We start from the raw sequence: 72,089 nt of genomic DNA, 5'->3' as shown, positions 1-72,089 counted from the left end.
ATTTTCTGTTATTAATTATATTGTTTTCTCAGATCCTGTGTTTATTTTATTCTCACATATACCCCCATTCCAAATGAACACTTAGATTCCTTCTCAGATTTCTTTCTTTTGGCAAATATCTGGAGGTCTCAGGTTTCAGAAATACAGTACCTCTCAGGAAGTGATGCAAATGTTTGGTTTTCACTAGTCAGTCTTGATCAACAGAAAATAGCGAAACAATTTTCCATCACAAAATATCACATGTGTGGTGACTGACCAGCTCTAAATCCTTCTTTCAGCCTGATCCAAAGTCAGGATAACTCTGGGTATCTCAGTAGGTACCCTAGTCTTATATTGCGCAGAATCACATATTTATCAAATTGCAGAAGGTAGACAGATTTGGGAAATTCAAGAATGTCCCAAAGTTTTTCTATAATTAAAAACTAACAGATGAGTTCAGTAAACGTAGCTTAGACAGAAGTTTATGAGGTACATATCTATATATGTGATATTCCAACCAATGTAGGGCAACAGACCAGACCAATTCTATTTTCTATTTTCAATATTCCATTCAAATTTCTATTTTCATAGAAATAAGTTGGCAAACATGTTTTCCTACATGCCTTGACCAGCCCAGGAGTTGCCCTTTCTGTCTTCCTGACTCCAGCAGAGAGCATTTCTGCTGGACTGTGCAATCAAACTGTGCAAACTTGCCATGCCAAGGGACCTCAGCCTGAAGGGGCACCCAAACAGCTATTTCAGTTCCAGTCTGAAGGCTGTCACACTGCTTTGAGCATCCCAAGGGAAAGAAAGAATTCTCTGCTCAGAAGATTGGCAAATGGGAAATGGACACGATAAGGAAAAATATTTGTCCAAATAAAGATGTCATTAAAATTTAATGTATCCTGCTTGGGGTCAGGTGAGAAATCCTGTTTTGTATGGAAGTTGGCAGTAGTGGTGTTCTCCTTCATTGGCAACAAACACGCTGAGAAGAGGGTGTTAAGTGAGAAACCCCAGCAGATGCTGGCTCTGCTTTCTCGGATTCTGCATCAGGATTTAGCACATTTGTGCTGGAGTCTTGTTTTCTGAATCTGTGAGGAGGAGGCTCTCCCATACCCCCACTTTGAGCCTTGCTTCCACAGTTTGCTGTTTGGTATAATTGGTCAAATCCTTAGGGGTTCCTGAGAAATGTGCTTATTCAGTCAGCTGGAAGTCTTTCGCAAAGCTCACTAATCCCTGCATGTTATATAAATCCTACACCTGTCATAGGCAGTGTGACAGGCAAGGCTTTCTCAGCCCAGCCTCTCATAGTTCATGTAGGAAGTGATGCCTCAGAGTCCCAAACTGCTTCGAGCAACATTTGGAATGCATGAGTGTTAGATATCCCAAATATCCTAGGGAAGATTTATGCTGGAATGTGCAGAATGCTGTATATTAGCTGCTATTAAACCTTCTTGGCACAGGAATGTTTTGCCCTGCTTGTTTATTTGCATGGAGTCAGTGAAAAGTGTCTTCAAGTACTGATCTTTACAATATCACTAGATTTCAGAGTTAACAATCCAGAAAGGAAGATAAATTGTTTCCTCATGTTCACACAGTTGTGACGTTTTCTGCAGTTTCAGGTAACAGGTTTTCTCTGATGCCTGTTACAGAGGATTTTTTCAACAATCTAATGAAATTGAGCCATTTTTATTATTGCTTTACATGAAAGCTTAAATTTAAGGGTACAACAAAATAATTCCATTCATGGTAAGCAAAGCTGGAGCATAAGAAAGAGTAATGTGGTTACACAGCTTTTCCACAGGCTACACAGAGCCTTTTGCATAGGCTACATGGAACTCAGAGTGGAAAAGATTTGTTTTGTAGTTTGGTAGTGGTGATGCTTGTGTGAGGTATAAGACAAGTAGGGTGAAGCTCTTCTTCTCATACATGTGCAAAGTGGATCACTCGCCACATCAGAGACAATGTGACTGTACAGAATGGGAGCTTGCACAGCCTTGATGCAGAATTAGGCCTCTCTCCAGGCAGGTGAGAACATGGAACCAGGACTACAATCAGTATGTCCAGCACCATATCCAAAAGGGCAATGAAACATGCTGGTGCAAGTAAAACTGAAGTAACAAACACCACCCAAATTTAGTTTGAATTTTGTTCTCTGCTGGTGGAAAGCTTAGGGAGTGGATGGGTCTAGTGTACCTTATCAGTTACTCCCTTTGTGTTAGCCACAGATGTACGCTAACACCGTCAGAGGAGAGTGTTTGCAGTGTAAAAGAAATTTTATTGGTTCTTCAGAATCTTGGACTTATGTTATACTTTTTAAGCACAAAATTGTATCTTGGATTAGATGACAATTATACAATTATAGGTGATGTAGGCAAGTACAGGCTAATTAATTCTCTCTCTCAGGGAATCTTGGCTCTCTGGAAGGAAGCCGTGCCTGGGGCTCAACCTGTGGCTGTTTGATTCTTTCCTCAGTACTGAGTTTATCCATTGCTTGCTTTCTGTTTTCTACTTCATGATAATTGCTTTAATTTACTTCTTGAAAATACCGCGTTATCTCAGTGTAAGTCTGAATGCAAACACAAAGAAAGGATTTTACAGTGACTGATGTTTGATAGTCTTTAAATGGATTTTTAAGTGTGCATTTCAGTTCTCTAATGCAAAAGATGAGTAGTCAGCTATTTAGCTGCAATTTCATTTCACCTAGGAAGAGCTGGAAACTTACTTTGCTTGGCAGTAAAGTACCACAAAACATTAATCACTGACAAAAAAATAATTTTTCTGTAATTATTTTGCCTTTTGGGACAATCCATCTCTAAAGTGTGAGCTGTGAGACCTGTTCCCTCAAAGAAGAGTCATAATTTGGAAAGGAAATGTGGCTCAGGTGGAGAGCTCAGGCACACCCTCTTCATGAGCATACCACAGACTCACTGAAGAATGAACATTCAAAAAAGTTACTAATATGTTGCTGCAAAACAGTGCCAAACCATTGCAGCGAAGTACTTGTTGGCATTGGTAATTTGTCAGCTAAGTAGTTCTTCCTTCTGAAGTTTTCCTGTATTTTCTGCTTTATCATTTGGGTAGATGGCAAGAGGTTTATTTTACAAGACCTTTCTCCTTGTTAACGCACTTCTCTACAACATCTCGTCTTGTTGTTATCTGTACACTCAGATGATGTTTTGTGAGACAAAGCATTCTCATTTTGCCACTGTAGTAACTAGATTGAGTCACCTCCCCAACAATACAGAAGCTTCTTAGTCACTTGTGTAGCATGTTGGTAGCCCTTCCACAATAAAAAGTACCTTGAAGATACTATTCAGAGAAAAGTACCACCATGAAGAGTCCTGTTAGCTTAACAAACCTTGAAATATCTTTGAGAAATAGAAATGCACATGTTTTTGTTGATCCATCAGTCCATCAGCTCTTGCTGGGTTGCCATATGTCTGCCTTCTGCCTGGTGGAAGAAGCCTTTGCTTCCATGATCCCAGAAAATCAGATTAAGAAACAACAGAAAGATCAGATTGAAATTCTCTCGTAAAATCTGAAGCTGGAAAGAGTGTTGACTCCTTTAGCAGAGCAGTAGGAGATGCTGGGGCAGTTTTGATGACTCACATCCTATAAAGACTATGGTCTTCAAGTTTCTGGATGGAAATAATTGTGGGTTTTGATCAAGCTGTTCGGGATTATTCCTTCCCGAGTCATCCTTGAATGCAACCATGGTATGGTTGTGAGTGACTTTTCTGCATAGCTATCCTTCTAAAGTTTGCAGAGATTTTGTTTTAATGCCTTACATAAGGTGTGATAATTTTGTATTTCTCATTAGTCTTTAATGATATTTCTTTTATTTTTTTTTAACTTTCAGATCTCTGAGAAATATGGGCTACCAGTTGAAAAGATTGCAAAGCTTTATAAGAAGAGCAAAAAGGGGTAAGTTAGTTAACTAACTAAAGGTCTATTTCAGGATCCTTTAGGAGTACTCAGAGATCCCAGTTATGCTTGGAGCCTCATGATACTGGGCAGTATAAACACTTTAAGTAGATGTGCCCATGCGCTTGAAATCTTCATGTCCGTGGAGACAGTAAGGGATTGCAGAGGAGAAAACATGGATCTCCAGTCTATGTCGGACCAGTATTCATAAACTTACTGTGAAGAAAGAGTTTGTGTTTGGAAAAGATACCTGGATAAAGTCTGTTTTGTACACAATATGCTTAATAACATCATGGAGGACCAGTGTGGGAGATGCTGTCTTTGCTGTGAGTGCAGTGTGGAGTTTCCCTGCAGTATTACGAAGAAATCGACTACTGTCCGAATCTGAAAGACAGGCAGACAGTGTTTGCTGCAGGGATTTCAGCTGAGTAAATTTAGACATGAATATTACAGCTGGGCTTTTAAAATAGCTAGGCCACTGCTCCTTGCCATAAATCTAAATGTCTCCATTTTAACTTTTTTTTTCAGTTCTATTTAACCACAATATTGTACTGATATAATTTTAAACCAATCATTTATTTTCATTACAGAGCTGTAACTCTAGCTTAGGGCATTGTTGTACCTGGGAATTTCCTTAGCTTTTGAGAAGACAGGTGAAATTTCTCATGGTTTGTTTCTTTCTAATACCATTTCCAGGTTATTGTTAGAAGAAACACTTTAGGTAAAGAGTGAGGAAAACACTCATATACACTTCTAATAGTTGTTGTCGATATTCTCACATCCAAACTGAGTTCTCGGTCTATGAGCTGTGTGCAAACCACAAATTACACTACTTCCCTGTGTTAGCAGCTCACACACACAGAGATGCAGCAGCTCATGTGGCATATCTGAGGAGCAGCATGGAGTAGCGCTCCCTGGGGGAGCCAACACCAGGCATGGGAAGCACCAGCTAGCTTGGTCTGCCAGAGATCTGAACTGCAGCTCATCTTGTAGGCAACTTAAATGTGTTAGCATCTCAGCACTGGCACTTTTACCTCAGCTACTTTAGCAAGGAGCAGCCTCTAATCCAAAGACTGTAAGGGACTATGGGGCAGATCTTGATGATGATTCCCACTAGTGACCCTGTACTGGCATGTGCTGGAGTCTGTTTATGTGTTGTAGAGAAGTGAGCATATGTGGCAGAGTGCATGACTTTCCCTTCCAGTGTCCCAGTTCATAAAAACATTGATTTTTACCTTTGTCACCAGTATCCTGGTAAACATGGATGACAACATTATTGAGCACTACTCCAACGAGGACACGTTCATCCTGCACATGGAGAGCATGGTTGAAGGCTTCAAGATCACACTGACAGAGATCTAGCCTCAGGCAGAGCCTTTTTGTAAGGAACCACAGCATTTCATCCTTCTTGGAAAGCAGAAGATTTCCCAGGAACTCGACAGATGTTGATCAGAGAAACTGTTACAAAACTGCTTTTAAAATACTGTCCATTCTGCACATGTGCACCCACTGCATATAGACTTGGGTTTGTCAAGCACAAGGCCACCTACATTAACCTGGTCCCTTATTTATTGTTCCCCACTCTCTAGTGTACAAGCAGTTACCAGCCCCCAGATTTGTAACCAGATGACCCACTGCAAATGTGAAACACGACATTTTAATCCATACTTTAGTGTGGATAAGCTCGTTCTAAAACATGTTAAAGAATCATGCTGGTCTAGTTCCAGAAATCTGGTATAAATTACTTTAACCAGTAGTTGTCTCCGTCAGTGCTACAAAGCTGTTGCAGTGCTAAAGATGGGGAAAGTGGCTGACAGTTCACTTGCTCAGACTGATCTGTGTCTCTATATAGTGTATAGTCTTGCCAAATACCTCTGGTAGTTCTCAGCACGTAGCAATGAGGACTTGTAAGTAAGGCATTCAGCTACAAATGTCACTTGTAATTAAATGGTAAAGAAACCATTTTAACCTTGTATATAATGTTTATAATATGCAATAATATATTTTAACTACTGTATGTGGGCATGTTTACTGCCACTATGTTTTTGTATGTATTGGGTTTAGGGTTTAACAGAATCTTTCCTAGAGGATTAAATTGCTGCAATCTGTTAAGGGTGTGTACTGAGAAACTGATAATTTAATCTGCACTCATATGCTCTATCCTTGCTCACACAGTTATATATTGATATATTAGAGCAAACCATGCTACAGCATCTTGAATTCTGTGGCACAAGGGAGCCCACCTTAGGTGCCCGAGTCCCCACTGTAGATACCTGAGTCTCCCATCCAGCTGTCACCAAATCCAAGAGGCATCACATGTCTGCTGCCTGCTGTGCCTAGAGGTACAGAAGGAAGGCTCCCAAAGCGGCCTTTTCTCAAGCCTGTGGTGGGAAAGGTGCTTTCTGCAGCAGCCTGCTCATTAAAGCATTCCTCTAGACTGTAAGAAACAGGACTTCAAACTCTTCCTCTTAAGGGTACTTGCTCTTGTATCTGTTTAATGATTCTGTTTTGATTCCTAAGACAGTTGGGTGAGGTATAAACCTGGGCTTGATGTAAATACTTTTATCAAAACTGGAATAATTTTGCCCGTGCAGACCGAGTATCCCACAACTGAGGTGTGGAGATAGGTCTCTCTCACAAGGGCTGGATCCAAACCCAAGTTGAACTACATGGTTATCCCATCAAATTCCGCCCTGTCTCATGAATTCTGTGAAGAAATAAAGTTGTGCAGGCTAGGATCACAAGGAAAGGGTTCAAGACCTGAATGTCCCTAGTGCATCCAAACACAGTACCTCTCTCTCTCCTTTCCAGCTCCTCTGGCTATTGTAGGGAGCTCCTCACTCGGGATATAGTCCTGTGACTTTCAGCTGCATTTTATTCTCTATGCACTGCTCATGAGTCCTTTGTGACAGACAGAAGTGTGGGTCCTTTCTTACATGCAGCCTTTAGAGTTTATTTTTTTTTCTTCTGAAACATTTTTTCCTTCAGTCACACAACCTTTTTTTATTAGGTGGTTAGTGGAATAAAGAAACGCTGCCTAGTTTAACAGGGCTCACTCTCTAGTGTTTTGAGCTGTGTGGAGCTATTTGTTATTCAAGCAAAGCAGCTGGGATAGCTGACCAGTCTGATTTGGCCAAGTTTTTGCAAGCTATTGCACACTTTCTTAACTTTATTAGCAATAGCATCCCATTAAAGTCTCTACTCCCAACAGAAATGTTAAGTACATGTCAAAGTTTCTGTGGGACCAGAAACTATAAAAGGTTCCGGCCATTAGTGTCAGGGCTAACATACCCAGAATCCACATATGTCTGTAAAGCGAAGTGTGTGTTCTGTCTTCCTCCTGCTCTCTTTTTTTGTCATGCACTCTTTTGCCTTCTGATGCAGAGTTTTGTAGTAATTTCCTTAACTTTTTATAAAAATGCACTCCAACAAAGATGCTCTTGCTGCTCTGCTCAAGAGCAGACATCCTGGGAATACAGGGGATTTGTGATGGTTCGGTGTGTTTCTACTTGGCTCAGACCAAGATAAAAAAATCTATGCTGACTTACCCCAGATACTTTTTTCCTAAGGAAAAAAAGAGGACAGTTTTGACAGGTGGCATTAGAAACTGGGTCCAGCACATAGGACTGGTGAGCAATGCTGTTAGTTCTTGTATTTCTCTCTTGGTGTTTGGAATCCTCAGGATGTTAGCTGGGATCTCTCAGTTGGTAATGACGTCTGGGAAGAAGCTGCAGGTGAAGCACAGGAGTAAATGTATGCAGGAATTGGGTCCTAATTCTGCTCCCAACAAACCTGCCGTCTAAGCTCTCTTACAGGGAGTACCTGTGATGCCTGGGGCTGGCCCAGGTTGGCATGTGCTGCATTAAGAAGAGACAGTGAGAATTTAGGGCTCACAGAGAAGGACAGGCTGTCCTGGCAGCATCAGCACTCAGGTTAGTGGGACATTCTTGTCTTACACCTGCGTGGAGATGAGCTGGATCTGTTGGGTGCTGCAGCATCCTGCACCAAGGAGCAATGTAGGATCAGTGAGAAGCTCAATGTCCAGAAATACTAGGGCTTAAGGAGCTGTCTTTCCATTGCCATTTTAGGAACTTTCAGTGAGCCACTGTCCAGAGAAGGAAAGTTGCTTCCAAGATTAACTGAAAGCTATTCTAAATACATCTTAAAGTGTGTGAATTCCTGATAGTAGAAAACTAATACTCCTGCCTTTAGTTCCTTCTTACAGTCTCAATGAAGTCAGTAGCATTGAGGAAGACAAGTAGATAGGTGGTAAGATTATTTTAAAACAATGACTGGAGCTAGGTAAGGATGATCTCAACTTTATCTGCCAGGGTCCAAGGGCTTTGTTTCTCTGCTCTAGATGCAGGTGCATCGCAAGCACTAAGACATTACAAAGAGTATATCAACCTGCACCCCTTCAGCATCAGCTGCTGGAGGAGCACTGAACCTTGGATGCTGGTTGTGGCAAGCTACAAGTTCTTGGAGTTCACCTTGTTGGTCTAAATCATCCTGTCAGAGTGATGGGAAAGGGACAGTACAAGTACTGCAAACTTCTGGAGCAGTGGCCTGCTTTATGTCCTGCTTGATTCAAATGTCTTGAGGAGTACATAGTGCTTGCATGTATATTGTTAAAATATACATGTTGCTTTCATTAAACAATGAAAAATATTGATTATTGCTGGATCTTCCAAGTACTATGACTTAAATGGAAGTAAGAATTGGCTACTGTTCAGTGGGGGACAGGAATATCTGCCTTGCCTCCTGTTGTCTCTTTGTGGCACTGCTGTGGTTGTTTATTTAAAGGAACAAAATTCTCATTTCCTTTCCTTCTTCAAGACAGCAGTCTTGCATCTTAACTAGTGCAGCTTAAGTGTGGCTTGTTGCTCAGAGCATTTTCCCTGTGAAGAGTTATAGTAGTGCAGTGTCTGTAGATGTTGTGTTTTGAAAGATCTGATAGAGATGTATGAAAGAAGAACAGTCTTCTAAGTTAAAATTTTGATTCCTGCTACAGATTTGGTACTTTTTCCGTCCATTTGATGTTTTATTATGAAACCCCATTAAAATTCTCAAATTTTAGTTCTTTCTCACAGTCAGGTGCTGATACCCACAAAATAAAGTGCATCCTTTCAATGAAGCTTTGTGGATGTACAGTCATATCTTCACAAGACATTTTGGAGGATTTTTACCACTGAATGTAAACTACGAAGAAAAGAATGTTTTCTTCCTCTGTGTCCTCTCTCATGAAGTTTTTAGTCAATGGAATTCAGAGATCAAATATCTTTCCTATATATATTCCTCTTTCATTCTATGGATTGTTTAAATGTTGTAAATTAATTCAAACGATTAGTAAAATCTAAACTCTCTAGCTGTCAGAGATGCTGTATATTGATTGAAATGGAACTGGAAAGGAGTATCTTATGACTTTTAAAATGTAAAGCTTATTAAATGTTTATATGCTCTTCCATTTCCTATTGAGACAAGATACAAACAAGAATGTTTGTGCCAAAGATTGTGACAAGCCGTCTTACTGGCAAACAAGGAAACTTTATGTATAAATAGTGTGCTTTTATATTAAGAATATAGCTCATGTAACTTAATAGTGTTGCAACTGGGAGAGGGGTTTGATAAACTGTAAATACAGTTATTTTATTTTTTGTACATTTTTAAGAAGGAAAAAATAAATATTCCTATGTATGAGATAATATTTCTGTTGCTGTGGTGTGTGTTACTACATCTGTTCAGGAGAGATAGTATCAGTATGTACAAATACCTGAAGTGAAGTGCAGAGAGGATGGAGTCAGGCTCTTCTCAGTGGTGCCCAGTGACAGGACCAGAGGCAATAAACACTGACTGAAACACAGGAGGTTCCCTCTGAAGTCAGGAAGCAGTTTTTTACTGTGAGTGTAACCAAGCACTTGAATAGGTTGCCCAGAGAGGTTGTGGAGTCTCTATCCCTGAAGATATTTAAAAGCTGCCTTGACACGGTCCTGGACAACAAACCCTCACTTGCCCTGCTTGAGCAGAGGGGTTGAATCAGATGAACTGTGGAGGCCCCTTCCAACCCCAGCTGTTCCATGATTCTGTGACAACTTGGACTGTCCTGGGAACCTGGCTGGAAGCACTGGTACTATCATCTTTGTGGCTCCAAGGCACCTGGAATGAGTTCCTTACCTGCATCTGCTCCTGCTGTGCCCTGGGTGCTCAAAGCACTGAAGCATACCTGGCTATGCATCTTCCAGTAAAACATTTTCATCAACCATTTTATTCTTCACCGGTTGACTTTGGCTTTTCAAACAAGAATCCAGGAGGTGAGAACATCTAAGTGAGACATTGCTTGGGAAAGCATATGCCTCAGCAAAGGAAAACTCCCTAGGCAGTAGCAGGGGAGCCCTGTCTTACAGTGGGGTGGAGGAGTTCAGTGCTCTGTATGGCTTAGGGTGAGCCAGGACCAGCTCCCACGGGGCTCTTTAGGGTAATCATGTTTCCTGGACAATGCCTGTGGTAGATGTTTAAATATGTTTTATAGGAAGTAATTTTACTGAGTGGCTCTTAAGATGTGAATGCTTTGAAGCTGAGTGGTTGGCAGTACTGCATCTGTGAGGCCATGGAGGAGTGTCAGCTGACGGGAACTGCTGCACCCACTGCATGCTCAAAGGCCCGATTGTTTCTGGCATGGCTGAGCCAGGGTTTAGCAGGGTGACTCACAAGGTCTTTAATAACTGACCCTCTCCTAGGAGTGGGGAGCAAAACACCCCTCCTCTAACTCCTGATTGAAACTTTAGGGGACTCACTGCAGCAGCAAAGCTGTGGTTTTTGGCACCTTCCCTATCTCTTGGCTCAATTCGAGCTGCCAAAAACAGTGATAGGATCTGGAGCATGCTATTTCCCAGATGGGGCCAGATCCAGGGCTAACAAGCTGATGAGACACAGGGTCTCAGATTCTCTCCTCCCTGAGGCACTCGGAGGTCCAGTCCCGGACTATGGGGGTGCAACATGCTCCAGTGCCCTGTGGTGGCCATGACCGGGAGTCAGGCTCTGTCCTGGGACAGAAGCCTTGGGCTTTGCACAATGAGATGCACAGGCCAGCAAAGGTGGTAAAGTGAAGGATTTTAGCGTCCCTGAGCAAATAAATACTTTCATACACCCCAGCCTTTTTATGCTAAATGGTATTAGGGCCCTAATGGGAGAGTGAGGAGAACGTATATCACAGGGAGTTTGGCACACTGGAAGTTTGTGCAGTAAAGGTGGTTTGAAGTTGCACTGAGCACAGGGAGTACCTGGACACTGTAACTGATGCTCCTTCCAGGCTCCAGCCTGTCTCAAGCTTATATTAATGTGCAGTTCCACAAATAGGCTATTTTTAATCTCAAGAGGAAATAGGCACTGGTTTCTGTTACCTTCCCGTGGGATTTAAACTACTTTTAGGACTCTGGTGCTAATCCCAGCTCCAAATTTGGCCTAGGTAAAAGTTTGTGGAGTTTAAGAAACATGCACATGAGCCAGCCCCCTCCAGAGCCTGTCTGAGGCTGGCAGGAGTCCCTGCTGTGACAAGCTCTGCTGCTGCCTCATGAGCCACATCTCAGAGCAACTAACCACAGCTACCACCTTGCCAGCCCATGCTCCCTTGCCACATCCTGCCCCCCGATGGTGTGCTAGTCCTTAGGGTAAAAAAACCCACCCTAAACCTGGAGAGGGATTTATCTGTGGCAGGGAAAGTTGCTGTCAGTTAGCTAAGCTGGTCTTTCCAGCTCCAGAGGACGAGAGCTCTCAGCCTTATGCTGTCCTTCCTTTGCTTTTGTAATCCACTCCGTGCTACCCTACTCTGTGCCCAGCTGCTGGCTTTAGCTGCTGGAGGAAAAACCGTGTTAGCAGTGGAGAGCCCAGCCGGCTGCAACGTGCCGGCACAGTGCCCGTGCACCGCTTAAGCCCTGGCTAAGCCCTCCAAATTGGCTTTCACAGCTGCTGACCCTTTGCCCATGGCAGTGAGTGGAACAGGAGCTGTGAAGACAGCAGGCAAAGGCTTCTCTGAGGTTTTCTCAGTAGACCACAGGGCTACGTGAGACTTTAAGGCTCCAGCATGAAGGCAGTAACAGCGCGTGGCACACCATAGCTAGCTGCAGCAGAATGTTTATTAGTAGGAAAGAACATTTAGGGGATTTCAGTAGGTCAATTTGTTTGAACTGTCAGTATCCACCATACATTGGTTTTCATCAAGATTGTTCAAGGTTACATATTTATATAAGAAAACAATAATTCATATTTAGGTGCAATCAGTAATTCCAGTATGAAAAAGCACCGTGTCACAAAACAGTTTACAATACAAAAGTCTTCAAAATCTAACATTTAAAAACAATATATTTGTTCAACAGTAATAACAATACAGTAAAAAAATTCTTATTTCCCTTCAAACAATACTGCTTATATATTTTGGCACTGAAAAAGAAACTATCACAAATGCACCTTTTTAACCACACAATGCTTTTTTGTGAGTGTCTATATAACAAGGAAAAACATGCTTTTGAAGTCAGTCATTTTGCCAGGTGCAGTTTGAACTGCTTTCTCCATTAAAAAGAAAAAAACAAACTAATAGAAAAATAACTCCTAAGCTGCAGCATGTCTTGACTTTTGGCCCAGGACACAATCTGGAGAAGTGTCTCTCAGACTCAGTCCATCTAGTAAATCAGCCCTGCCGGAAAGGCTGGATTCAAGCCCCATTTCCTTCTCCAAATCTGACAAGAAATATAGACCTAAGCCCCCCAAGGGGTCCTGTCTTTTAGGGACTGACCCCAAATTCTTGTTATATTAAGCACCCCAATAAGATTCTGACCTTAAAATTGCTGTTCAGGCTCTTCTTTTCCTTAATTGCTTGATTTCCCCAAATTTTAGTTAATTAATTTTAAAGTCACTTGCACAAATGGTCTCATAATGTGAGCCCATGGGTTTTGTCCTGGTATAGCCAGCAATTCCAAGGAAAAACGGATGTGCATGTGCATGAGCTGAGGGGGAAGGGAGCCTGATGCCAGCGGGGTGCCCTGGGTCAGGAGACATTCCTCCTAGGTCTCCTCCTGGGCCCAGGGCTGGCACACAGCATGGGAGGAGGAAGCTTGAATCTGAGAGAGTGTAAGACAGAAAACTAGACTTCTCAGGAAGAATTAGTTTCCACTCAAAACTGACCCCTACTAAAAGAAGAGCACAGGTGCTACGCGCCGGGTGAAACACCGGTGCCTGCGTGCAGCTATGATGGCCCCTGAAAAAGGCTGATTCTAGTGAACATGCAGTCGTTGGTGCTATCTCTAAAAGTTGAACAATAAACAAACAAACAAAAAATTTAAATAGTTTTTACATCCTACATCAAAGATGCCACTACAAAAACACAATAGCATCACACATTAATTAGTACAGTCTTAAAAATGCAAACCAACGCTGGTAAGACTCCCATACATTCTGCATATCATATGTACAGAAGATAACAGCTTCTCGAGAGGAGGGGACAGTCATAGGGAGATAATCTTCTGTTTTCTGAGTATGTTGCATAATACAAATACATTATCAGCATAAGAAAACTTTAACGCTAAGGGTTCAAGAAAGATCCTAACTGGAAGCTAATAGCAGGGGGAACCGTGCACGTGCTGGGGGGCACAAAACATACACAACCCTCCACCAAATTCTGCGTCTTCTTCAGTGGCCTGATCATCTACTTCCATTTTACCAGGTAGGTTTAACATGTTGCTCTGCAGGCACAGAATCCCAAAGCATACAGCAGCACAGGGCCATATCCCCAAAAGCTGCCCCCGATATGCCTGAAGGCCGCTCACCTCTGCATGTCCTTTCATGGGCTTTGCCTGGCAAAGAACTAGCTGGAGACTTGGAATACCATCAGATAAGCTTACAACAGAACCAGGGGGGAAAATTAACACATCACGATACCTATAGGCAACTACACTCAGGACACTAGCAATTCTAGACAGCCATAAGAAAAATATGCAGACCAAATTAATTAAATTCATAGTTGTCCCTCTCCTTTCTGAGTGGTAAAAGTCTTCCTTAAGATATGTAGGTTTACTTACAAAGCATTCATCTAGAGAGGTATCTAATTTTGCCAAGACACAGGATATGCTGAACTCCATGCTGCTGCAGTTAGTCTGCCCATGGTAGATTATTTAAAGTTTCATTTGGTATCTCTATGCTGCAATGAGGCAACAGCCTGACGGAACAGAGATGAGAAAGCTCTCCCTGTGGAATGGTCATGGATTTAAATAGGAACTGTACACGTTGATCCATTCAGCTTTTGGCTGTGGTTTATCTCAAGTTATTAGTTTCTACAGCATCAAAAGTACCTGCCCAAATTTAAACAAATTGTTGTGGTTTAACCCCAGCTGGCAACTAAGTCCCACAGAGCCACTCCCTCCCTCCCAGTGGGATGGGGAAGAGAGTTGGAAGGGTAAAAGTGAGAAAACTCATGGGTTTTCTCAGTTTAAAGACGCTTTAATAGGGAAAGCAAAAGCCCCATGCACAAACAAAGCAAAACAAGGTATTCACTCCCCAGTTCCCATGGGCAGGAAGGTGTTCAACCATCCCCAGGAAAGCAGGGCTCCATCATGCATAATGGTGACTTGGAAAGACAAATGCCATCAGTCTGAATGTCCCTCTTTTCCTCCTTCTTCCCCCTCACATCTTTGCTTACTGACTGAGACACCATATGGTCTGGGATATCCCTGGGTCTTTTGGGGTCAGCTGTCCCAGCTGAGTTCCCTCCCACCTCCTTGTGCATCCCCAGCCCCCTTGCTAATGGAGTGGGGTGAGAAGCACAAAAGTCCTTGACACTGCTCCACTGGAATGAAAACATCCCCCTGTTATTAACATTGTTTCCTGCACAAATCCAAAGCTTAGCCCCATTCTAGCTACTGTGAGGAAAACTAACTCTACCACAGCCAAAGCCAGAACACAAATGTGTAACTATTTACTTTTGCATCCATCATGACATTCACTCGTCAATATTTAAAAATCAAAAGATATGAAGTACTTCTGTCAGAAGAGGAAAATATTGGTCACTTTGGGTTCAAGTGTGAAATAGAGCTGCATATACAAATATTAACTACAAAACTGCTTGGATGGAATTGAAGTGAGCAATTGGAAGAGATAAACATATTGACATGCAGCTCTGTTTCCTTGCAACAAGTGTGCAGACAAAAATAACCCCTAACGTAATTAAGCACTTCACTTTTACCAGGTACCGTGAGCCCACCTTGGTAGTAATAGCTCAGACAGCCCTGCTCTTGGAATCATTGGGACTTTTGCATAAGAGCTGAAGGACCAGTGGGGCTAAATATAAAAGGATCCAAGATAATGAAATACATCACAAACACACCTCAAATGCATATAAGAAAATTAAGCACAAAATACCAAAGAAATATGATCTTGTAGAGTATTTGTATGACTAACATGGAGCACGATGTCTTCAGTAATGTTCCTTAGATCCTTATCAGATTAAAACCCTGGTTTTGTTTTTCCTTTTTCTTACAGATACTAATAAAAAAATATTTGGTTGCCCTGGAAATGGGAACAAGATAATGACAGGAAATAAAAAAGTGATGGTGGCAAGTAGCTGCAAGTTCTCCCCCAAACAACCACATTGGACTCATTAATCTTCCCTCTGAGTGCAGCCAATGAGCAGCACAAATGAAGTTTAGAATCTAAGAGGATTTTCTCAGGTGGGTTTACTAATCACCATCATCCCATCATCCTGTTTGGTGGGGAAACATGAGGCCAACCCTGAAACCCGTGTCCCCAGGGAGGAGAAACGCAGAGGTCACACCCTCAACACATGTTTTTGACAGATGGCAAGAAGAGTTTCTGGATGATATTACTATGCCAGAATTATCTCTTGATCCACAGCATCTGGGAGCTCCAGGAAGGATTGGGGCACTACACACTGAATGGTGATGCATAGGAGAATGCTGCTCCGGCCTGGAAGAAACCATGGGAGCAGAGAATGAGCACCAGTCAGGTTCAGTCTGCTGTGCCTCAACAAACACATACTGATAATGAAAAACATGTTGTTCCAGTGTGCTCTTGAAATGTTTAATACTGCTGTTACTTAATAATGAGAAGTAAATAGCATAGTTGGCAAGGTACACACAGGTGGTTCAAAGGCTGGAAACCAAATCAGAAGCTGTTCCTTCTAAGTGCATCAAACTTGGCTCCTCCAGATGTCAAGGGCTGGTGTTTGTTCATACAGAAGCTAGGGATGGCAACTGGGAGGTGGGTGCAAAAACTCGGAGAGCTGGACACCCTGAGTGCATGCCCTGGGAAGGTGAGAACATCTTTGGTATAAGGTCAGAGCAAGAGGAGAAGATCTAAAACATGTCTCAGCTGCACAGTAAGTGAACACTAGGGAGAGGATGGCTGTTGTGTGCTTTGAAATCTAGGAAGCCCTCAGCAGGCCTAATAAGCCCCGATGACCATCTCTGTGGCAGGACCCAGAGTCCCCACTCTGAGCACATGGTGACATGGGGATGAAGCAGTCCAGGAGGGCCCATGGACTGGGCTGGTGCAGAGGAGCTATTCTGTGCTGACTACTGCCAAGAGGATTTCACCTTGCAAATTCAAACGCAGGGCTAAAGGCAGTGATGTCTTTTATAGTTTTTGTAGTCTTTATGTAGTCTTTTTGCATTGTTCACTATAACCCAAGCTTTTTGTCTTGCTTATTTTGCATTAATCAGTATTTTACATGTGATAGCTTAATCCCAACTATACATAAAAATAACATGACCTGTGGGAGCAATAAGGAAATCAAACCTGTATGTGGCAAGAAGCCCCTCATGCCTGGCCTTTCCAGCTGTTACTTGTTAAGAAATGGAAAATCCTCATCCCTGAAACAACTTCTCAGTATGGATGATTGGAAGAAACAGCAGCAAATGCTAGGCTGGAATAAGGGGTGCTGCTGACTGAGATTCCCATAGTAGACAGGGATTGTCTCTGCAAGGGGCAAGGATATTGACTTTACATCCAACTGTTTGTTCTACTGCTCTGAAGGCCACAGGCACCTAACAGCTTCTGCAGCCCCTCAGTGCTGGTCCTGGTTTCTAGTGTCACTGCTCTCCACGACAATTTACAATCCCTGTTGCTTTTTCCCCCCTGTGCTTAAAACACAGCCGTTCTCCCACCTTCCCCAGCCTGCAAAATAACACCTGGGCTTTGAGAGTCAATCAGAGCATTCTATTCTATCATGACTGGGAAGGAAACTCCTGCAGGCCATGTTTTGCCCTCAGTTACACTTAGGGAAAGCCCTATGTTCATCCTAGGAGCTGTTTGTTCAGCTCCTGCCAGGGCATAATGAACAGCTCTGCTGTTTGTATGTAAGGAAGAGCAGAGTTATTCTACTCCTGCAGATGCATGTTCACACTGGAGGTATTTTAGAGTGTATTTTGTCAGTGCCTATGATGGAATAAGCAGCAACAGAGTTGCTCAGATAGAAGGTGCTATTTTTTGTCTAGCCCTATCTCAGAGCACATCACACCACGAGTTTGATGTATCACTGCCTTGCATCTTATCTGCCTACTGCACAGTCAGTGGAAAACTCTGCATGCAGTCCTGAGCACTGCTCAGCTGCCTGATGTTTACCAAGTTTCTCCAAATTTCGAAGCACAAGTTCTGCCTGTGATACCAACGAAACAAACTTCCCCCACTTTAAGACTCCTACATGAGATCCTGCTCAGTAAGACACAGAGCAAAGAATGCATCCAAATGCTTGTGTGAAGGGTAGGTGAAATATTCTTCTCCACCGGTCTTGCACCAAGTGCCTTGCCAGGAAACAGGGAGCACCATGAGAGAGACAAAAGGAGGTGCTGGTGTAGTGGGTGTTCAGGAAGACTTGTCCAGCCCTCCTCCCCTCTGATCATTTCACTTGGCACTTGTACACTAAGCTTCAAAAGGAAACTCTTTTGAAGGATGCTTCCTTGATTCTGACATGCTATATTGCTATCATGTTGCATCTTCACCACTGGTGCTAAGAGAAAAAAGACAGTTTTAAAAGAAGGAGGCACCTCAGCTCAGGGCATTTGTTCAGAGGCAGGAGATTCCCTTCTCACTGCCACGTGCCTCTAGGGACCTGCCAGTTGTCACCGTGTTCCCTAGTTCACATGTACTGAGACGTATGGCCAAGGCCATCTTCTCATCTCGGTTTAGTCTGCAGATTAGAGCTTAACATCAAGTTACCACCGTTCACCAAGTTTCCATGAGTCAGCTGAGATGAGGTTCTGCCCACAGCAAATGAAAGGTAATGTGACTTAACCTGGTCTGCAGTGAAAGAAAATTAAGCTAAGCCGCATTATTGCACTTTTGCCATCAGTGAAGAGAGCACATGCTGAAAAGTCCTGGGGCTCAGCCCCCAGGGGGAGTGTTTAAATCGTGTGTGACCACCTCTTATGCTGGTGTGCCATACTGCTGCACACAGACCTCACCCAGTTACAGAATTTGCACACTTCTGGCTTACTGTTTTAAGCAGCAAAAAATGTGGAGGTCTTATAGCACAGAACAACAAAGGACAAAATGCTCCAGCAATAAGAAAAATTCTATAAGCTCCTAAGAACAGTAAGAGGAACAGCACAGATCTGGGTACCTCAGGAACATCCATGGCTGTGGACTGACAGGGCTTCAAATAATGTTGAAACAAAAATATTTCTTCAGTCCCTCTCAAACTGTAAGTGCTCACAGAAACACGTGTGTTGGTTTTACAAGGGTAAACCAACCCTTTTCCCTTCCCAAAGCATCCTAAAACAAAGACAGTCTGCTGCAAAATTCACAAGCCATAGTCCTCACTTCATATCTTCTGGCACAGAGTTTGGCAAGCTAACTGGGAACACTGGATAAATGGGACCGGCATTTTCCACGGGTTCAGTCTACATATGGGATGTACTTGTTAATTCTTTTGGACAACATGTGAGTGAAGGTTGCCTCTTGCATGTGCAACTAAAACTGGAGAATGCATCTACAAAATAGAGAGGTGATATGAAACACTATGTGCTGTCTGCCATCCTTCCTATATGAAGACAGTGCTAAAGGATCAGTTAAAAGTGTCTGACTTGCTGTGCTATTTTATGCAGGATATGCCACTTTGCCTTCAAAAGCTTTATGAAGGCAGTTATGATTGCAGATGCAAATGGCAGCAAAGCAGAAATTTCCAGTCTGAGGCACAGCACACCACTGCAGTCCTGCTGATTTGAGGTCTGTGGATGCTCCTATCACAGTTCCAGCTATGGATCACTCTTTAAGTACATGTAGAAGCAGAGAAAGGAAGAGATAGTTAATAATTTAAAACAATACCAACCAGTGGTAGTCAGGTAGAAGAATAACCTTAATTCACTCTGCAAATATTTATACAATACTCTTATCTCCAGCTATGTTCTCTGCAGCTGTAGCCTAATTCTTATAGTTTCAAATTTTGTGAACTGTGGGAAGAGTTACATCTCCACTGGCCTGGGGTCATAGTGCAGGTCGTATTTTCAAACACATGTTGCATGGTAGTAACATATGAAATGATCCTGGCCCCAGAACTCCAAAACTTCTGAGCAAAAACAAACAGAGAGATTAGGTTCTGGGTTGGAAATATCCTGTAAAATGAAAAAGAGGTGGAATACCTTCGCTTAAATGAAAGGCAATGTTTTAAAAGTTTCAGTCACATGCAACTGCTTTCATAGCATTAAGAAGAAGATGGAACCGTAGAAGGTATCCGAGTTCACCTTCAGTAAATGCCAGCTTCCATAGGTCTGGGCTGCTTTGGACGTGGGTGCCTGCACTGAGCCGGGAGGTTAGAAGTTCAGCAGAGATCCTCTGGTGTCACCTTGTCCTGCTGCCCACACTGGAGTGGTGATGGAGCGCCCCAGGAGCAGCTGAGGTGGCGGGACTCGCCATTCCCGTCTGGAAGAGGGGGGTGTTGATCAGTGCATGCCCACTGACCTTCTTGCAGCAATCCCCAGCAGTCTGGCCAAGTTTCTCCTTCTGAAAAACAACCCTCAAAGCACTCAAGGGGGAACATAACTTTTACTATCCATGAGGTGATGGATATGGGAGAGAGGGCCTCTCCAGATAAAGCAGAAAATTACCTTGAAGAAAGTAGGCATAGGCTCTCCTTTGAAGGGTTAGATTTGTGCACAGGATGTCTAATGAAGTTTTGGGAGAAAGAGATAGGGAACATTTCCATCAGCCATAAGAATTGGTGCAAAACTTGTCACTGATGCTCATAACAGCTGAAAGCACTGGGTATTAAAATCTGTTTGCATCTGTGTTTGGGCCTCTTTTGCTTTCTCATTTTCCCCCACTCATCTCTGCTCAGTATTTTGATTAATGTGAGGGGAATATATCATCAACCAGATTTCTGTGATTGTTTGAGATAAAGGTGTGTTCTTGAAGACATTTATTGAGTGTAATTAGCCACTCATAATAATTTTAGTACAACCAATTAACAATGTTATTTTCAATTTATTTTTATTGTCTTTTAACATGCTTTGCACTTCACACCTGGCAAAGCAAAGGTATGAAAAAATCAAGTCTAGGACTGTTTCCGTCAGTTATTGTACATGCTAGCTAGTGTTCCACATAAAATTATTCATAACTACTTATTCATGACTTCTAATTAGTACTTAGCTAATCATCATCTGTAAAGCAGACTTATTTTACTTAGTTTATTTTAAATTAAGGCTACTGGGGATTAGCAACTACAAGGTCACTTGACAAAATGCCAACCTTTCCTGTCAGACAAAGGTTACTCTAACGAGCTCATGAATTCCCAACACTGTGTGCTGCCTGCATCGATACCTCTCCAACAGGATCACAGAGCAGACTTTAGCCAATGATTGGTTAATGCCAATTTACTCAGCATAATGCCTCCCGTTGCTAAAGCTTTTCCATTGCAACAGTGATTGTAAAGTCCCTAAGAAATCCCACATACGTGTACCAGCCTTGCATACAGCAACTTTGACCAAAGGAAGTTTTTCAGCAGCAAATTTCAGAACTCCTGCATCTAGGCGAAAAGATAAACATTCAACATTTCTCTCAAGAGCTGATCTTTTTTTGTTTTAATTTTTATATATATAAATATATCATAAAGCGTACCATTTCCTCATTTCAGTACAGATTTTTTGAACTTTACTAAAATAAATGAAATATAAATGCTACAATTTTATGTTTAAAACAAGTTTTGATGAGAGCCTCTCCCTAAGAGCAGGCCCAGAAACTCTGTTAGCTATGTGGAGAGAGACAAAAACACCTCCAAAAATTTCCTCCTATGCAAGAGCATTCAGAATAGCAGATGTGCCTCAGCTGGAGATGCTTGCAGGTGTCCGTGAGTTCCTCACATGAATGCCCACTCTCCTTAGTAGCAACTGCTTTATTACTAACCTAAAAATTTCACATTCAACATGTATCTCCCTTAAATTCATTGTCAAGACCCAGTTTTTCATATCTGTGTCTGCCTTTGCTGATCCCAAACGGCAAGAGGTATTGTCAGTTGTGGATTTGGAGATCAGGATTGCAAATTGCTGAATTTTCAGATAAAGCCATGTGAATTCAACCACTGTAAACCTAGCAAAAAAAATGTCAACCTTTGTTTTGTCCCTTCTCCTTCATAACCTGGAAAATGTTCACATTGAAACAAGGAGGTATAGGAGTGGACAATATACCCCATACGTTTTGCACTTTTGTACTTTTTCTCAGTCCTGTCTGACGTTAACTGGTGCCTCCTGGACAAGTTTTAGCTGAATCCTACCCCACCTGTCACAACCCCTTTGGTTCAGCCTCTACAACACTTTTCAGGTCCTGCAGGTGAATACTTAACAACTAAAGCAGCAATCTAAAATCTGTCAGCGTGTCTTGCTGCCAAGGGTTTTGTTGTTGGTTTACTCTTCCTCAACGCATACTTTCCAAAACAGATACGTTAAAACGAACAAACAAAAAAACCAAAATGAAAATTTTAAAACAATGATAACACCACAATATCTGTTTAAAACAGTACTGCCCATGCCCTGGACAAATTGATAAGAGCAATTCAGCATTCTTATAATTAATCCACAACAAAAGAAGCTATAAGATGCCACAAATAAAGGCATAATTGGCCATACAGAGGCAACACTACCATGAATGTTGTTTGGCAAGGAAAAAAAAAAGCAGATACATAATTCATCCAAAGAATAGGTTCAGAACTGGCCGGCGCTGCTGGGATCACACTGCAGGAGACGGACTATGGATGGATCACTCTTGGCGCCTCGGATGAACTCTTCCAGAGAGAGCTTTCCTAGAAAAGAAATGAGTTTACTTAGCTCATGCCGTGGGTCACAGTACACCTGACAAGCCTCTGGACAAACATGGTGTAAGGACGCTGAGGGAGCCCAAGGAAAATCCCTGGGAAAGCAACCCTGCAAGGCAAAGTCCTGCCTGGCTGCACTCTGCTGGCCTTGTATGGTGGTGGCTTTGCGGGGTCACCCCGTGTGGGCGGGACACCCCACCCACCCCACCAGAAGGGTGCCTACCGTCACGGTTGGTGTCCATCTGACGGAAGATCTTCTCTGTCCTCTTCTCTGGTGTTGACTCATCTTCTGGCATCTTCATTACAGACGAAACCATCTTATAGATTGCCTGTGTGATAGACAGGAGCAAAGAGCTGGTAAGAAACACATTATCTCAGTGCAAGGATATGATTACAGATGCAGGCAGAAAATATCCTGGGAACATCAGCTGGAACCTGCTCTGGGATGCTGGAGGGCGTTGGGTGGCACCAGTACATGCAGCTTCCCTCTTCAGTGGGGCACATTTATCAAACAGTGTGTTTCTTCATTTAGTCACAGTTGAACACCATCTGGGTTTGGACTGAGGTTACATTTTTCCTTATTAAGACAGTCTTTGGATGAATTTATCATTTGTGCAGCATGTTAGGCATTGGCAGCTCCCAGAGCCTGGGGGAATGGTAAGACCACCAAGGTCTTGTTCCGTGCTGTGGTGTGTCTCTGTGCTTTGGCCTCCCAGGTTCCATACTCACTACACCTGTCTCCTCACCCCACCTTTGCTTCTCCCCCATCTCCTTTCTCTCCCTCCCTGGTCAGCATCCTGTCCTGTGGCAGAGAGGTCAGTGACTCACTCCCTGCATTTGCTGTGTCTCACAGATAACAAAGACTGGACCATCAAGGAGCTGGCCTTTTCCTTAGGGGTTGGTGTGCGTACACAACTCAAAAATCCCACTTACAATTCATTCTGGTCTCACTTGAACTACCCATAGCTATTCTCTGCACAGACAAATACATTAGTCATGTTTGGTACTAGCTCCCCTGAAAGAGAGGCAATTTAATTTTAAAACAAGGATGAAGACCTGTCTCTGAAGTGCTTATCCAAACCTTGCCTGCAAACATGAGCACGCAGCACCAATAAACAAGTGGGTTTTGTGTTCAGGTATCTTTGCAGTGCTGCAACTAGGAGAACAGCAGCACCCAGACAGCTTCAGGGTGGTGGCCTTGGGTGATCCTCCTGGCCTTTTGGAGGGGCATCTCAGCCCAAGGCAGCATTGTGCCTGTCTAACCAGCTCCTTCTGCTTCCCATTGCAGCTCATTGGTGCTGCACCAGGCATCGCCTTGCCCTGCAGCCTTGTAGATGTGGATCACTTTCACCCACAGAGTCAAATGCTTGTTTTCACCCAATATGCTTTCTCCAGTGGTCAGTTAATAAGTTGGTGAAGATGTGATTGCTTTAGTTATTTGTTATCTCCTTCCTCCTGCTCTGGGAGGGAGGTCCTTGGCGCAAGCCCCAGATTGCTCACTGGGTCACCCCTCTCCCCTTTTCCCCTTCGTGAAGGCACTCTGCCTAGCAGCTCACATCATCTGGCCCAGGATCCCCAAGGATTGGCTCCAGGAATGTAATAGCAGAGGTGGAGGATACAGCTAAGCAGCACAGACATTTTACACTCAGACTAGGTAGCACTCACTTCCTTGGCATTCTTGCTGGCTTCTCCTCTGCCAACAGCTCACCTTTCACATCTCCTGGCCCTTAAATAATTTCAAGACTTATGCCCTAAGAAAGGCATTTGTCTTTTTAATTAATTATCCCTCACTTATGCTCAGCATAATCAAACATCTGCTCCCCCAGTTATGCCACCAAGACTGTGGCTGTGGATTTTCAGGTCTGCCCTCCGGTTAGTCTGTAACACAGGACTCAAACAGAGGAATAGAGGTGAACATTTCAGCATGAACAGCTGCTGGTTGAATGGAAGTGTGGTGGACACCCTTTTAATCATCATCATCATGATTTGCATGGCAGGAGTGCCCAAAGACTCCCAAGGGAATTAGGGTTCCAGAGTATTGGGCAGAGCCTCAGAACAGGCAGGGATGCAGTCCACACAACCAAGATACTCTGATACCAGGAGAACAGAAGAAATGGCGAACATGAAAGCACATAAATATAGGGATGAGGGAGCTGGGGGAAGGAGGTAACAGGGGAAGAAAAAAAAGGAGAGGGTGGACATTAAGAATTTACACCTTCCTCACCCTCATCAGCATGCAAGGCTTGCAAGGTCAGAGCAGAGATGAGGCTTATAAATCTGCCAGTGTTTAAGCATCTGAAGCGGTCTGGCTTTTGTCTGGGGTAGGAAGAGAGGTGGAGGGGTCATTCTCTCACTCTGAGTGAGAGCACAGCAAAGCAGAGAATCTGTATTGAAAGTGTGGGAGGAATGCGCCAGCCTGGGACTGCAGGGGTGTTTACCCTGATCAAAGTAACCATAGTAAGAATATGCAGATTTTTAGGACAAAAAAAAGTGCTTCAGGATGACTTCATCCTACAGGGTCCTTTTCACAGAGGCGTGTGAAGGGAATAACAGATGAGATATTCTAGGAAAGCCAGATGGGAATAACATAGTAAGCATTCCTTTCATGCTGAAAATGGTTACTCTGGACAAATTCTTATGTCCTTACTCAGAACTTTAGTGGGAAATTTTCCCAAAATAAAAGCCAGTTAAAGCTGATTAGGAATCTTGAGACTTGCCCCATATTAATTCAATGCAGCTACACAGAGCTTTTTATTTTATGTTTGAAAGAGCAAGCTCTGAAAGGAAGTAGGTTTCATGCAATAATTACGTGGAGTTGGGCTGTACTAACCCTGAGCTGGGACCTGGGACTGAAAGGCTGCAGGAACTCCATCCCACATGGAGTGTGACTCCTCAGCTTCCCAGTACCTGGGCTGAAAACCACTAGTGGCACTCAACTGGAAAAAGTTTGGAGGTTGCTGTATATCAGCAGCCTCCTGAGTCAGGGCAGCTTTCTCAGGTGAACTTCTGTCAGGAGCGCTCCTTACAGCTCCCTGGCACCCCTGAATGCCACCAAGAAGTTGTGTCTCCAGAATCCTGTGTACATCACTAGAGCAAGCACAGGTTCCAGCTTCATTTGCTGCCCTGTTGAACTCTCCCCTTTGATTTTCCAGCTGCATGTGGATGAGCAGCAGTGGGTGATTTAGGGCAAATCTCATCCCCTTTGCCTATACACACCAGTTTTGCTCCCAGTCGCTGGCTGCCACTGCTGCACTCAGGCCAGGAGCCTTGGTGAGGGCTGCATTTCCCTGTGTACTTGGCAAACTGTCAAAAACCTCCTTACGGTGATGGCAGCAATGACAATATGAATTTTCAATCGATCCTTTTTACTCTGTTGAAATAAATTTTGACAGCTAAAAGTCTCATGAGGTGAATAATCAGCCTGAAAAAAATTGCTTTCCTCTCAATCTCATGGGGATTTTTGACACTGTCTTTACAGAGCCATATTAGCTTCTGCTTCTTCCCATACCAGCTTCTGTTTCTTCCTGGCTTTCAAATAAGCTAGCCTAGCAAGTGAAACGTGTGTGCTCTGTTTTTATTAAACTGAAAGTGTTATTCTTGTCTCTCTGCTCTGTATTCTTAAGATGGCTTTTGACTCCATACAGTGAAAAAATGTATCCTTAGAAAAAGGTTTCCATCTCTTATTTGAACTCTTATTTTAAGAGACTGTAGCCAAATATGTCCTGTTTCAGCGAGGGGAACAAACACAAATCTTCTAGCTGGTTTGCAGCTATTTTTGAGTAGACTGGGCTATTTAGATTATAGGTAAACATATGGGAGACATGAAAAGCCTAAGACATGAATTTAAGAGGAACTGTGGCAAGGTCTGTCAAGAGGGCAGGCTATGAAGCATCTTCCCACAGTACTCTGCAGATGTGCTGTGCCTGGTAAGTGTATCAGTATCCCATGGACCTTCTTTCTTTAGGCTCTACCACCATCAACCCACCACTAAAGTCCTTCAAGTTATATAAACCTCCAGACTGTGCAGTTGGCTTCTCATGGGTCTCTAGGCAGGGCTTTTTGGAGGGATGCTCCTGGGCAGGTGTGGTGAGTCAGCACTGGGCTATGCCTACATGGTTAACAGCACTATGGTAAATGGAGCTTAAAGGAATGCAGGTGCTTTGCTATGCAGCACATCACTTTGCAAAGAAAACAGGCTTCAAAGAGCTGTTATGGACCATTCACCACCTCCTGTGGGGCATCTTAACCAGTAGTTCTGCTGTTTCAGTGCTGCTGCTGCTACCACTGTTACCTCAAGCTCCTTACTGCAACACTGAGCAAGAGTGCAATGCCTGCATTGCATTAGATTAGACCAGAGCAATGGAAGAGAAATGCAAAGAACCTTCGGCATAACAGTGAAAATCACTGAGAGAGGGCTTTCAAAGCACAAAGAAAAGTAGACTGAAAAAGAAAAGTGTGCCTTGCCCCTATATTATTTAAGATACAGTAATCCCACAGTAACAGGGACAGAATTTTTCTGTGAAACTAAGATTTTTAGACTGATGGTGTTTCTTTTAGCATTCATTTTGGTGTATTGTCTTATGCAAAAATCCAGTGAAAACATAATCCTGCTCTATCAATATGCAAATTTATGCCAGATAAGGGATTTGTAATAGGTTCCTTTGAGACATATATCAGAGTTACAAGAGAGTTCTGGTTTTCACTATCAGATTGTGACAGCTTAAGGCCCCCAGGAAGACATGTGATACACAATCCTGTCATTCCATATTAAAAAATAATCATCTTTCATAAATGAAAGTGATAGTTGTTTGCTGGCTTTTTGTATCTAATCACTCTACATCAAAGGAACCTCTCAACAAAGCAAGAAAATATGCTCATCTACTTCAGTTTCAGATATCAGCTGAACACCATTCCAGAGACTATACAACAAATCCCACCCCACTGGGAGGAGCTGTGAGTGACCAGTGCAATACAGGGAGATCAATGCATCCAAAAAAACCTGAAAGAAGAGAATAGGGTCAGATCTACAAGCACACTGCCTCATGGGAAGCTCCATCACAGAAAGGGCAGCTTTCCTGACTGGAAAACTGCTGATATTCCATGGTATAGAAATAACTGTTGCTCAGGCTTATTAGGCTATTCACTTCCATAACTGCTTTTTGTGTGATCCCTCAAAATGAGGTGACATTATATGAGACAAAGCATCATGTGGTTGAGTTTCAGGTTCAATCTGAAAGGAGGAGAGAGCAAAACCTCCCAAGAAGTGCAGTGGAAGGTCTGGAGTGGCAAGCTGAGGGCTGCGCGCAGCCGAAGTGCTGCTTGGGGTTGGATACACACATCAATAGAATGTTGCCCTGTGCTGATCCCTAGGCTGCAATTTTGTTTGATGGCTGTAAAGGACACCGTTACGATTTGGTACCGACATGAATATGAAGAGAAGGCAGAGCATTTCAGCCTCTAAACATCCTGGCAAGCAGATCTGGGATAACTGGAAAAAGCTACCGGCTTTGCCTGTTCTTGTTTGGCTCACTACAGAAAATCCGGCCACCGATGCCTTCATTAAATTTGACATGAACAAATTTGTGGCCTTGTTGTCCCTGTTCGTAAATCCCCTGGCCTGGGGGGTTTGTGCTGCCTCTCAGCTCAGTGCCTTCCCGGGCTCCTTGACAGCAGCGAGGGGTCCTTCAGCACCCAGGGTGTCTCCTCCTCCTGAGGAGCAGACAGTCACTCGGGTTTGGCTCTTTGTATTTGCTATGTGCTATGTTAGTTCTTTTGGGGATTCTTTTTGTTTTCTCATGAGGAGAAATACAGCTAGAAAAACAATAATTGACAGGCTGTTTATCCTGCCTGGGGGAGAGGAAGATTTGTAAGGAACAGAGGATCTTCTAATGCAAATATTCCATGAGGTTTGTCATGGCACAGAGGCAGGGAGGTCTCTGGGTCTGAATGCAGTTCTGCTCCTCAACTCAGACACAGGAACATCAAACAGACTAAGTGAAAGACAACACAGCACCCCCAGATTTGCAGCTGAGCTTTGTATCTGGTCTTGCTGAAGCAGCGCAAGTGCTGCTATTGGCCACTGTTTGGAGGATGTGAGAAGAGCCCTGGTAGACAGGAGTACCACATATTAGGCTGCCTCCCTACATGCAGCTTGGCATCACAGCCAGAAATTTGTGTGCATTCCTTTCCCTTGATTTCCAGCACAAATATAAGTCTGAATAATACAGCACATTGTTAGCACATCAAAATTTCCACGGAAAGGATTTTGATAACAGCCTTTTTTTTTTTTTTAACAGTGCTGCATTATACAGATTCAAGCTGTGTAAATACACTACAACATCAAAAATGTTTAAAATGTTTCAGTAGAGTGATGTGCCTCAAGGGCAAAAACATGTTAGAGAAAGCCAAAGTGAGGTTGGACTCCTACTAACACCACAAGAAAACACAACCAAAGGGGCTGTGTGTGGATTCATCATCTACCCAGATAAGATTTATCTATACTGGCAACTAAATATGAAGACAGCTAGTACAATTCTGAGTACACAGACCTCACTGGAATTAGGCAGATAGACACCTTTAAAATATGTGAGCTGGTTCTTCATAATAACATCAGTAACAAATCAAAGGACATTTGTTTCTTATTGTGGAGGAAGCCTGCCTTCCTTAAAAGTATGCTGCCTGGTTGTTCTAATATACCTACTTTGTTCAACTGTAATTAATCATAATTAATTGATGGTGATTTCCCAGAGGAGAGAATCACATTTATCAGCAGGTTAGTTGCTGTGCTCCAGCCCAACAGAAATGCCCATGCAGCTTGTTGCTCAGGAAAAACTTGCAGTGGATATCAAATGCTGTAATTTGAATTGTGACACGATCTTTGCCAAATGAAATAGCATTTTATATCCAAGCAGCTATACAAGATCATAAACCAATGCTGCCATTTTTTAATTCTGTGTCTCATTGCAACATTGCTTCACAATTTGCTGGGAAGGAGAGAGGCCAAGGGGTGCCTCTGAGCAGCACATACCTGCACGATTTCCAGCATCTCTGACTTGCTGATGTAGCCATTCCCATCGAGGTCGTACATACTGAATGCCCACTTCAGCTTCTGCTCCAGTTTACCTCTTGAAGTTACACTCAAGGCTATGATGAATTCTCTGAAATCTATTGTTCCGTCTCCATTGGCGTCAAAAGTGCGGAATACATGTTCCGCAAACTTAGAAGCGTCCCCATAAGGGAAAAAGTTTCCATATATTTTTTTAAACTCCTCCATAGATAAATGTCCACTTGGACAGTCTCTCAAAAAGCCTTTGTACCACTCCTGGATCTCATGTTCTGTAAAGTCTGTACTTTCTAGCAAATCTTGCATGACTTCAGGACGTAGCTTGCTGTTTTGCTTTCCCATATTGGAGTTAAAATATTACCTGCAGAGCAAAAACAAATGCATATGAATTATTATTAAGACTGACTAGTTTGGAGGCTGTAGAAGAACAGTACACTCTATTCTGAGTTTTCTGATGACAGTTCACTCTTGGGAATCAATTAAAACTTTGGACAATGTCTACCACTATATATATATATATATACATATACTCTGAAAAATCAACAAGTCTAATCTACATGCTGATTACATAGTCTTGACAGTCTGGAGAACTGTGATTACACTGAATTTTTGCCATCCTACTTTGATGTTGAAAGCATGAGGCAAGCAATGGATGTTGCAAGGTACAGCTGACCAGTAGCTGGGTGTTGCAGCACACCCTCCATCCCAGTCACCCAACTGTGTCGAGGACCTGGAATAATGAGATACATTTTTTGTACCTCTGGTGGAAACCAGGCAGGTACAAAGGGCTATATTCCCTTGGTCTTGCTTCAAAATGGGATCAAAGTGCAACTGCAGTGTATGCTGAAACCAGGAGCTCCAAAGCCCTTCTAGATATATCTTTGTAGTCAAAATCAAACAGAGCAACCCAGAAATTGCTTCAGTTATTTGGCATGGACCAATTCCCATTTTACTTCAAAATGAAGATAAAATCTGAAGAGATTTTATCAATGGTGGATTCCCCTACCTCAAACTATTACTGTGTTTTTTAATTTTCCTTGTAACCAAAAATTGGATCTATTACTAAGTAATAGTAAAGCAGGTGGTCATAGCTGTTTGAAATAGACTCTTAAAAAAAAAAAAAGGAGGAAGAAAAAGTACCCAGACAACAAAATTGGAAATTTATTTCCCTTAAATTAACCATTGAGAAGTATTTATTGGATACAGGCTCTGTCAAATCATCTTAATTATATTTCATTTAAGGCAAGTTGCTACATATCACATTGTACAGCAGATTTACTAATGACTAATGCCTTTGCGTTTTAAGTTTTGGAGCCGGAGTATGTTGGCTTCAAATGGCAACATCAGTTTTACTGGAAGCTTACCATTATACCTGATTTGTGGGAAGCCATTCTCTATCGACAGAAACCTGCTTGAGAATTTGTCATGCAAGTGACAGTCACAACTGAGATCTGATATATGGGTAACTTAAGCAGAATTGCAAAATAATCTAAACAGGACTTTCGCACTGTTGTCAGAATGAAGTCTCTGGGCCAGAAATGTATTTATGAACAATGACTGGAGTGGCTGATAAGCATTCAATAATATGTCCTTTCTAAACAAAGGTATCACTTTTAAAAATTGAAGAAGAATAAAGTATCGATACACGTCACAAGCAGCTACTGAGAAATGTACCAGCATTTGAACCTAATCTACTGTTTGGCACTGGACAGATGAAATTGAGGCTAATTTTTTTCTGTGATGAGAAACTCCCTTTCTCCTGAAGGAATTTGAACTCCCCAAAGCAGCTAGAGGGCTGACGTCCTTATTTCCTGTGTTCTTGGACCAGAATGACCAAAAAGCTTTATTTCTCAAGGGGAAAACTATGGGATCCATCCTAGATCCACCTGTGCCTCCACAGGTTCCGCTGATGGCTGTCTGGTAACTAGATATCTAGTCTGGGAACTAGATGTCCTGTCTAAACTCATTGCCTACACAGTTCATGGAGAATGGGCTTCCCTGTTTACAGAGAGGAGGTTGGAAAGGGTGAAGAGTCCTGCCCGATGGGAGCTTCTTCATCTCCTCACCATTTCATGTCAGGAAATGACCTGGGTGACTTCCTTGATCCAAACAATATCTTTTCCTCCAAAGTGGCTCCAAAACACTTGAAAAGTGGAAGATACCACCTCAAAGGTAATTTTTTCTACTGCCTTTCCTTATTTTATCCTGATCAAAACACACCACTGTACAGTTTTTAAGTAATCCAAGCTCTTAATGCCCTGAAAATAGCATATAAGTCCCTATTTTATAAGCCCAGTCCAACAGCTGCCGAGGCAGCTGAAGGTTGCATGGCCTTCTGTGGGTGTTGGACAGGGCCCACAATAAACAACCTGGGAATTAGCTGAGCGAACAGATTACATTAGGGCAGCCAGAGGGCTTTATGTCAGGCAAAACAAAAAAACTGTCAGGGTCTGCCAGTGGGATGGAAAAGCAACTGGACAAGTGAGGTGGTTAGGCTTAGTTTAGAGTGGCACCAATTTAACACAAAAACCCCCAGTATAATCCCCAGAGTAGATGGCAGCTGCCCACAGCCCCAGTCGGCAGCTCTTCTGCAGCCTCAAGGGCAGTACAATTTCCAGACCACTAGAGTAGGAAGGGAAGACTCCTGACAAAGGTGCAAGTCAGCAGTGGTAGGAGTGAGCTGGCATTAGCCATATAATTCCCTCCTGCTTTTTAATGACTCAAACATTTGAAAATGGAAAACTCGACTTGCACATTTCCAGTCCAGAATCTTCTCAAAAGTAAAACAGTGAGGTAAGGTGCAGGCAGTGTTCTTCAAGAGGTAGCAAAAAAATATTTCAGCCTAAAAAATAATGCCTTTATAGCCACACAAGGTTGTAGGTGCAGCATATTTTTACCAAATAATAAAAAATACAGAAGAGAAGACGGCACTGCCTTGCAGAACATCACAACCAGAAAAATGTGTGTTCTCCAGGCAGAAAAGGACAGCTAACAACACCTGACTTGCCATCCAGGATTGAAATCCACAGCCACTGTGATGCCAGGTGACACAGTCAAAACCAGGAGCATTATTTATGAGTCCACTTGTGATGAATTTGTATCGTGTTCTTTGCCCTCGTTCCTTATTAATAGGTGGCATTCTAGGAACTGTCAAAATGGAATTTATTGTGCCCATTCTATCAACAACAGATCAAAATTCTTTTGCAGTCCAAGTACAGAAAATCCTTGAAGACACTTGAAGATCCTTATAATCGCTTCATAGACTGCTGCCTGACTCTTCAGGATAGATTAGATTATGGGCAGAGCACAGTGAGCTAAGAGAATGTCAGCTAACAATAACAGCAATAAATGCACAGAATGAAATAAAATTGAACCTGATTTTAGGCATTTTTCCCACTTTTTCACCTCTGTAGATCTATCAAATTTGTAATGTAGGACTAAATGTTAAAAATACAACAAGTAAATAGTGAACAGCAATCACAACATCAAATATTGACAATACTGAGAAATGGATGTCATAGGTATAAAAAACCGGCAAATTAAGCATTTAATAATTATGTTTAACTCCATTTCTACAATTTCTTCCTCTGATACAACAGTGTTAGACATAATATGAATGACTTGCTAGATATAACAATATATTAAAATATTAAGGTCCTAATTCTTAAGGCAATATTATTTAGTAAAAAGAATGTAACGTGTTTATGGCTTGAAGAGTTGATACCACTTCAGCCAATAACTACATAAGATCAGTAACTAAAGCATAACTGCTATGCAGTTGCTATGGAAAGAATCCCTGTTCACTGATTATGGTAGGTAATGTCATAGGCAATGCTCCTTAAAGGAAATACTTAGAGCTTGTTTTATTTAGGTCTAGATGAGGCGTTTTTAAGATGAAACTGAAGACAGAGCTGTTGGACAGACAACAGGCCTGTGACAATTCAGCACAGCCAGTGACACTGCACCGACTGGCTTTCCCTGCAGGGGAGTATGTTTTGTGCGGGCAGGACAGTGATGCTGTTAGAGCCTTCTCCTCAAACTGGGAGGACTGACTGGACTGAAAGGCAATGAACACCTCTTCCATCATGTGTCTCTTTGTCAGCAGCTTGCTGCTGCTCACAGAGTTGTTACCTCAATCTGAAACCCCAGGGTAAGACAAACTTATTGTCTGCTTAAGCAACATCCTCACAGGAGCTGAGAAGCTGCAGCAGCCACAAGCACGCAGCTCTTGAATTGCTGCATGAACGCAATGCAAGAATCTAAACACATTTCCTTAAAAGAAATAATTTTTTTTTGTTGAAGGTTTGCTATAATACGCAACTTCTGGGAACACATTTCTAACAGTGCTTTTGCCCTTGAAACTTGACAACCATCATATAAAGAAAACACTACGTATTCTTTTCCTTGATCCAGCTCAGTCTGCCAAAGACAAGAGGACATCTTAATTTTCATTTAGGCTTAAATCTGAGGGGAAGTCCACTGCTGAGAAAAAGTATAATGAGAAAAGGGCTTTTGTTCAGAGAAGCCTTACTCTAAAATTGGAAAATTTAGGCTATTGGGTACTTCATAGCTAAGAGGGTACAAAGCACCTGAAAGGTGTAATAATCAGCTTGAAGACAAGTCCTGCCTGATCTATTTCCAGTGGGAATAGCAAGGTGAATCACACCACAGACTTGGGTACAGACACCAACTTTATAAAAGTGAAAGCAGAAAACTTTTCAGAAATAAGCAATGAAACTTCCTTTTTGTGATTTTTGTCTTCAGAAACTGCTCTTTTGTGGTTTCTAACACACACAATTTGACCTGTTTCCAAGAAATAATCTGCTTATGGGTGCAATGCTGTCTCTAATATTTCTAACACATAATTTGAGCATTTCCCTGAGATTAGCAATCGTGGGATTTCAATCTTTGCCAAGCAGCTGTACAAGTTCCTGATGACTGCTGGAATGAACTAAAGGCCAAGCAGGACAACAGCATCAATCTGACCCAGCTCTGCTACCTGACAGTGGTGAGAGAGCAGCACTCCAGCATGAGTCAGTCCCTTGTGGCAATGCCTAATGACTTGACTATGGTACAAGTGCGACTCTCCACTCACCATCACCGCTGTGTTTTTTCCTCCAGAGAAATGGTTGATTGTTACTGAAAACCTGGATGTCTGACAAGTGGACTCAGACACATCATCTACCTCTCAAGCTGCCTACACATCTGCATGCGGCAGGGATCTCACCTTCTTTCCTGTCCTACCCAGTCATCTCCTGTCACTGTCTACCAGCTTCACAGCACAGCATACAGGGCTCCTGCAAGCTAAATTGTCCTGCCACCACTTTCTGCCACTCCTGCCAGTTCTTTCTCTGCCTGTCACTGTGGAACTCCACTCTGTCACAAGCTCAAAGAAGGGGTGCTGCTCCGTCCTGGTTGAGCAAACCTTAGGTTGACCCTTACCCTGCAATAAGTGGGGGGATGTCAAGGGAGACTGCAGTGCATCTCAGAGCACAGGACTCTGCCTGGGGATGTGTCCCCAGGGATTCCAGGCCAAGATTTTGCTCTGTTATCAACACTTCACAGCATCAGAACTACACTCTTCCTTCTCCTCTGCCAGCTGCTATCATTGCTTGGTAAAGCTTCAGATACCAAATACCAGTTCACCAATTATAGCACGTGGCAGCGTATTCAAATTCTGTTGTTATTTGTGGTCCAGTGTATGTACACTTCCAAATGCATCTCTTGTTCATCTATGTCCATACCCTTACAAAATAGGAGAAGTTATGTGCATTTACAAAAGTCAAGGCCTTGGTGAACACATTCTGGAATAAAAGCCAAATTTCTTTCATAAGGTCAGTTATTCCTTTGGGCTGTAATACTGTTAACTGCTGTATAAGCTATGTAATAAAATAGTTCAAAGCAACAGCTATCTCAAATGATACATTCTCTTCCCATCCGCATATGCTCTTTCCCTGTGGCTGGAACAATGATGTTGCCATGGTCTGGTCCTGAATGCAAACCCAACGGTAAATGTGGGCAAAGCACTGTCTGTCATCATTGAGCTCTTCAGCAAGACTCAGGTGATCAAGGCAGGGACGTGTTTGGTGATCTCTGATGTGCTCCAGCACCAGGAAACTCTGTGACCATTCCCTGAGCTCCTGAAGAGCAGGTTGGCAGAGCGCTCTTCTTTTGCATTGTTCTTGTTTGGCCCTTCTGGTGCTCACAACTTCAGAGCCACCTCCAGCGCTGCTTTGCACTATCCCATTGGAAATTCCAGTGCCAGTGCAGGATCCCAATAGTGGAACACAGTGCTTTTTGCCACAGCATAGTGCTTTTTGATTACAGCAGCAGCGTTGGGAAGAATAACTTCTCCAGTTTTAGCTTCCTGCCATGCAGCGTAAGTGCTACCTGATCAAGAGATTTATTTTTTTTATTCTCCATTCCACAGAGAACTACCCCACAAGCTCTTGGAAGAAGCCACTTTGTTTCCTTCTGGCCATTTCTGGTTTGTTTTCACACGTTCATCTGAGTAACCAGTGTGGAGATACTTGCCAAGAAAGGCTTTTGCTTAATTTTTTTTTAACAGCATCTTGGAACATATTTTTGAAAGAAAACCAAACTTATTAAAAATCACAGAGGGACTTAGCAAAAAAATAAATATATGCAGAATAAAATTTTGAGCCTTGCCACCCTCCATTTATCTGTTTATATTGGCAAACAGCAAACATGGGATGAAATTCATGAGCCAGATTCATTAAAAAAATCTGACATTCTCTTATTAATATTCAGAAGGAGTAGCAGTAAACACATGTGCAGTGCAGTATAACAAGTACCCAAATACTTCTGGCTAAAACTGTAGCTGACATCAAAGAACAGGAATGAAGACTAATGCAGAAATTAAGATGAAAAAAACCAAGGAAAAGGTGGGGATGGGATCATTTATGCTTTATTTATCAACAGAAGGAACAGGGGACACATGTGCCATCCGGTTGCCCATTGGTACTTCATAACCTGTTCATCATAATAAATTTCACTCATTTTGTATTAGGATCTTAGTCTGATTCCAGGATCCTGATGTTTTCGTTGCTATTCCTGTTTTGTTTAGTGACACCTTCCTGCTCCTCCAGTCCCCTTACTGGGAATCCTTTCCCCACCAAAAGTGGCCCTAATCGCTCCTTTAACAGTATTTGTTCTGTGCTTTCCTGTTACCCCTGGAGAAATTCAAGACAAGAATTAAAAGCAAAACCTTTACAGCTCTGTGTTTTGATTGAGGTGGGCAGTGCAAGTAGGAGAAGCAGGAGCAGCTGCATGGAGTTCATGTGTTTTAAACTTGGAGGTGCTTATGGATATTGAACATCAAAAGCCCAGGCTCTTCTCCCCCTAGATTTGCTCTGGCAGAGAAATGTTACAGCTGTTCCACATAGTCTCCTATTCCTCTTCATTGTAATTCCTTTGTGCAGTTTAGCAATGAGGGCTGATGCAAGGGTGAAGGAAGCAGCAGAAAGGCAGTGCCCCATCAATAAATGCTACCACATTACTACTGTGGTCTTCAGCATCAGTGACTTAACCAGATAACAGCCTAGTGTTTATCACGTTACTCTCAGCAAAGCCCACCATCTCAGCTGGAACTGTTTTGAAACCAATAAGCAGAGTTTCAGCCTCATGCAGTGAAAGAGTTGATGCCTTCACACCCCCTCACTTCTGCATCACCTTCAGCATCATTGGGGCTTCCAGAAAAGGTCTCTATTTCTGAAGCATTTCCTGTAAGGCTGAGTGTGTGCTAGGAAAAGAATGACTAGGCATGAGTATTTCTAGTATTGGGAACGGGGGAAAAGAGCATGTTACATGCATTTGTAGAGTGTGGCACATTGTGCAGTGACTCCTCTCACATTCATGGTTAGTAACTCTTTCCATCTTAAAGCCCTGCATTTAGGACTCAGAGATTGTTTGTGAAGCTGCTCCTGAATGAACTTTGGTGCACATCTACCCATCAAAGAGGAGCGTCTGTATTTGCTCATGTGACGGAGTCTGTTCACTCCACCTCCACTCATCGGATTTTGATTGCATGGGGCAATCAGGTCTGTCCTTAACCTACTGGCAATCAGGTACTTGCTGCTGCCGTGCCAACAGCCTGGCTGTCCCCCAACATAGGGGAGATGGAGCTCGTTCGAGCTCAGTTAAGGTGTAACCTCAGGCCAGGGTAGGCAGGCAGTGAAGACACTCGGAAAAGGGACTGCTTGGAGTTACATGCAAAGCAATCAGTGTTCCCAAATCCTGCAGTGACCCTCCAAGGTGTAAGTGGGTGTAAATGTGTGCTCCCCTGAGCACACGGTGGGGAATCTGGCAATCCAGCCTTTCTCAGTGTCCCGGGCTTTGTCTGGAGTGCTTTGGGAAGTGATGCCACCACCCTATGAGCAGTGTGAAAAATGGTGCAGTAAGTGTTGGGCAGCCATTCCCCAGGGCCAGCAAAGACTTCACCCACCCAGAACAGCTTGAAAGTAATTTTTTCCTCCTTAATGAGAAACAGGGAAATAAAAACGAGAAACTAGACAAAAGAGGGACAACTTATATAGATATGCTTAAGCCTTCTTCTCACACTCACAAAAGGTCTCACAATTTAATTTCTTCCCAATTCTTTTAGAACTCACAGAATAAAAACCATGCCAATATTCACACACTTTTTTGGTTCATAATCATTCATTTGTGAAGTTGAGAAGCAACAGTTTACAATATGCTGTGTAAGAAAAAACCCAACATTTTGTTCATTAATCCTGGGTAGAACCATCTAAGGTCTTTAAAATAACGAACTCTTTGTCTTGGCAGACTTCAGATGACTCTTTTGGGAATTAGATATATATGTATGTATTTCATTTCTTAAAACTCTATGGAAATAGTATTTTTGTAAAAGTATGTTTGCCTTTGCCTAATTCTGTATGGCAAAGGGCAAGAGGGACTTCGCTAACAGTACATTAGGACATCCACTCCCAGGAGGCTGCTTTTCCAGATTTTACTGCATTCAGCTGTTTCACTAAGCACAGGACATTTGCAGTATTTATAAACATGGGTGTTAATCTGACAGCAGGGGAGCTGGCAAAATCTCTCACCTGTTCCAGCTGGAGGTGACTTTACCCTGAGATTAACTCAGTTGGTTAGCGCATGGTGCTAATAATGCCAAGGTTAGGGGTTTGATCCCTGTACAGGCCATTCACTTAAAAGTTGGACTCGATGATCCTTATGGGTCCCTTCCAACTCAGAATATCCTCTCTACATGACCTATTAACATTCTTTCAAAAAAAGACCGTATATCAAGATCCACACGATGGACATTTTCTGCAGTTACTGTGTCTCCTATTAAGCAACATGTGAGCCTAAAGTCTCTTTGGTTAACAATCCCTTTCTGGACCACATTTCCTAAAATACTCAAGGTCACATTTTTCCTAGTGCCCAACGCCTACAGTTAAACTCGGGCTTCTGAAACAAAACACACCTTCCATTTGGGCACCCGTGTAATAGGTGGCTTCTCAAAAAGCAGATGTATCCAGAAAACTCAGACCTGCCAGAAAATAGCAGCACTGATTTTGGTATCTAATGAGGGCCTGAGTGCTTTAGAAAAGCCAGCCTTCCTACACACCTGCGTCACTGCTGTTTGTCTTTATCCTGATATTCAAATGTCCAGCTATGTCAAACTGTTTATTCTCCTTTCTTCTGTAGGGCTTCTCTCCTTTGTGTAGGGCACTCACCAGTAGTAACATAATCTTCCCCAATGCACCTGAGCACACCAGTCATCAAACTCATCTAGCAGCAACTTCATCAGGTTTCTAATCTGTCCTACATCTTGTTTGGTCCTTTTATGTAACCATATATGCAATACCTTGGTGGAGGGTAGTGGAAACTAAAGCAGAAAGCTACTGTTGCACAAAGTAAGACGAGAAGCTGATGTGAATTCATGATCTTGATTTTTTTATCTTTGTAAATAAATAGCATGTGACTCCCAAAGAGTGACATTCGTGCTTAGTCTACCCTTAAAAAAACTAACAGATGGTCTCCTATCCCACAGCAGAGACTTGGTGTTGACAGAAAAAAAATGAAAGCACGATACTGGAAAAAATGGAGCCATTAGCTGGCAAACTGGATATTTTTAAAGATGTTCTTGTCATAGGGAAAGAAATGATTGTGGAGGTTCCTACCTGGAGAGTAACTGCGAGTTTTTGTTCCATATTGAAGAGAGTTAGTGGAACTTTCTCCAGGAAAGTAGGCAACAGGAGAGTGGGAGTGGAAGGTTCTGGCAGCCAGGACCAGAATTTTGCTAAGGAGATGGAAACAAGATGCACAAAGATAATGTCACAGTTTACAAGTTCATAAATGTGAAGGTCCACACCAGGGATGATTTGTCCAGCACTTAGCACTGGACACAAGGGACTTAATATAAGAGGGATCTGGATGACTAAAGAAATTTTGTGGGAGTTGCAGGAATTTTTAAAGCAGTCCTCAAGGAAGTTTCTAAATGGAAGATATTGCATTAATTTTCTCTTTGTGCATGTCTTATTTCTGAGAATTTTTATGTCCTTGAACTTGCAAGATGATCCTGTGAATTACTTGCCCTGGACCAACAGCACTATGTGAACATTTTTTCAGCAGAACCCATTTCCATCAGGTAATGCAGCTCAGCTGAAATCATAATGTTTTGTCACATTGAAGAAAACAAATTCTGGGAAAATGTCAGACTTTATTGTTTCAACTAAATATTTTCCTTTTAACAAGGCAAAAAGGTTTCAGTGTGACTTTAATAATTTTGTTTTGGCATTTATATTAGATACTAATTTTAGAATTACAGTAGTTTGATACTACTGAGAAAACAATTAATTTTCAATGAAGTGAAGTAACTCGGTGTTTCCAGGTCCTTTTTAACTTCCATCCCACTGGGAAATTTTGATGTTTTGTTCCAATTTGCAGTGAAAATAAATATAAATGTCAAAATTTCCTTTGGTATGGGAATTTCAGATTCTAACCAGCTCTAATCAACAACAAAGCCATCTGCTTTGCATTAATGACTTGGGGCAGTATGTAATGCTGCAAAACAGGGTGATATTCTAATGTTGGGCATTGCTCATGGCAGTCACTGACATATGGCAAGTTTCTACCTTCTAGTTGTCTAGGGGAGACTGAGGCTAGCCACTTCTATTTTATTCTTCATGCTCTATTGCCAAGTTCATGGAATTCGTCATTCAAATCCAAGATTTTCCTGTGAATATATGAGAAAACATCCTCCCAGTGACATATGGCACAGCCTACAGCTCCTACATCTGAAAGGAACTTGTAATTCCCAAATTGCAGTGCAGTAAGCTACTTCCATTTTACAAAGGTTTTAAAACGATAATTTAAATAGAATATTTGCTCCATGATAAATGCCTAATTTTGAATATTAACAGTAAATTAAATCTGTTTGATTTCAAAGATAACTTCAACCAAATGAGTCACGATATGAATTGTATTTGAGAAGTTTTGTTGACATGAAAGACTTTAGTACAAACAAAATAAAGCAACATTTTAATTTTGGTTTAAGACAATGTCTTTGCTATTTTTCCCTAAAACCTCTTTGCCTTCACAGTTATAACCTTCATGCTGCAGATAAGGTGTGGGAAAACCACATAACTGCCCCCAAGCTGGCCCAGCAATACAGTCACCTTTCTAAGCTTGGCCATGGACCCCAATTCAGATGCTTTGTTGTGCCCCCTCAAAAGTTTCCCACGGACAAGAATGGGGTTACCTTTGGTGATGACACTATCTCCTCTTTTTTTTAACAATCTGATGATTACTCAAGCCACCTTACAGCGCCTGCTTCTTCCCCACTCTACAAAGACACCTGGCCTGGGAGGGCTGGATCTAGGGGTGTACAACAGGCATTTAATGTGGAGATGCTGCTTTCTGTTCCCACTGAGCATCATTTGTGTACAAACCTGAAAAAGCTTAGCTTGGGAAACTTTGCTTGGATATAATCTATAAGGTTACTGGATGAAGATTTTGATTTTTATTCACCATGAAAGTCAGAATGACATCTAGTCATGACAACATGCCGTGAAAAACACAGACCCATGTCTTACCCAACTGCTATTTCATGCATAACACAGTGTGCTGCCTGATTTTAGAAATTACTCAACAGGAATGAATTTGGGAGTTTGAACAACATGGTAAAGGTCGGTAAGCAAACTCCCTTAAGAGGCATAGAAAAACATTTGACAAATTAAGTGCAAAAATAATTTGCCATGCTCCTCTCTCTGTCTCTCACACACACATAAACAAATGTTTGAATAATCTTGATATTCTTACTATTACTTGCTATCAGTAAACAAACCTCTGGCAGTTCTCAACATTAAGTGTAGGTAGTAGCCACTCATATAAACAATACTGTTTTACAAAGGAACCTTTGAAATGGCACACATCATACAGTCATAATCAGAGTGTAGTAAAAAAATTGTTCACAAGAATTCAACAGTAATTATTCACATGTTCATAGCATTACACAAACTGCAATGAGAAATACTGGATAGAAACCAGGACTGAATCTGGATGGAAAAATATGAATTATTGATTGAAAACTCTTTTGCCATCACTGACAATTTTCTGTAAATTCAACTAAGATGAATTCCTCCACAAAAGAATGGGTTAACAGCACTTCTGCCTTCACTACTAACATCCTCCAAGGAAGTAAACAAAGTCCACCAGACAACTGTTTTCAAATAAATGAACTGTTTTTTCTCCTGTGAACAACAATTTGTATCATTTTTGTAAAAAAGTAAAAGTGGCAGAACCAGAAAACATTTTTCCAAAGTTGAACTATAGGAAAACCAGATTTTATCCAACATGGAATAAAATGTCACTATTCACCACTTCCTAGTGACTGTAAATAAAGAGAAATGCTGATCCTATTACACTTTTAGGCTGGTTTACTTTTGTCTCTTTGCTGTTCTCAGGATGTCAGCTTCTTTGACATTTTTGTATGTGACTTCTAGTGCCTCTCTGATTTTTCATTTCCTAGGACTTACTCATTGTGTTAGTCTATAAAACTTCATCCTTTCTTTGATGTTTTATTTATCCTTTTCCCTTACCTCTTATTTTTCACTGCTATTTCTTAGCTCCTAAAACAAACACAACCTTTTTTCTTTTCTATTATCTTTGAAAAAGTCTGTCATAAAAAAAATTTCTCTTACATTTTTCTCTATTTCCCTTCCATGTCTTCACCAATAAGTTCTGTCCCAACCCACTCCCTAGATATTCCATATTTCCTCTCACTTCATGCATCAAATATTTCCCAGTTCTCTTTTCTGCTACCAATGTTATGAAAACCAGTGAAACTCCACTACTTAGAAACAAGATGAACACTGAAGAATTGTTTGTAAAGCACCATATAAAATCACCATACAAATCACTTATTCAATAATGAAAGCACATCCTGTTCCACCAAATATGTCTCATATCTTGATGTTCTAATGAATTCACTGGAAAATCACAGTGAGCAAAACAGGGATCCTCCTGTGACTTGCCAAAGGAATCCTCCAAGAAAGATTAAGAAATTGATAACTATGCAAATATATATAAAGACTTCTGATTTTCTACTTGTTTTTTTCCTTATTAAAAGAAGGATATACCTCACAAGGCTCACTGCTTTTTAATGAATGTTCTAGGAAAGGGAGCCATTCATAAAGAAACAGTACATATTTCATTGCAAGGTGCTGTAAAATCTAACACTTGGTTAAATTAAAATAAGGATGTTTTCAGATTAGTCTCCACAGGATGATAAAACGGCCACTTACCAACAGTTTACCACCCAGCACTTGGTAAGATTAATTTGATCTCAATCTAAATGAAAGATGTAGCTATCATGATATCATGAACACAGTTCAAATCCACACACGTTCATTCATGTGTGATCAGATGGAAACTGGTTTCAGTGATCTCATACTGATTTGTGAAACCTCCTATTAGCATATACTGTCATTACTCTGATTTTTAAAAGGTTGGCAGTAAAGTTGGCTTTGGAGTTGGTTTTCAGGCACTGAAATTTAAAAAAAAAAAAAATCCCACACAACATCTTTGGGAGAAAGCCAGAATTTTCTTGGAAGTTTCCCTGATGAAGGAGTAGGAGTGGGATAGAGCAATATCCTTGATTTTGGCAGCAAACCTTTCTTCTGGCAACTTCATTAAAAAGCCATTCCACTTTATGAGCTATCAGCAAAGAGCTGGCATTTTTGAGTGCAACTGATGGTCCACCCTCTGCTGACAAAATTAGAAACATCAATAATTCTTAGATTAATTGCTTAGAAAATTTCCAAGAGGCAAACATTTCCTTATTTTTAGACCCTTGTTTTCTTCTGTAGTCAAAGCAGTGGAGGCCAAAGTTCAACTACATGTACTTCACTTAAACGATGAAATCTCTGTATTCTGAGTTTTATATGTGCACAAAACAAGTGTGCACCAGTGCTGTGTGGGTGGGGGTGTCCCATGACGAGCCCTCAATTCCCAGTCCCTGAATAAATCCCGATTTATCTCACAGAGACCTGGAAGCAGTCTTCTTGCCCACATATCCATAGAACCTTCCAAAGGAGTTGAGGACATGGACATAGTAGGACCACTAGCAGGGGCTACCAGCTACCAGGAACACGAGGATACGGAGGACAAGTCATGCCCCATGATGCTGGCTAGCCATAATTAAGTTTAGCATGTGGCTAGCAAGTGATAACAAACCTGTATGGACCAAGAAGTGAGGATACATGCTGGCAATGACATGGTCTGATGGAGCCCTGGCACAAGAGTTGTCACCACGTCAAACACAAAACTGAAAGTTGGGGAGCTGCTGTGAAATAATGCAAGTCTCATCACTTAGATTTCCCCTGTTGCTTTTGCAGGAAAAAAACCAGGCCTTTCTAAACAAGTTTCATCTACGTGCTGCTTATGTATGCACCTGGAAATCCTGGGCTTCCTTTCCGACTGCAGGTCTATATTAGCGCTCCTGAGAGGCCCCACATGCTGCCCCTCAGCAGGGATCAGCAGGTAATTCTCACCAGCACAAAACTTGGGTGTCCTCACCAGCTTTTGCATGTGATACTGGCAGAAAAGGCAAAATATTGTAGAACTGGATGAGAATGTTTAAATACCACTGCTAAGAAACTGTGTGAAGGAGAGTCTTTGACCACCTGATGAGGTAAAAATCAGTGGACCCTCACAGGTGCTTTAATGGGTCACACAAAGCAGTCAGCTCCGAGCTAAACACAGGAGAGGAACAGGTGGCCTGTAAATTTATCATTGTTAATGCACTACAAGCTGATAGAAAAGGGTAATTAGCACATTTGGAGCAAAGCAGGATATTAGTGGAGAAGGAGGTTGTCACTAACCTCTGTGGAGCAGTCTCATTTTCACTAAAACCCGCTGGTTTTGAAGACTACTGTGGGCTCTGGAATTGCCTGATTTCACCTGATGTTTCTTGCTTCTTGGGACAATTGAATTCAGGTGATGAACTGGGCAAGGATGGAGGCTACCTGAAGCCAAGTGGGAGACCTCAGGAAAAAATTTATTTGCAGGTGTGACCTCATTCCAGTCTGGGCAGAAATTCTTTAATGATTTCCCCATGTAGATGCCAGCCTGTAACACTCAATAGTGTATGCCAAAGGTACATTCTGCTTTTTCACAGCATATACACTAATGTAATGAAAACATTATCTCCCTTACAAATCTCTTATACTCTTAAACCATCATGGTGACACTTGTTTCACACTATATGGGCAGGTGTGTCCATGCACACATGATCACTTGTCTAATTCTTGATTGATTACAATGAAGAAAAGGAGACGGCAACCCCGAATGCTGTAACAGGCCTAAACACACACACCTCGCAGAAAAGCAGATGCTCAGTTTTGCCATCATCTTACCAACTAGGAGGTCTGAGTTTTTCATCTATGCACACATGCAGAGGATTTACTCCTTTCTGCCCCAAGGCAGAAGGCAGAACTTCCAAACATGTACTAGCCATGTGAAGACGTACCTCCAAATGCCCTCTGCGCCAGGCAGCATGTAGGGCCTTACACTGAGCACAGCATGTGCTGCCCAGCTCCCCCTGGACAATCACAAGCATGGACATTGCAGTATTTTGCACATTTCACCTAGAATCTAATTTTACTCTTTATTAAATACCAGTCCTTTCAGGCATAGCTTTGAAGTGGGCCCAAAGTAAACAAGGGTGCTCAGGGAAGATAAGACAGCTCAGGTTTATCTTTAAAGTATTCTTTCTTCAGAATATGCGTGAGATGCTCAAAGAAAGGAGCCTCTGTATGTGAACTGTGAAAGTAATCTCAAATAAAAAAGCATCATTCTGTTGATTTTTTTCTGCAGAAGTCTATCTCAGTAGATTACCACTCTCATATCCTTGAAACCCATTCATGTACAAAGCTAGCTGATAACAGAAGCATATTTAACTAAAATTTGACTGAAAAATGTCTAGAATAGTTCAGCTACAGAGGAAACTGTGGCTCCTCAATGAGATGATCTTCTAGAAACACACTGAGACCCTACTAAAAGGTGCATTATAATCACCACAGAACAAGGATGCATCTTCTTTCTGAGAAAGACACATAGACTGGATTGTTCAAAATAGGAAACTCTTCAGATAGTCACAGGACCATACTCAATTAAACAGGCAAAGTTACACTTCATGGGATAGTAATGCATCTGAGGCCCTTGTACACTCAAACTATTTGGCGAGGGGGGGGAAGCTGAGATGCAATGCACACAGCTTTTGAACTATGAGTAAATCCCTCTCTGAAGCAATCTTCCTTATTCACAAAGATTATTCATTCTTGGATTTCTGCAACTACTTTCCAAGGGGGTGTCACAAAAATGAAGCATAATGGAAAGTCATATCTGACTGCATTAATATATATGCTCTTGTTATATGAAAATAAATGCAAACTAGAAGAGCTGAGAGATAAAAGCACAGATCACCTAAATTTCAACATTTCCAACTATTTGACTTTAAAAATTCACCTTTGTCTTTTCATGTTATGTATGTATATGTACATGTATACAACATATGTGCATATATATAGCATTATCTTAAATAATATGGAAAGATGGACATACTTTCCAGAGGAGAAAACAAGACATCTCCTGATTAGGTGACCAGGTAGGTAGTACAACCCAGAGTGGGAAGCAGGCTGCAGAAGTGGGATGGCAGACTGAGCTGTGAATGCCCTGAAGACAGAACCAAAGGGGTCCTTCAGAACTGTTAGATGGGAGAGTTCTGAGGTCAGCTGTCAGAGCTGCTTTGCACAGAACCAAGAGTACCTTCACATGACCTTGGGGTTGCAGCTCTGTTGAGCTGCTGCTGCAGTGAGAGATGTGATCAGTCATGCATGGAGCGTGAAGCAGATGTTGGAAGCAAGGCACTTGCTTCTCTTCCATCACCGCAAAATAAAAATGTGCCTTAAGTATATTTGCCTAAATTGAACTGCCTAAAAATGTGCTGCCTGCTGAATGGACCCCTTCCTGCCTCCTTTCCTGCTTCAGGGTGATTATGTTTCTGCTCTATGTAGGTAGCAGGTTGTTTCTGTCCTACACTGACTCAGCCAGGCTAGATGGCTGAGTTATTTAGGATAAGTCACCAAATTATTTAGAATAAGTCTGCAGCATTATACTACTATTGTAGGAAGAATCAGTTCCTAAAGCCCAAAGCTCAAGCCCTCTATCTGCTGGACTCACTGCCACCTGTGAGAAACAGGCAAATGGGAAAAACTGTAAGGAAATGGAAGTTTTGGATAGTGGATAGTGCACTTCAGGCATGATATAATAAGAGGGGACATATTTAATTACAGAGGCTGCATAGACAAAAGCAGCTTTTACAGCAACACAAGGGATTGCAACTTAGCAAAATAATTGCATAACCAAAAATAAAGGCAACATGACAGCCAACCATGGTCAGAGGGGGCTGTTGGGCAGCCAGCCCTCTCCCCGCCATGGCTGAGAGGCACATCCATCGCTGGTCAGCTCTTCCACTGCCTGCCCTGCAGCAGCTGTGCGGTGAGATCCTGTAAGCATTACATGGTAGCAGGGATGGTGAGAAGCTGCTGGACGCTGACCACATCTCTCATCGTGGGACTTTCTGCAGCCACTGGCCTTGACCTAAATTCCCCCTCTTGGCATCTCAGTTTCCATTTGGGGTTTCAGTGAGAATTCCATGCTGGATCTCCCTTCATAGCCTGAGCTCTGCTTTTGAGGGAAGGACAGTGCTGTTCTTTGTTCCAGTTTGCACAATATTTAAATCAGTGTTCATTAGCATAATTGTTGAGGAGATTACAATCAGCTTAGTACATGAATAGCTTCAAGTTAGTAGCAGTACTAGCTAGAGCAAACTCCACCACCAAGAGGAGCTGAGCAACAACAGCAAAACTAGGAAATCTCGTAACTCGTCAGAAAGCTGACACCTAGCAGCTCCAAGTCAAGAAAATACTAAAGAGGGAGTTAAACATCATTGGTCTAGAGCAACTGTCTGTGGAAGGGAATGGGAGAGCAGCCTAAATATGGAGATCTGAATTCACATCTCATGATGCACTTCTCTAGGGCATTCACTTTCCCAACACTTCAGTCCACCAAGGAAGTCTTTGTTGAAGAGCTCAGGCACAGAGCTACAAAACACAGATCCAAATAAGCTTAGGCAGTGAAAGTAGGAGTGGAATGAGAAGTAGGATCCCTCTATCCAAATGTGCTCAAGCCAGACATTCAAAAGTGCCTGCTTGCAGCCATTTTTCCCTGGAAGTGTGCAGACATCTGAGGTTGCGTTTTTGTCACAATTCTCAATATAAACCAAGTTACATACCAGTCTCAGTAGGATTCAGCACATCATACTTGATCTTTCTTATGATCAAGTTGTTCCTTTGGCTTGAGACAGTCTAGCAGGGAGGTGTGCACAGGGAGATGCCAAGGCCTTCATCACATACTGGGGTCACCACCATTAGAGACAAATGTTAAACTTAAGCAACCCTAAGTCCAGAAAACTCTAATGAACAGATCTTCTATACTGTGACACAAGTGGTAACATTGTCTAAGAGGAACATAGTATGAGCAGACCATGAGAGATCTAGGGGACCACATGTACTGCAGTCCTGCTGGCTGAGCAATCTCCTGAGTAATTACTGTCTCTCCTCACAAACCATGAAATGCCACAATGTGGTGGAGAAGAATTGCTTTGTGAGGTCTTGTGTTTTGATAAATCCCAGAGGACTGTATGTACAGTGGGGACGCTGAGAGTGTACCTACAGTCACAACACCTGAGCAGCAGGGTCCATACAGGACTCTGCTGGTGATGTGCAAATACATGGAGTGAGGGGCTCTGGCTCAACAGTGTTTCTTTGGATGGAAACCAGAGTGTTCAAATGTTCAGTCCTTTGGAACTGTCAGTGGCCAGGACAAGAATTTGCAGCTCCTGGTCTATTTTTTACAGCATGGCCTTCACTTACCTATGACTGCTGCTAATACCAGGCTAATAATCAATCTTTAAAATGTCAAGAAACTGGTTTCCTCACGCCTGCTTAGAAATTGTATACAAAATCCATACTGGCACATATTAATTAACTTCTTTTTATTTTTCTCTAGGAAAATGATAAACAATAAAAAAAGGATTTATTTTTTTATGGATTAGTCCTAAAATGTCAGCTGTACCTAGTGAATGGAATAAGAAGAACGTAATTAAACATCTGTTCTTTCACTCCTAGTAATGACTTTAAAATAGCCAGAAAATTCTGAAGGTTGTGGCCATGGTAACAGACACTAGCTTAGGAAAAAGGAAATATCTGCAGTTATAATTGAACATAAAGATTGCTCATCTCCTTCCCTGAGCTGGAAGTTTACAATCAAAGCTTTGACGTGTGTGCTGGTCCCTCTAATGTAATTTCATCTTATGCCATGTGGCACATTTATTGTGAGAAACTACCATATGTATAAGAATAAGTAGTTCAAATTCTACATTCACTCTTATTTGAAGGAAGAAAAACTGCTCTTTTATGGCAAGGGGCTGGAACAATTCCTGGTAAATGTTTTTGTGGAAAATGGCAATGCAGCATGATGGAAGTCGGCCAGATCTTCCCCTAACATGCAGCTGTCTTCCTCCCTTAGATCAGTAAGTGATAGCTGCTCACATCAGAGTGAAGGCCAGCAGCTACAAGCAGTGTCTCTGCAAGATCTTGAAAAACTGAGCCTGGAGACCTCTTTGGTTTCTCTGAGGGAGAACTGACAGAAACAGATGCAATTCCTCAAAACCACCTTCCCTTATCACACCCTACTCACTGGCCTACTGCCAGCAGTGCCTTCTCTAACACTGTCCTGCCTGTGGCCATGGCTTGGATTGTCCACCCCACCTTTCATCCCACCAGGCATTGCAGATCCTCAGGCACTAGTGGAGAAGACCATTAATCAAACAAAGCCCAATAAAATAAAAATCACATCAGATAGGGGCAGGACAAGCTGAGGCAGGGGTGGAGGGGGATAACATGGATGTGTTGTGCACAGAGCTCATAACCAGATGACTGGATGACTGGAACCGCTTGCACCAAGAGCCAGTACTGAAGGAAAGAGTTTCTCTGAGTGCTTTATACACCTGTGTGACAACTATTTTAAATGGAAGCTTGTAAGCAATGTGCATATTGGCCAAAGAATCCAGGCAAAAAGCACTTGTCCACTCAACTTTCTAGTATCAACCTTGGTTCATAAAAAAATTGCAAACACTCCTCTTTGAAATATGCATGGTGAAATTAAGATATGAAAATAAGCAGAAAAAGGAAGGTCTGGGGAGCTGGTGCTGCTGAACCCTACCGAAACCACCGACCAGTATTTTTGAAGACTTCCTGTAAACCTTTTCTGAGGTTCACATAGAACTGGGGCGAACCTCAGCTGCTGGCTGGAGACCAACTGTGAAGCTGGTGCAAGTAAATAGGCTGCTGCAGCTTTCTGTGCAGGCAACAATTATGGGCAGGCCATGAGTGTCTGAGAACGTCACCTTTTTGTGTGTGATCTCCCTTTGAACTGCACTGTAAGCACTCAGCACAAACAGTACTAATTTATTTGGATTTTGGTAATATAGAAGCTATGTATATTTTTTGTGCGGGTTTCCAAATGAACAAGATACCACTGTCTCCTTAATACAGATGCTTTTAGCACACTGTTCAAAGCATTTACATAAAGGAAGACAACACACTAACACACGGATCTTTTTTTGTCCTGATCGACGATTTAAAATTATGTTAAACTAGCATGTACCAAGAACATTGCTGGAGCCTGCTATGTAAATGCTGCCTTTCAAATGTGAAGACAACCAATTGCTCAGGGAACTTTGGTGTAGCTTGAGAACTCCCCTACCATGGCCAAGAGAAATAAAGCTACTGCCACCAGCATTACATGGGCTTCATGCCTGTGGTTTCTAACAATGCCATCCTTGCAGCATGGCCAGATAAAAAATTTAATTCAGTGAAGTTGCATAAGAAACTCTGGTCTCACTAGCAATGCAAGGCAGCTCAATCATGAATGAAAATCGATGACCTGTTAAAACTTGGGGGTTGGTCTAGATGACCTTTAAAGGTCCCTTGCAACCCAAACTACTTTCTGATTCTGTGACTTGTGATGCCTTGAGGGGGTGGAGAGTACAGAACACCTGACTGCCTCTGGGCACAGCTGCCCTATGCACACGCAACCATCTTGTTCCCTGGGGCTTGACCACACTGTGGTAGAGCCATTTCCACCTCTGAGGCTGAAGGGATGGACAAGTTCAGATGTTCCACTGCTGAGGTGTGAGCTGTCATCCAGCCTAAAACACTCAGCTCTTGGGGTTTCCTTACTGGCTGCAATCTCTGTCCCTCTATTGCTGCCACAGCAGGCCTGTGGGTATTGAGCAATCCCCAGACACCATCTTACCTTGTGTGATGCCCAGCGCATTCAACCCTCCCTCACTCCAAAACATGAACAAAGCCCTAAGATGTCTACCCAGTACAGTTGTGCCACAGGCTGCTCTCTCCCTCCTCCTTCTGATGCTGAGGTAAAACAGCTTATATAAATCAGCATCTCCTGTGCCATCAGGACTCAGAGGCTACACCTGTTTCCAGTTCAAAGGTCCAGGGACTGGACTGGCAGTGCTTGTGGCTACCCAAAACTCATGGGGAGCATAGGGTGGTCAGGAATTGAAGTGGGGAGGAAGGGGACAAGGGGAAGCAGGTCTTCTCCTGATGCAGGACAGCACTCCTGTTATTTTACTCGAAGGGCTTCTCAGAGCCCTGCTCCATATGACCTTTCACGTAAGCTGCAAAGAATGACAGCAGATGCTGGTACCCAGAGGGAGGCGAGATTTAGTGCTGCTCTATTTCCTTCCCTGGAAGATTTGCTTTCAGAGGGGGAGGTCAGAGGTGCAGAGCAGCGCCCTGAGGGAGGGCTTTCTTGCCTGCTCCCCTGAAGCACTGGAAATTGAATGGAGTGGAGTGTGCCATGAAGCCTCACTTCACTGGAGCTTTTATCTTTTAAAATTAGGTTAGGAAATTTTTTGCTACAGTAGCTTAATCCCAGAGTGCATTATCTGTACACGTGATGGACTGGAATATGAGCTAATTCTGTCAATAAAGTGACTGCCTGCATCTCAATTATCAGATACAAGGAATTCAGTCTTCCCTTTGAGGTCCTAAGCAGCTGCTGTCTGGTACAGTCCCCTCCCTATGCTTTTGGTTTGGATGCTTCCTACATCCAAGTTTCTCAGCAACAGATGATGCCCTGGGAGGGGAGTAAAGGGAGAGAAACTTGGCTCCAGGCACATGGGTGCACACTGTGACTCTGCACTAGCCAGTAGGTTGGCTTGGGGGCTGCAGCTCCCAGGGACATCTCTGACTGACACCATGAGCTCTGTATGCACTGGGGACCCAGCTGCCTGGCTCTGCTTATCTTCAGCCTGTGTCTTTATTGACAGGAGAGGCAGAGACCAGCAAAAGTGTTCCCTCTTCTGGGTTCAGATCAGCAGGGAGCTTCCTTGAAGAAAGGGATCTGCTGCTGGGCATTCACAGCTACAGCCCCCAGTTTTGCGTGAACAGAGTGAGGGGGCTGACTGGGTCAGAGCAGGTGCACAGGTACACACTGCATGCTTTGAATCTAGAATCAACCTTTAACAAGTTACATCCTTTGGCAACAGCTCAGGAAGGGATCATTTTAATATCAAACTCTCCACATTAGTTACCTACAGAAAAATCTGGATTCAGAAACCTAAATTTCACTGTGTCTATACAAGCTGTGGAAATGTAGTCAATATCATCTCTGGAGTCCAGACAGTGACTGAGCAAACTCCAAATTCATGGTCTGGTGTCAGGTAGAAACAGAAATATCAGAGACTAGTTCCACAAAACTGTTTAAGGAGAACACGGTCTCAATTTGCTCAACATCCAACGTCAAATTGAGTTATATAATTTCTTCTTGATGTGGAGTTCATTTTAGCAAAAATAGCTGGAAAAATGCAACCTCCTGCCAAAATAAAGCCTTTTCTACCTGATTGCTCAGCAGACAAATCCTCAAATCAATTATTCTTAGAGCTGCATCCATGATAAGCAAGTCCACCAAGCAAGTACAGTGAAGTCTGGTGTGCCATAGGAGTATCTGATCCTCGGCTTTACATCTCAGATGTAGCACTAGGTCAAGGCTTTTCAGCCAGCCCTCAATATGAAAAGGTGAAGCTTATTCTTCAGATCAGACAAGGCTCTAATATTCATTAAAAAGAGTTAAATTATAATGTAGGGAACAAACTTAACTAGACTGAGTTTATATTTCTGAAGGCTTTTTTCTCTCCTTTTTCCTCTTCCTTTTTCCTCTTCTTTTTAAAGGAATTAGTTCTTATTCAGTTAATTCAATTCTCATTTACACAACATACTCAAAAGAGTCAGCTGATAACACTGAATATCCAAAACTTGAACTGCTCACGGAAAGGAGGACAAGGACTGCTTTTCCTGTCATCAAAAGGTCACCTAAATATTCAGTAATTTCTTCTCTGTTGCTCTATTTGAGCCTAAAAGAGAAGTAGCTCTGTTCTTTAGTTTGGGGGACATCAGCACCAACTTCTCCAAAAGTCTCAATGCTTTCACACAAAGAGAAGACAGTCAGATCTTTGTTAGGAAACACAGGGATATGTTGCAGGAGAAGTATCACAGTCTTAATTGAAGAAGTAGAAGGAATGTTTTAGGACTACAAGATATTTACAGTCTCACAAATTTTGAATGCAAAGGGTACAAACATAATTTTTGCTATTCATCTGCAGGCTAAGATCTGATGGACATAGGCCAGAACACAAAAGAATTTTCACCCCATTCCAAATTCACATTAAAAAAAAGTGCACTAAGTCTGAAAAATAAGTGTAGTCATTTGAAACTTGAATTTGGCTTCATAACCCACTGGGAGACTGAAGCAGAGCAAAACACATCTGCTAACACCCCGACTTGAGTTCCGCAATTGGCAAGTGCTACTGAAGAGAGATCTCAAACTAAAGTTGTAGAAATGTTAGAGGTTAGAACTGAAGTTTTCTTGGCAGAACTGACCTTATATGGAAACCCTGTAGAAAGTCTGCCTGCTCTGGCTTTCGAACCAGCAGATAAGTACTCATTTTTAATAAGTATATAGATCTATTAGGTGTATTTGATTAAAATCAAAGCAAAGAATTTCTCTAGGGGATGTGCTAGAAGAGTCAGGCAGATATTTCCTCTTTATGGATCATGGGTTGAAATTAAAGGGGAAATCTCAGGTGAAAGATGGTTACAGTAGGACTCTTCCAAGATGAGTCTTGGGATGTATGTAGTTGCACGTTTTCATTAATAACCATGATGCATAATCTCAAAGCAGTACAGTTACTGATGACACCAAGGCGAGAGGCACCATCAGCTGGACAAGCTAAGACTACCACACAAGAAGAATGGGATAATTTTAGCACTGGAATAGTGCAAAGAGAAGAAATTCGTTATTGCAAAATGCAGTATATGAGGGACCAGTAGGAAGAATTGATGCTTTTAACTAGAAATAAGGGAGCAGGAGGAAGAGCTGGAGATTTTATATAGTCACAAGATAACAGGAAAACACCAATGTGACATGTCCTGCAGGAAACAACTGATGCTTTCTAGTGAACCTGCTGAGACTGACCTGATGAGTCCATGGAGGGTGAAATACCAATACTATTAATGAAAACACAGCAGGTTTTGGAAATATGAAGACTCACCTGCATTACTGTAGTACATGGTCAGGAAAGTATGCTGAGGAAAAGGGATTTTGGGCCACAGTGGCTGTAGAGCAGGGCTATTAAGCCAAATAAGGGAATGGAAAGCCTTTGCTCTCAGAGGAGACCAGAGGCACTCAGCTGTTTAGCCCAGCTAAAGAAAGGCCAAGAGGGGATATGGTTGTAGTCTATAAATACATCAGAGGGGGTAAACACTAGGGAAGGAGAAAAATTGTTTAAACTGAAGGACAATGCTGGCACAAGAACAAATGAGTATAAACTACCCATAATAAATTTTGGCTGGGAATGAGAAGCAAATCTCAAACCACTGGAGCAGTGAAGTCTGTGGAACAGCCTTCTTCAAAGATCACGAGACAAACAGACTAGCTCATGTGAAAATGCAATTTGAAAAATCCACAAGTAGGGTCTATATGACACAGATACCTGCAGTGGCCTGGAGGAGTCAGGAGGTCTCCTACTGCCCTGCCTTCTTCTGGAACCAAAAAAAAACCAGCGTGGTTCTTACAGTGGGCAGAGTCTTTCTGGCACAAAGGAGAGCCAAAGGCAGTGACATTAAGTAAATATGTTTGCGATATCTCTGTCTTGTCTGCAGTATGTAATCATCCACCACTACACATCAGTCAAGGGCAGTGGTACGACTATGAGAGGAGGTTTATGCAAGCAGAGGAACGAGTACCAGAACATGGCAGACAGGTCAGGAAAACTGGCCAGCTCTGTCAGCTCAAGCATCAGACAGAACTGAGAGCAGCAATATGATTACTGCAAAAAATTTAATTGAAATTAAGATTTAGTAGTAACCTCAATAAAATTCACAGTTGGTTGGGCTTAACCTTGAAGCCAAGAGGATTAGCAGACTATGTTGTCCAAATCATGAAATAGCAAGTTTTTAATTTTCTCTGAAAGGGAGTTATGTGCCTGATCTCTATTCAGTATTGATGGAGTAGAGTAATTCACGGTTTCTACAAAGTTTTACTTCCTTATTGTGATCCCTTTGTTTCCTCTAGGGAACATAATAACTTACTAATATCATTTTTTTTTTTTATCTGAAGACTTCTGACCACAAAGAAGCTGACAGCTGCATTTCAGTGTTGACTGAACTGATGCACAGAAAGAGGGAAGAAACAATTTTTTCATCTGTATGGCTTTTTGTATCAGCTGGTCCTGTGTTCCCAAACCAGTTGAGGTCAGTTTTGAAGGTTCCTGAGTTGGCAGAGACTCACAGGGAAATAGCACAGAACAGGCTTTCATCAGATACTTCTTGACCCTACCAGGGCACAGAGGCTGTAGGCACTTAAACCTCCCAACAGCCATCCTTCTGCCCCAGGGCATGCCCAGGACTGTCTCAGTCGTGACACTGGGAAGGCACCATGTTGCCTCATGCTCCCTCCCAAGCCACACCATGACAGACATGGAGGAATCCCTCTGCTTATCAAACCTTCACTCAGTTGTCAGACATTCACTTAACAGGGAAGAACACAGTGGCAGGGAGCTCTTGTCCTAGGATGCCCCCTTGGACTGAGCTTCCCTTTTTCTTCCTCTGAAAATTATCTGCCCAGGATGATATACTCATTCTGGTGAAATACTAGTAAAGTACAAAACAACAGTGAATGGCACCAAGGCACTTCACTTTGTAAAACAAAAACAAGCCATTCATGGGTCTGCAAGTGAAGAGGACCAACACAGTTCTCTGCTACCTGATGAACTTCCAGAGGGCAGCACTGAGTGCAGTAAAACTGATTAAAGATGAGATGGGGAGATCAGCAGCCCATCATCTGAACTCTCTGCCTACCTTTGGCTATCTCATGAGTTTCCCCAGCGCAAGAAAAAACTACTGAGAACAGATACCACAGTACCTAACAAATCCACCTAACATCAATTTCTCATGGGTGTAATATAGTTAACTGCTGTTCCCATTAGAACTACCAAATCTAATTACTTTATGTAACCACATTAGATGGAGAAGGTGCATCCTGCTGATAGTTGCCTAGTGGGAACATAAGAGTAGATCTTTCTTTTGTTCACTTATAATTAAAGTGATCTTCTTTGTATATTAGATTCAGTAGTTTATAATGAAATGCAATAAAGATTCCTTGAGTAAATCACATTTTTCTTAATACGTTTATACAATTTTATGAAGTCTTTTATTGATTGGAGGAGGAGTAGTTTCAGGAATAATGTGCTTAAACAGACATGACAAACTATTCTATTACCCAGCACTTCTCAAGGCCAATGCCTGAAGTAATGAGCATGTCCCACAGTGGCACCACTTCCATTTGTGCCAGACACCTGAGAGGCAGCAATCATAAACCTCTGCAATGGATTTGGTGGGGGATCTCAGCAATGGCTGGGAGAAAAAACACTCATTGTATTGTCTGTGCAGACAAATTTAGCACTCTGTGAAATCTTGACCAAAATTACCTGCCAGTAGAGTTAGGTACCCAACTTTAAATAGCAAGGAGTAGGGAGTTACGTCCTGTTCAGCATCAGCAATTTGGACAACCCTGATTCTTCAGTGGAAAGATTGAAGAAAAATGTAAAATATGACATAGAACAAGAAATGCAAACACTGATGAAACACGCAGATGGTTGAATAGACTTTTATTATCAGAGAAACAACAGTGTCTTAAAATAGGATCACATTTGAGTTAAAAAATTAACAAAGTCAAGGAATTGTAGATTGGACCCAGGTGCTTAGTGGAACTAGAAATTTAAGAACGTTTTTGCTTTTATCTGCTGATTCTTGGAAGAAACACTTGTGTTCATATTTGTGAAAGAAATATTTCCTGTTGTTAGCTTTCTTTTGAGAGACATATTTCTGTTTCACTACCGAGAGCAGTTGTGGAGCTGTAAATGCACAGCAGGCTGTGCAAGACAGATCTTTAATTATACCTATCCTTCCATGAGTTCACTGGGAGCCAATTGCTCAAGGCTAATAAGGATTAAAACATATTCAATGACTCTGAAAAAATGTCTTAATGCTAGTCTTCCTAAATCCCCTGTATTATGCGGAGCAATATGAGCAGCTCCTGTTTGCAAGTGAAAGGGGAAAACCTTATCCTTTCACACAGTCATGCCCAAGTCCTGCTTCACTAAAAGCTGGGATCCTGCCTTGCTAAACCCTGCTGTTCAAAAGTTTCCAGCCAATATGCTCATGCTCTGCAGGACTGTGATGTAAATCTGTAAATAATATCAGAGTTCCATGCAACGGCTTCCATGAAAACACCTGCCAAGACAAGGTAGTTGGTCTCATTCATGTGACCAGGACAGCCACTGACACTAAGTGATTTGCCTGTGGTGACAAGTGAGTCCGTGGAGGGGTTTAAATGAGGCCCCTTGCCTAAATAGTCCCAGAGTGATAGATTTTCCTATCTACCAAGTGACATAGCCTAACTCTGCTTGGCATCTGATAAATTAGCTGCATTTCCAGCACATAGGAAGGTGAAAGGCACGTCCCATCCCACCAGCGGCATGATGGCCACAAAGACAGGAGGCTGCTGCACCAGGACAGAGGCTTGGGCAGCCAGACCTGACTGGGAAATCCAGGGAAAGTGGAAAACACTCCATGTCTAACAGAGGAAGTAATTAAAACAAACAAACCTACCCGAAAAGCTGCAGGCAAGGAGATAGGCAAATGCTCCCCTGGTTCTCAAATCCTACTGATGTTATGCTCCAAGGTCAACACCATAAAGGTTGAATTCAACAAAACCAGAAGTACTGGAAGAAAACTGCAGTCAGAAATCTCCTTTGCTTTTAACCTCTTTCAACCCTGAAGTTTTATGAAGAGAGCACCTGGACACCACCTCCCTCTTTGCAGAGGGAAACATGAAATACCTGGCAGTGCTGTGTGGCAGAGACATTGCTGCACATGGGGCTGGGGGACTGGGCAGCCCCCCAGGGAGCTGGGAGGGGTGTCGTGCAGTGCACAATGCTCACTTCAGGCAATGGTGGGTTTGGAAAATAGATATTAGGTGTGATAGAGCATTAGAAAAGTGGATCATGTTGGTCTCTCATTGAGAAGGTTAATACAGATGATAATAATTCACTCATTCTGGAGAAACTGCAGAGCAGAAGAGGTGTAGTACTGGATACAGACCTCTGCAATTTTCACATCTTAAAATTAAATGGATTGTAAACTAGAAAAGGATTAAAACTGAACCATACAGGGGGAAGTGTGTGTACCAAGATACGACATGAAATCAGCATCAAACCCACACTCTTTAAAGAGTCAGGTCAGCTGTGTACATGATAATGTCTCTCTGTACAGACAGATGAGTAAAGAGCCTGTTTCTCTGTAGATCAAAGGTTTTTCTTTATCCTTCCTTCCAGCCAGATTCTTCGCTTCCTCTACTTTGTTCCTATTAGAGCCCCACTGCTTTGTTTGACAGACTAGAGCTGCCAGTCTTTTTGTCATGCTCCAGTGGGCTGATTTCCTGCTGGTGGCTGTGGTGAGAGCTTGAAGTTCATGAGCTCTACCTAGACCTGGGCTTCAGAAAAAACACTTTGTTGTTCTTACGGCTCTTTTTTTTTCTCCCAGGATTCTCTTTTTTTTTCCTCCCAAGATTCCCACCCAGTTATGCATGATGACATTTATTACAACATACTCTGGCCTCCAATCGGGATGTCTGGAGACACACCATCTATAACGCTGCTGATGCTTTTGAGAAAGCACGCAGGATCAGTCTCAAGGAGAAAAGACAATGCAGAAAGAATTGTGCCTTGCAGAATTTACCACCTAAGGAGTCTTTCTGCTGTACCTTCTGCAACCGGACATGCCTGTCTCGTATTGGCCTTTTTAGCCACCAACACACTTGTAACAAACGTGGGTAGAGCCCTCCCCAAATCCTCATTTGCAAAGTCTAGCCATGATGATGATGATGATGATGATGTGACTACAAAGTAGATGCATTTGGGTGCCTTTCTCAGCATGGAGGACCAACTGGAACAGAAGTTCCCTCACCCATGCTGTTGAACTCTGCACCCTCCTTAAGAGTGACCATGTGCCATTTGCCCCATGGAAGAGGCCCAGTGCCGCAAACTGGGAGGATATGAATTGGCTGAGAGCTAAATGGATAGAGACCACTCCAGACAGAGAGCAGTTTCAAGTACTGCGCTCTTGGTGCTGGGGTTGCTCCCTTTGTCATGCAGTATGGACACAGCCAGCAGCCATAGTACAGACACAGCCATTATCTCAGGAAACTGGATAGCTTGTCACCTACTTGAATGTTAATGCCAAATCAAGAAATACCAAGGTTTGGGGGAAGCAAACTCTCACCTAGTGGGGGATATGGAGAGGGGATTATGAACTAGACCCAAGGCCCAATCATTTGGGACATGGTCAGCAAGCGGCCTTGGGCTCAGTTATGGGCTTGCTGTGGCTCTGAAGTGGTTTCAGGGCATTTGCACACCAAGGAGCTGGACTGAATGCCAAGGAGGGCCAAATGCCCCCGTGGGACTCAGTCCTTGTACACCCAAATACCAACCTTGGTAGGCTTGACCCTTGCACCCCAAATCCCAGCCCCTATGGGCTCAGCTTCCACCTGCACTAAGCAAGCCTGTTGCTGGGGTTATTCCTGATCTTAGACCAGAGAAGGGGCTGTGGTTCAGCTCTCCACCACCCCATACTTGGACAGCAGCATCTCTCCAATAGGCATGTGACTCATCTGGGTCTGGCCACCTCCTGCTGGCCTTTCGCTATGGCTCTGGGGATTTCCACAAAGAGGCACGTGCTACTGGCTCTGGTGGGTCCTGTGTACATGCAGCCAGTGCCAGGGGCAGCTCATCCTCATCCACCCACAAAGGCCTCAGGAGAGCTGGATGATCTCCAGTGAGGGCAGTGAGAATGGGACACTCCTCTGCTCCTGCTCATCACTTGGGCGTCTGGCCAGCCACGGTGAAGATGAACTGCTGGGATGTGGTGACAGCAAGCTGCTGCCATGAGCATTTAATTTTTAATTCCTCTCAGGGCTTCTTTTCTATCATCTCTCCCTGTAACCCCAGGGGAAGGTTGCTGGCACCCGTTTCTGGAGCTCATGGTATTTGTGTTTGGCTGCACGCCTGACTGTGAGGGATGAGTGAGGGGTGTCCCCGGGCAGCCCTGGTGCGTGCTGTCAGGGAGCCCCTCCAGAGCAGCTGCTTCCCCAGGCCAGCATTCAAGAATGGGACACACAAGGTGCTTCAAGGGCTGGAGCTGCATCTTGGCTCAGTGGGATCTGCCTGCATCACAGGTCCTGGGGCCAGGCTGCCTTGGGCTTATTTTCCCAAAAGCACCCCTTCCTTCCCCTTCAAAGGAGTATCCACCAGGAAGAAGTGCTTCTGGTCAAGTTGAGCTACAAAAATGCTGGACAGCATGAGCATGCTTCCTGAAAGACACCTTCCCACCTTGCTGGCCATAAGCATATCCCTCTGTAGCTTGAATCCATTTGGATGTGTTCAGGCTTCCCGTTTAAAAGAAGAAGAATAAATGTTTCTCTGCAAGGGCAAGTTCAAGCTGTGCAAGCCTGAAGCTTGCCCCCAAGAACCACCACTGAGACCTGTCAGGAAGGAATTACTGGGCTTGCCACTGAGGAAGCAAAATTGCCTGAAAGATTGAAATATCCCTCATTGCAGACACAGGAGCATGCAGCTGTCCTGCTCAGTCTGCAGATCTCCTCCTCTCCCCACTCAAGCCATTCCTCTGCTTAAAAATGTTATTTTGGGAAAGAGATGAATAATGGGAACAGCACTGTAAAAGCATGGGGAATTCAGCAAACAAAAGAAAAGCTGCTATTTTTGAAAATGTCTCAAACTGGAACTGTGGCTTGTTTTAACCCCTTATCTCCCAGCTGCCTCTCCACCACCCTGCTTGGAGTGCAATCCGCAAGCATGGGAGGAGCAGCACGCAGGAAAGGTCTGTTCTACTACAGGCTGTCAGTACAGGAACAACACCACAGCCTGCTAATAACTGGCACATGGTGAACTAATAGTGAAATACACTCCAATTTCCAATCAGACGCTTTGTTTGAATAGAGGTGGGGGTTTCTGCAAGGGTCCCAGTGTCTAACAAAAAGAGAAAAAGTGAGGCAAGCAGTCACCCTGTTTCTGTCACCTTTTGTCACCTCTGAAAGAACTATATTTTCCCAACTGAACCATCACATGCATTATGTGTCCATGGTGAGCACTGTAGCTCACTGCCCCTGGTTCTCACAGAAAAGGCCATCGCTGCATGAAAAGAAACTGTATCTGCCAAGGCTGCAGATCCAGGTAAATGGTATAAACTTATCTTTAATAAATTCACCAAGATTCCCACGGAGCTGGTGTGGAGCATGTTATATTGCTGTTTCATCAGCTCTCATTTATTCTTGCCACCAGTGTGACCAGATCTGCAAGGTCTCTTTGCAGCCCTGGTCAGAGATGGCATGACTCTCCTGCCTGCAGCATCCTGTGCCAAGGGGAGGCACAGGTGACATCTGGACCACCAATGCAGGTGGTTCTGCAGTTCCTCCTGACAAAACCAACCAGACACTTTCCCTTGTGGGCTAAAACCTAGCAGAACAGAGGTAAAATGAGAAACAAATGTGGTGGAGCCACTGCCCTGATGAGGCTGGAGGAAGAATGACCGAGGTCTGAGCTCATGTTTTCAGTTCTTAAAGTGATCCTTTTCTGCTTCAGCACTGCTGTGCATGTTGACCAGAACTCCCAGGGATGCCATCAAGTCAGCAGCAGGGACTGGCCTGCTCTTTCACAGGCAATCTCATTTCTTAATTGTCAGAAAAGAGTTCATTTTGTTTCAGAAAGAAGATGCTAAACATTGCTCCCTGGATTTTCCTTTCCAAGAGAAGTATGAGAAAACAAAAATCTGTTCAGAAAGAGTTCCTCTTTGCATTGCCCCTGACCTTCCCAAGTCCCAGCACTTCTGCCTTTCACCAAGCTCTGCTTCTCAGCTTTTACCTTAGCGGTGACAAGGGGGACTTCCTTGGCAGGAATCACTCAGCTCCTTTATCAGGCTCTGATAGCAGAAGTAAAGCAAAACAGAAGTCCCCACTGCCCAGTAGCTCTTCAATAACTCAAAGACCACAGAGTTCCACACAGACCTCAGAGCTGTAAGTGGTTTAATAGCATATGCCATCAAACATTACATGTCTTGCAACTCACACTGGGGATTTTGATTAAGGAAACCCTCCAAAATAGCAAGGAGGAGCTGCAAATTCTGATAATGTTCTCAATTTTTAGCAGTAAAGTAATTGAAAATGAAGGGTGAAGTGAAATAATTGAAAGTGAAAGCTGTGTGCTGTGTCAAATCAGCAGTAATGCTCAAGCAAGAGGAAAACGTGGCTAGACTTGAAGATTTATCCTTGGCCAGCTGTAATTTTGTACTCTTCTTGTTCACATCAGCCTGTGAAATAAGTCTTCACAAATGCAGGCTACCCTTCTGATGGGACGGTTTCAACCAGGTCACAACGACTTTATGTGAAAAGCCTCACACACCATAAACAGTGATGAATAGGACACTTGACAGACAGGTCCAGAGGACAACAGATAGTGCTTCTGCTGAGATATAATTGCTCTAATTGGACCTGGGCTCACTAAGATGGTAAGGCTAAAGAGGAGTCTGCAATCATGCTGCCATTCTGCACAAAAGAATACTGTTGTGATAGGAAGCACACAGCAGTTGTGGAAATAATCAACGGCTTTGTGCTCGCTTCACCCTGGTATCTCGGATTTGCAATTAGGAACACGCAGACAACATGAGCAGAATATTTTTTTAGAGTTAAAGGTTCTTGAGGCTGAATTGCTTGATGAACTCTCTTTGAGTGTTATTCAGCTGAAGTTAGACACTTCAAATGAGCTGGAACCATTGAGTGTTTGCAGTCCTGGTGGAGACACAGAAAGGTCATGTGAAGCATAATCTGCCTGCTCTAGGAGCAAGGGAATTTGGTAAGGAAAGAAACTAACTTTGATCTTCTTCAGCTGTAAGTTGTCTTCTCTCAAGTGATAGCCTATAAACCACCTGGTCTGCTTGTCTAATAAAACCTTCGTACACATATTCTTGGGTGTCTCCAAAACCTGATCTCTTCTATAACACAAGAACAAGCATGAAACTATTAAAGACAAAGCCTCTGTCCTCCAGTAGCAGCTACTGCACAAGAGTTGACCGTACAGCATTCCTCCAGCCCTACTTTGAACCAGCGCCCAGCAGAGAGAGCAGCCCTGTAAGCCACTGTTACATCACACAGCAGCTAAACAACAGGGCACCACTGCTAATGCAGGAAGCATATTTCACTCTCCCAACTCCTTCAGGCAGCTCTGTTTCACACAAGTCTTGTCTGGCCTGTTCTGCAGATGCCCAGGGACATGGGGCAGTGCTACCAGAGCTCCCTGCATGGGCAGACACAGCAGTGCAGAAACAATGACAGTAGCCTGCATCCTGCCAGCAGCCAGTCAGTTAGTCCTGCCAAGGGCTCTCCTTCTCACTTTGTCCCATCCCTCCTGGTCCACTATTCCCCTGTGGCTGGACAGCCTGTCTCTGGCCCACTCCTTAAGCCACATTCTCTTGACAATGAAATTCAGCACACAGCTAAGAGGCTTTGTGACAAATGTGGCAGGTACAAACCTGTCTCAAAGCCTTTCAGCTCCCATGTGCAGACAAAGCCAGTTGAAATACTCCCTCCCGCTCCTCTGCAGTTTCTAAGTAAATGTGCAAAACTGTGGATGTGATGCTCAGGAACTGCTCATGCCCCACCTGCAAACCAGCACTTGCACCCCAGGTGCTACTTGTCCCTAAAGAGCCAACCTAGCTTACTGCATCCTCCCTAACAGAAATGGTCATCTCCACTGATGCCCTGAAGCTCCTGCCCTGTGTTCACATGGCAAATACCAGACACGGCTTGCGGGATGTGCATCATGCAAAATGTGAGCGATGGGACAGACGTCCTCCCCAGCACCCTGGAAAAATGACAGGGCTGAGTGCAGGTGGGTGTAGGAAGATGGCTCTGGGCAGGCACAGAAAATGGTCTTCATCCTCAGAGCACACTGTGGGTGCCAGTGTCCCTGAGTCACTAGGAACCATGTCACCAGCCAGCCCATTTATCCATGCAGTCCTGGGTTCACAGGTCCACACTTCTCCTTTTCCTGTCCTGACATTTCCTCTGGTGTAGCACTGCGACTGTCTCTCAGCAGGACTGTGACAGATGTATGGGGGCATCAAAGCATCAAGTATGCCCCACACTCAGCTTCTGCTTCCTCACAATGCTGGCTTTGCTTTGGGCATCACAGGCGTAGTTCCACATAGGGACCTGCCCAATGCCTGAACAAGGTGGTGGGAAAAATTGGCCGTGGATGATGCTCTCCTAAGAAGTGTCTGTCTCAGACAAAAGTGGATGGGATTTATCAACACAAGCCCAACTAAAAAAGATATGACATGTTTGTCTCCAGCTACTATGTCTATGGTAAGCCAAAGATTGCAACAAGAATAGTAAAAACTGTAAAGATTGACACGAGTGAGATTTATACAGCCAAAACTTTGCACAATGCTGTGAACATGTATGCTGAAAAACCTTGAATTACAAAAGGAGAGAAACAGAGTTAAACTGAGACGCATCCTCAGCTCTCTTCTGTGAAAAGAGGCATTGCTTGAGAATTCTGGGTGCTGGGCAAATTAAAACCAGCATTTCAGACCAAACGACAAGCTTCTTGGCTTTTCTGCATGTAAATCAGATCCTTACACTATCTCAGTGTCATTTTGTGGCTGAAAGCAATTCAGCAGCTATCAGCACAGTCAGACTGAAATTCAGCAGAACAGGATCTGAGCCCTTCAGCTCTTAATGATTAGATGTTTCTGTGGAAATGAATCTTATGAAAAAATGAAGTTCGGCAGAAAGTTGACAGCGTGTGGGGACCACAGAAGGGACAGGAACTTTACAACTCAGCCTTCACATTTTCCACCTATAGGATTTCAATATTTGCTAAAGTTGTAGTGAGGGCAGCTTCTTGACAGTGCTCCCTCTGGGAAATATCACATTCAGCAATTCCTGAATTACAGTTTCTAATTATATTTTCATACTGTAATGCTGTCTGAAATGCAAATTTGATGACAGAATAATTCGATCCATATAAAATAATTACAAAATTACTGTTTCTCAAACCTCAACTCATACTCCCTGCTATTTAAGAAGATAAATTTAACAGCAGCAAAAGTACAGCCAAAACATAGTCTATTTTTTAAACTGTTATCTGACTATAACTGTCTACTTAGATTTTGGCTCACATGGAAGATTATTTCTAAAATATGACTACCAAAAACATTCCAGAGTTAGGGTTTTTGTTCCTTTCGCTTGGAACCTACAGCCAGGTCAACTTTTATTTTGCATTCAGATTACCCTATGCATGGCATCTGTGTTTAATTGGAAAAGCAACTGTTGGTTAAAATGCCAAATCTCTACTGCTGCTCAGCTGTCATTTAAACTAGTTGTTGCTAATGTTGATGCATTAAATTATCACAATGTAATGATTTGTAGCAGAGTGGGAACCAACTTAAGCAATTGTAACCAACCAATAAGTAATTTAAGATCCTAAAATTCCATACAGAAACATCACTTCCCACTGTCTGACAATTCCCCCCATCCAGAGGATTTTATTCCCCCGACGAATATTGCCTAGATAGAGGCTAGAACCTTTAAAAAGACAGCAGAAGTCAAATTCTGTTTGAAAAAATTCAAAAACCTGCGTTGCAAGGTTTTTTTAGGTTTTACTATGATTCTAGCCTAAATTTAGATTGTCATTGCCCATCAACCAGATAAAGGCAGAGCATACTAAAGGCTTGAGTGTGTTATTATTATGAGGTGAGAGGCATAAACAGCTCCCATTTGTTTTTAATTTCCCTGCTGTATCCAGTTGTGTGAGAAGAGACATGAGGAGATCTCAGTCCTGCTGTTTTTGCCATGGTATCTCCTAAGGTGAAGTGCCCGAATTCCTCAGGAATTGCTGGTCTGCTCACCCTTCGCCATGGACAGGGAGACTGTTGGAAGAGATCATCCCTTCTTGTGTGCATGCAAACAGGGTGACATTTGCAAATGACATAAAGGACAATGGGAAGCATGAGGGTCAATCTAGCCTCCCTGGAAGAAGGTGGAGTGTCGCCAAGCCCATGTGCATCTCATGTTTTTTCTCCTTATGCCAGAGGATTTCAAGTCTGAGCAATCTGGCAGTGGCACAGTTGTGGTGTTGGGCAGAAGGTAAGGGATGGGCTGCAGCCACTTTCCCCTCTCTCGGTGGTTGCAAGGAACCTACAGTCTGTTTGTTCTTTTCTCATGGTGAGTGAAACCATGGCAAGGCACAGACGGCAGGATGCTTAGCATTACATTGCCTGGCAACTTTACACACTGCCAAGGCAAAATCCCAGTCCTTGTCAAAAGGGTTCGGTACAAAAGTTTTCACTGACCAGCAGAAACAAGAGCATGAAATCATTGAGCAGAGGCATGCAGCTCCAGGATGACTCTCACAGACCCTTCCCTGCCCTTCTCCTGAGCAGAGACCTGTGCCTTCTCCAGTTGCAGACTGGTGCTGTCTGTGAGCTGCCTGCCTGCCTGCCTGCAGCTCATCCATCCCCATCTCCTGGACTGACAGGATGCCAAAGACCCCAAAGACTTGTCAAGAGGGGACAGAGCTGTCGCTCTGTGTGTGCGTGAATAAAAGGGTAAAAGTCTGTGTTACAGCAATGCTGCTCCCTTGGCATATTTCAGATAATTTTTCAGGAAGCTCCTGATCCTTTTCTCTGTAAACACCATATAGTCAAGAGTGCCGGGTGCCCCAGGAGAGGGGCAGAAAGCCCGGGGAGTACATGGGGTGCAACAACTCCATGTGCACTGTAGGACGCATCCCTGCGCAACCTCACTGGCACTCACCAGCTTCCCCTGTAATATTGTCTCTCAGAACTCTGCCACAACATGTCTGGGACCCTTCTGCTACAACGTGAAGCAGTCCATCATCCTCATCTGTCAGGTCAAGTTAGAATCTTTTGAAGACTTGCTCAGTATCACTAAAGCAAGATATGTCCATTCCATCTGGAGATGAGGAACCTATTTTAAAAATATTTCTAATTAATAGCTCTTGAGCAAAAGTTGCATCAATTATTTTTCCCCTTGCAGGTGTTTTCAAAGCATCAAATGCTACAGGACACTGTATTCAAGCCTAAATGAATGAGGATAAGCCCCAGCACACCCCCAGCATCATTGCCACACTGATGACTCAAGTCAAGCCTGGCAGGAGACTGCAGCTATACATGGAGGCAAATCCTTCAGGCATGAGAGTGAATGGCTTCTCTTGAATGGCAGGTGCTGCTCAGCTCAAATCTGTCCCCATACTCCATGCCCCAGTCCCTCACTAGACTTGTCCTGCCAGTATAAGGTTGTGAACAAGCAGATCTCAGAGGGTGGTGGGTCACATTGACTGCCTCTCCCTGCCCTCCCCATCCACCCTGCCGCCCAGAATCTGGGGGAACTCACATGCAGGTGGAGGGGTCGGACTGCTGTCAGCTGAAACATAGCTCCCTGTGCCAGCTGAGGAGAAGCCATGCCCAGCTCAGCCCAGGCGGGTCACCTGGGCAAGGACACCGAGAGCCCCACTCCCTAAGAGAAGGCTGTACTTGGGGTGCTATAGCACCTCCACACTAAAGCTGTGAGGCTCCTGTAAACCTTGGTTAAAGTCACACATGAGGAGTCAGTGCAGCGGCATCAGGTGAATAATTTAATAAAGAAAATGTTTAATATCGCAGCCCCCCAAAACAGTGATGTTTTAGGCACAAGAGTTGAACTGGAAAGAACTGATGAGATAACGCCAAGTGAAATGATTTAAAGGTTTCAGATGCATTTATACTCGTTGCTCTGCTAAGAATGTCAAATGCAGTGAAATCCAGAGCATTAAGCCATAACTTTCCTTAGAAAGTGCCTCCAGGTTTAATGTCTGTCTTGGCTGCCTTTCTGAAAAAATTATTTATGCTTCATTTGATAACATTAGTATAATTTAATAGAATTTTTTTATCTTTTTCTGCTCTGTGTTTTAAATTGTTTTGTAGTTCCATGATCGTTTCAGACAGGCAGCTGCTTTGGAGAATCATTACCATTATCAATAAACCCTTTGAACTTTGGGAGGAAGGGAACAAGAGTATATAATTAGAGAAGATAAGAACGATCTAACATACTTTTCCAGGAAACAACGCACATGATGCTTCAGCTGTAATCTGTTCTTAAAATGAATCTATATGTTCCCCCCCAAACTCAGCCCATGGCACTAAACTTTAGGAGCTCTGGGATCTCCTTCCCCACAAGAGCCACCTCGAAGTAAGTGCAGTACAGAAACAGACCTGAACTCCCTCGTTTTTACAAAAAGACACAAATAGCATTTCATTTTTCAATCACCACAGTGATTGAAAAATCATGCTGCTCATGCTGCGGTTCTTTTTTTTTTAGCTATTCTAACTGGTCTCAATGCACAACAGAAAAAAAAAAAAGGGAAAAAACAAGCCTTGTGTGTGCGCGTGAGAAAAAGGGCAAAAGCCTGTGTAAGGGCAATGCTGCTCTCTTGGCATATTTCAGATAATTTTTCAGGAAGCTCCTGATCCCTTCCTCTGTAAACACTACACAGTCAAGAGTGCCGCGTGCCCCAGGAGAGGGGCAGAAAGCCCGGGGAGCGCGCAGGGAGCAGGGACTCCGTGTGAACAAAGATGATTTAAATGCTGGAACTTTGAGACTTGGATTTTACGCTGTTCCTGGCTGCATTGACTGCTGGCTTTCCTCTCACTGAATACACTGGGTACAAACCAGCCTGAATTGGGCAGCATTAAAAAACTACAAGTTCCAACAGAGGTATAAAAAAAGCTGTAGGGATGCCCAAATCAACATAATACCTAGATATCATTTCTTTTAACTCCCGAACGCATTAGCCTAGGATTACTCGTGTTCATTTATATTCTTAAAGTGTCAAATGAGAACAATATCATTTTATTCTCCTTTCATGGATCATTAATCTAAATTTAACTCCATTTTGCAGTCTGCACACAAAATTAGTAACTGGAAGCTGCTTTGCATTTATCTGATAGTGCTGGGCTTGTTCATCAAGGCAAACTTCCAGCCAAAACAAACAAGGGAAAAAAATATCAGTCACGATAAGCTGCTTTCTATTCTTTTTTTTTTTTTTTAAAGGAAAAAAAAAATCCAAACCTGATGAGAACGTAAAGCAAATGGTTACCTCACACTGCAGAAATGCAAGTTTTTAATAGTCCATGCTCTGGCAGCCCCTGAGAATCAGCAGCGGCGGCAGCGGTGGCGGCGGCGGGGATGAATCCAGCATCCACCGGGTTCTCACAAGCCTTTGACTGCGCGGCCGGGACCACAGGCTCAGCCTCCAGCTGACGTCAAGGCGGCCGTCACATGGCCAGGCGCAGGCCCAGGGAGCACTGGTTGTCCTGGCAACCTCAGCACTGCTCCGAAATTATTTCAATAGGTCATCTGTCATACTGCGCGCACATTGGAGCCATCACGGGCGCCCGGACAACCCAAACACCACAGCCTTGCTGGAGCTGGCTGCGCCGGGGGCTGGTCCCATCCCAGACGCTCTCTTAACCCTGTCCCTGTAAGAAAACGCTTCTCTCTTGCTCTTCCTCCTGCGTCTCGAACCTCCAGCAGAAAACAAAACATTATACACCTGGTTTGCCCAAGCAAAGGGGCACAAGCGCCACCCTTCAAGTGTGCTGGGGCACCTCAGTGACATGCAGCTCAACACTGTGCTGGGCTAGCTAAAATTAGGGTCTTTCTAAATGACACACAGCTGAAGTTTTATTCATAGCCACAGAGACACATTCTTGGTCACCAGCATCTCTGCCCAGATTTGGGGCGAGGCAGCAGTGGTCCTTGCTGAAGTGATGTGGAGCAGGAGCCATGCAGGGCTGTGGGGCAGACCCCAGAGCTGCCTGGCCAGCTTGGCCTCATATCCCTGAGCCTCAGCATCTGGTCCCTCTGCTAGCCTGCCCATGATGCCTCTCCAGCTGTTCCTAGTAAAATATTCCAGTAAGAGGGACAAAGCACTGTCTGTTTTCACCTAGTTCTGATCAACCTCTGAAGCTTTATTCTACAGGAAGAGACATCACGCCAGTGTCTCTGATTTCCTTGTAACTCTAGCTAAAATCCACTCCTTCCTCCAAATTTCCTTTTTTTTCTCTCTGCACTTCACCTTACCAGAGTCCCACAATACGTGCATGCACCGGGGGCAGGACACGGAATATGCTGGAGAAGGGAAAGACTTTAATCTGCAAGAAGCAGGGAGGAAAGACGAATTGTCAGCAACAAGAAAATATTCCTGTGCTCATCTGAGTCAGTGATGGTTACTGACTAGTTCCCAGGATATGAAATACCAGGAACCAACCTCTGTAGATGTCTCTGGTGAAGGTGGAAGCAGATGTAAAGCTGCAGGGGATCTGCAAATGCCAACAACTGGGACATCCTCAGCCAAAATTGGCTTTAGCCCCTTTGCAAGAAGGGAAGAGAAAATATTAGAAATTAAAAGATAACCTGAGGTGGGGCATAAAGGAGTTCTGGGGAGGCCTTCTCCCCATCCAAGGCAGCAGGAGGATGGAGGTTACATGGGACTGGTGGGCGGTGGGAAGACCACTGAGCCCCCTTGCCTTGCTCTGCATCTCTCTCCTGAATGTGAGAGCAGCAGGTGTTTGGGATATTTAGCATCATATCTGGATGAGTGGATGCTGAGGTGGATTCAGAACTGTCTGAACAGTGGAGCTCAGATGGTTGTGATCAGTGGCACAGGGTCTAGTTGGAGTCCTGTAGCTCATGGTGTTCCTCATGGGTTGATACTGAGTCCAGTATTATCTAACTTCTTCATCAATGACTTGGATAAAGGGACAGATGCCTTGTCAGCAAGTGTGCTGATGATACAAAACTGAGTGGCTGATACCCCAGAGTGCCATGCTGTCATTTAGAAGGACCTTGACACGTTGGAGAGATGGGCAGAGCTGAATCTTATGAAATTCAACAAAAGCAAGTGCAGGGTCCTGTACCTGGGGAGGAATAACCCCCTTCACCAGTACAAGCTGAGCTGACCTGCAGGAAAGCAGCTCTGCAAAGAAGGACCTGGGGGTCCTGGTGGGCAACAAGCTGTTTATAAGCCAGCACAGTGTCCTTGTGGCCAAGAAGGCCAAGGGTATCCTGGGGTGATCCTGCTCCTCTACTCAGTTCTAATGAGACCACATCTGGAATGTTGTGTCCAGTTCTGGGCTCCACAGAGCAAAAGACATGTGGAGCTCCTGGAGCAGGTCCAGCGAAGGGATACAAAGATGGTGAGGGGACTGGAGCACCTCAGTTATGAGGAAAGGTTGAGAGAACTGCACCTGTTTAGCCTGGTGAAGGGAAATCTGAGTGGGCAGACACTCAGTGTATACAACTATTTGAAGGGAGAGTGAAGGATGGAGCCAGGCTCTTCTTGGTGCTGAACAGTGGGATGAGGGGCAATGGGCAGAAAGTGATATACAGGAAATTCCAACTGAACATGAGGAAAAATTTCTTTACTGTGAG

General features: G+C 43.1%; 2 protein-coding genes across 7 annotated transcripts in view; one reads left to right on the top strand and one right to left on the bottom strand.

Annotated features, from left to right (window-relative positions):
- Nucleotides 1–7,049, top strand: part of GRHL2 (grainyhead like transcription factor 2) — a 71,516-nt gene extending 64,467 nt beyond the window's left edge. For all 3 annotated transcript variants that reach the window (XM_018077961.2, XM_018077950.2, XM_018077970.2), the window contains exons 15-16: nt 3,842–3,906; nt 5,154–7,049. In XM_018077961.2, coding sequence (XP_017933450.1) covers nt 3,842–3,906; nt 5,154–5,268 — 180 coding nt within the window. In that variant the 3' untranslated portion in view covers nt 5,269–7,049. The remainder of the gene's footprint in view (nt 1–3,841; nt 3,907–5,153) is intronic.
- An 8,367-nt stretch (nt 7,050–15,416) lies between these two features.
- Nucleotides 15,417–69,894, bottom strand: NCALD (neurocalcin delta). Of its 4 annotated transcripts, XR_001921357.3 has the most exons (6): nt 69,754–69,894; nt 29,235–29,631; nt 22,431–22,536; nt 22,076–22,195; nt 20,010–20,066; nt 15,417–19,905 (listed from the first exon to the last, which is right to left on the bottom strand). XR_001921357.3 is itself a non-coding variant. In XM_018077936.3 (5 exons), exons 2-4 carry the CDS (start codon nt 29,610–29,612, stop codon nt 22,098–22,100), a joined length of 582 nt encoding a protein of 193 aa, XP_017933425.1. In that variant the 5' UTR covers nt 29,613–29,631; nt 69,754–69,894; the 3' UTR covers nt 15,417–20,066; nt 22,076–22,097. The 4 variants fall into 4 exon arrangements, 2 of the variants coding, with proteins under 2 accessions (XP_017933425.1, XP_008922275.1); XR_001921355.3 differs by having other exon boundaries at nt 20,010–22,195; XM_018077936.3 differs by having other exon boundaries at nt 15,417–20,066.
- Nucleotides 69,895–72,089: the final 2,195 nt, after the last annotated feature.

Source organism: Manacus vitellinus, unplaced genomic scaffold (genome assembly GCF_001715985.3).
Source record: "Manacus vitellinus isolate BGI_N305 unplaced genomic scaffold, ASM171598v3 scaffold_1_pilon, whole genome shotgun sequence".
Taxonomy (NCBI): domain Eukaryota; kingdom Metazoa; phylum Chordata; class Aves; order Passeriformes; family Pipridae; genus Manacus; species Manacus vitellinus.
Note: the sequence above shows the minus strand (reverse complement) of the source record. Positions and strands in the feature narration are given on the sequence as shown.

Excerpts from the sequence above, each read along its gene's own strand:
- NCALD (XM_008924027.4), bottom strand. The coding sequence starts at position 29,612 with ATGGGAAAGCAAAACAGCAAGCTACGTCCTGAAGTCATGCAAGATTTG. Across the intron at positions 22,537-29,234 it reads AGATGCTGGAAATCGTGCAG|GCAATCTATAAGATGGTTTC; the intron begins GTATGTGCTGCT and ends TCTATCACACAG. Across the intron at positions 22,196-22,430 it reads GATGGACACCAACCGTGACG|GAAAGCTCTCTCTGGAAGAG; the intron begins GTAGGCACCCTT and ends TTTCTTTTCTAG.